Source organism: Rhinoraja longicauda, chromosome 34, assembly GCF_053455715.1.
Source record: "Rhinoraja longicauda isolate Sanriku21f chromosome 34, sRhiLon1.1, whole genome shotgun sequence".
Classification (NCBI taxonomy): Eukaryota; Metazoa; Chordata; class Chondrichthyes; order Rajiformes; family Arhynchobatidae; genus Rhinoraja; species Rhinoraja longicauda.
This window is the reverse complement of record NC_135986.1, coordinates 2,562,203-2,634,291: the sequence shown is the minus strand read 5'-3', so window position 1 is coordinate 2,634,291 and position 72,089 is coordinate 2,562,203. Positions and strand designations below refer to the sequence as shown.

General features: G+C 46.7%; 2 protein-coding genes across 2 annotated transcripts; one reads left to right on the top strand and one right to left on the bottom strand.

Annotated features, from left to right (window-relative positions):
* Positions 1-28,378: 28,378 nt before the first annotated feature.
* On the bottom strand, positions 28,379-57,610 carry LOC144609342 (RPA-related protein RADX). Its single transcript, XM_078427774.1, has 15 exons — positions 57,028-57,610; positions 55,250-55,395; positions 53,973-54,156; positions 49,108-49,216; positions 48,178-48,269; positions 47,243-47,386; positions 45,424-45,537; positions 42,451-42,624; positions 40,903-41,039; positions 35,990-36,120; positions 35,157-35,246; positions 34,232-34,323; positions 32,181-32,492; positions 31,371-31,556; positions 28,379-28,812 (listed from the first exon to the last, which is right to left on the bottom strand). Exons 1-15 carry the CDS (start codon positions 57,608-57,610, stop codon positions 28,682-28,684), a joined length of 2,625 nt encoding a protein of 874 aa, XP_078283900.1. The 3' UTR covers positions 28,379-28,681.
* Positions 57,611-60,550: 2,940 nt separating this feature from the next.
* On the top strand, positions 60,551-71,794 carry LOC144609740 (sperm-egg fusion protein TMEM95-like). Its single transcript, XM_078428251.1, has 7 exons — positions 60,551-60,752; positions 63,341-63,397; positions 64,927-65,007; positions 66,574-66,594; positions 67,993-68,073; positions 69,647-69,734; positions 71,752-71,794. The coding sequence occupies exons 1-7, from the start codon at positions 60,551-60,553 to the stop codon at positions 71,792-71,794; spliced, it is 573 nt and encodes a 190-aa protein (XP_078284377.1).
* The last annotated feature ends 295 nt before the right edge of the window (positions 71,795-72,089 follow it).

Here is a 72,089-nt window from a genome sequence, read left to right as displayed (position 1 = left end):
CTAGGGGCTAATAACTCATGAAATAAAGGGTGAGGATCGTAGCCCCAACTAACCTGCTTGCATTGAATAAAATGGAATTCACATTTTAAGGCAGCATTTGCCAAACTAAAAATGCTGCATCTGTTTATTTGATTGTTAAGTTCTGATTTTTGCAACTTGGATGCCATAATCTTTTATAGTTTTTTAAAAACTTAAACCGGTGGAGCAATAAAAAGCACTTGTAGGGCTTTATCAAATACTTCACGTTGCTCCATTTTGAAAATTATTGAGCCTTTTATCCCTCAGATTTGAAGTGTTTTTGATAATGCCTATTGCCCAGTAGATAACAGCAAGTCCATGTTTCTCCCAACTGGCAAATTACTAAAAAAAGAAGTTTGATCCATCGTCCATGATATTTAGAAGAGTGAATGGTGATGTTATTGAAACATATAAGACCCTAATGGAGCATGGCAGGGTAGATTTAGAGACAGAAGATAGACACAAAATGCTGGAATAACTCAGCTGGTCAGGCATCATCTCTGGAGAAAAAAAGGATAGGTGACGTTTCTGGTCGCGGCACAAAACGTTACCTATCCTTTTTCTCCAGAGATGCCGCCTGACTGGCTGAGTTACTCCAGCACTTTGTGTCCATCTTTGGTATAAGCCAGCATCTGCAGTTCTTAGTTTCTAGATCAAGAGACATTTCTGCTTGTAGAAGAGTCTTGAATGATAAGGTGGGGGGGGGGGGGGGGTGTTCATTTAAAATTTAGGTGCACAAGAATATCTTCTCACTGAGAATGGTGACTCCCTGGAGTTTTCAACTGTGAAGATTTGTGGGGGGCTAGATAATTGGAGGTATTTAAAGAGGAGATAGATAAGTTTTGAAGATCTGGGAATTGAAGGTTATGGGGAAATTGCACAGGAGAGGAGCTAATGTCTGGGCAGATCAATGGCAGGGTAGGGTTGAGATTTGGGCCTCCCAAATGTCTTCATGCCACTCTTTGTTGCAAAGATGCAATTTTCTCGATTCCTCAGCTCTCCTTGTGGGCATCTCACCTGCCAGTCCTCCCCAGGTCACAGCAAGTTTCTGTTCCTGAGAACTGCAGAAGATGACTGCAGCTCCGGAGCAGCTGGCAGATCCATCCCATCGGTCTCCCAAAGGGTCATTTGTATGTGTGCTGTACAGCTCATAAACCGTAGAGGACCTGTACCTATAAATCATTTCATATCCCTATTGTGCAAGTGATGCATCCTCTGGGCATTCATTATATTTATTTGGTGCTGCTTGGTGTTGGAAAATGCCGATCCAACTTCTATTTGTTTGCTAATAATGCATGCTTTTTCTAATGCTGCTACACAATCCCATTGCCACACTGCTTATGAGGCATTAAACTTTGGAACGTGTCAAAAAAGTATAATGTAATCTAAGTCTTTCCAGGTGAGACAAAGGTTCACCTGCACCTCCTCCAACCTCATCTATTGCATCCGCTGCTCTAGATTGCATCCGCTACTCTAGATGTCAACTTATTTACATCGGCGAAACCAAGCGCAGGCTCGGCGATCGCTTCGCTGAACACCTGCGCTCGGTCCGCATTAACCAAACTGATCTCCCGGTGGCCGAGCACTTCAACTCCCCCTCAAATTCCCAGTCTGACCTTTCTGTCATGGGCCTCCTCCAGTGCCATAGTGAGGCCCACCGGAAATTGGAGAAACAGCACCTCATATTTCGCCTGGGCAGTTTGCAGCCCAGCGGTATGAACATCGACTTCTCCAACTTTAGATAGTTCCTCTGTCCCTCCCTTCCCCTCCTCCTTCCCAGATCTCCCTCTATCTTCCTGTCTCCACCTATATCCATCCTTTGTCCCGACCCCCTGACATCAGTCTGAAGAAGGGTCTCGACCCGAAACGTCACCCATTCCTTCTCTCCCGAGATGCTGCCTGACCTGCTGAGTTACTCCAGCATTTTGTGAATAAAATAATGTAATCTAAGCCCAATTCAGCTTTTTCAACAGCCTTTTGCCTCCAATCCCATCCCCGAATGGGTAAGTCTAAAGTTGTTGCTTAATCGCATACTGGTCCTCTTCATTTTTGCTTTGCTGGAATCTTTGCAACCCTGCCTGCCTCTGCCCCACCCTTCCCACCGCAGCTGAGATCAGAAGCGTGATCCTTGGCAGACTCCATCCACTAAACCCTTCACTTACGTGACCACCAATGCCTAATCTCTTTTACCCAGAACTTTACCTGGCTCCATCTACAGGCTATTGCCGACAGATGCATTTCAAGATCGTTATCCTCAAATATCAATCTGATCTTTAACTAAACGCTAAATGTCAGTCAATTTCCTTGACTCCCCATTCACTTTTTCCAAATAGTGTGATTATGATCATTAATGATTACAATCTCTTTGGGACACTTGACTGCCAGAGTTGTTTCCTATCATGTCAGCTGTTTCCCTTCTTGCCCGTAGCTGCTCTGCATCGTTGAATTCTGTTTCTCTCCATTTATCTATTCTTAAACGATTTCCAACTCTTGTGGTGTGGTTTTTCTTTGCTGATGGTTCATGGTTTTCTCTTTTCCATTCTCTCTCCTCCTGTACTTCAGGCTGATTTTCCAATTGTGTTTGGCTGCCATTTTGGGGCTCTGGCAGTCACCCTTACAATACATTCCAGCCAAGACTTTTTTTTACTCATTTCCTTTTCCACTGCACTTTCATTGTGTAAAACCTTTAGTTGCCTTCATAATCTAACCAGGTCAGTCTGGTGAATGACATTCTGTTACAAGGATAAAATAAACCGACACACAGAAATTTGATTGAAAGTTTCCAGTAGCTGTTCAGATTTTGTTGCATTGCTTTTAGTGATCCTTTCCAAGAGCAGATTGCCTTCAAGATTGCGCAATAAGTTGTCACCACCTCACTTCTGGAAGCCACTTCTACTTGCAACGATGTCAAGATGATTTCTTTCTGACTTGGAAAGGCTTGAGGATACATCTTCCATACACTAATCCAATCCACAGGGAGTGTTGTGTAGGATCTGGCTTTATCTTGCACTAAACTCGGACTTTACTGACTTCATCTTGCACTAAAAGTTATTCCCTTCTCATGTATCTGTACACTGTGATTGGCTCGATTGTAATCGTGTATTGTCTTTCCGCTGATAGGTTAGCACACAATAAAAGCTTTACACTACCTTGGTATACATGACAATAAACTAAACTGGGAAGGCAGAAATCTAAACACCATTTTAATTTGTTCACAATTTCCCAAAAGACGGAGATTATCTCTGAATCTAACATGACCTCCTTCAGCACCAACTGTGTGTTTTGCTTGCAACTTAAGCAATATTTGGTCAGTGCTCAAAGTACTCGAGTCACTGACTGTGGGCTGCTTTAATCTTCCGAAGCATCTTTCTATCTGAGGCGAGGCAAGTGGCCTTTTGCACCTTATAAACTTCTAAGTTTGTGTCAGTGATTCATTTTGGCTCTGGAGGGGGAAATTGATTTGCATCACTGATCTTTAAAGATGATTGCCCATTTTTGGATCACTTTTTTGGACCCATAGCACAAACCATTCCACCCTAGAATATATTTGCCCTCTAGTTTTAGCGGAGTCTAATACTAGAATGTTATGGGTAAGGAATAAGAGTTTAGAAGATGGAAGATTTTTTTCACCTGGAGGATGATAGTAATGTGAAACATAGAAGCATAGAAAATAGGTGCAGGAGTAGGCCATTCGGCCCTTCGAGCCAGCACCACCATTCAATATGATCATGGCTGATCATCCAAAATTGCCCCGTTCCTGCTTTTCCCCCATATCCCTTGATTCCCGTTTGTTATCCATAAGGGCTAAATCTAGCTCTCTTGAAAACATTGAAGCACAGTGAGTGGGTGGTTGGGACAGATACTCACAACATTCAAGGTAAGCATCAGAATCACCAGCGTGTAGAAGTCTTACGGACCAAGCGCTAGTAAATAGGATTAGTATGGGAGAGTATTTGCTGGTGAAGGGCCTGTTTCTGTGCTCTGACTCTGGGACTGGCTCTAAGCTTTGGCAAATATGTGGGTAGATCGCCAGCCAAGTCTGTGCTTCCAGAGTTCCCTGTGATTAGTGATTTAAAGGGACTCTGTGTGGGCGTAGCTGAGTGACACACTTCATCACTCACCATTTTCCCAGTTGGGTTGTAACCTATGGGGAGAGCAAGGATATTCCAGGGTGGATAGATGTTACTTTACCATTTGTGGAACTTGCACCTATTTTTTGTATTAGCAATAGTTGTTGCTGATTGATGAAAGTAGTGTTAAAGTTTGATGTTATCTCTGATTAATTTCTTTCAGACTAACTGAGATGCAGGTGGTTCTCTGGGTACAAATGTTCAAATAAAACTTCAGCCAGGTTTGAATTGTTGGGGAAAAAACTGCAAGATGCTGGTTTAAATCGAAGGTAGAATCAAAATGCTGGAGTAACTCAGCGGGACAGGCAGCATCTCTGGAGACCCGAAACGTCACCCATTCCTTCCCTCCAGTGATGTTGCCTGACCCACTGAGTAACTCCAGCATTTTGTATCTACCGTTGAAATGTTGGGATGTTGCTTAAGATGGTGTCTCAAAAGCAGAGGAGGTTTGTTATGTTGCCCAGTTGCCCCAGGCTTATTGGGAGCAAGATTCCAACAGTTGGTTACCTGTGTTTATGGAAGGCCTGAAAATTAATTCACAAGTTACAGGAGTAGAATTAGGCCTTTCGGCCCATCGAGTCTACTCCGCCGTTCAATCAAGGCTGATCTCTGTTTCCTAATCCCATTTTCCTGCCTTCTCCCCATGACCCTTGACACCCGTTCTAATCAAGAAATTGTTCATGCCCTTCATTGGAATGAGACAAAAGCAAAGAGCGTTGAAGCTTTTTGGATGGCTTGACTTCTCCAAATTTATATTACTTTCAAAGGATTTTATATTGCTCCCTTCAATAGCACGCCTATTGTAACTTGTTTGGTTCCATTTTGGCTAAGAATTGGTCAAAGTCATACTTTTGAATTGAGAATACATTATTCATTGGTTGACAGAGAGTGTCTTTTGGATAGGCGCAAAATGCAGGAGTAACTCAGCAGGACAGGCAGCACCTCTGGAGAGAAGGAATGGGTGACGTTTCGGGTCGAGACCTTTCTTCAGACGCGACTTTTGGATGACAGTTAACATAGATAAAGCAAAGAATGCGGTGTGGGCAAGTTGGACCGATGGGCCTGTTTCCACTGTGTATGACTCTAATCGTCTAGAAATTGAAAAGTTGCTTTCGTTTGGGAGTCTGATCAATGGCACCCAGCTCATTGAATGATGTACCCTTTTCCTTGTGTGAGCTCATAGTAGGATCCACCAGAAAGTGAGATAATGTATTTTTATAGTTACTGCTGCAAAGAATCCACAGAGGATACTACTCACACGATTTGCAAAGCTTCTGCAATGCTTGCTTGTTCAAGTTAATTAGAAAGTGCAAGTCCTCAACCAAAACACTGAGGTTAAGAAATAAATATGAATATTAAATATATTCTCCTATACAGATAAGAGAGAAAATTAACTGCAATGCCTTCAATGGCAAAATGTTAAGCAGGTACCTTTGATTAGTCTTGTTTGGTCTTTATCATAATTATAAAGTCATATTTCACAGGATAAAAAGAGCATTGAAAATATTGCCAATCTTGCCATCCCTAAAGGGGTGTATTTATGGAACCGGTTTTAAAACTGGTTTGTGAATTATCTAAAATTTTATTTTCCAAAGTCTTGGGACCAGCTTTGAACTCCTGCCAAACAATGGTCTTAACAAAAAAAGATAGTTATAGGTGCAGGTATTAAAATAATACAGCAATTCAGTCTCAAAGCTGTGGATGTGGTCGACTGAGGAAGATTGTAGGAGTGTGGAATGGGAGTGGGGATTGAGTGCAGATGGTTTACACGAAGGGGCAAATGTTGGACAAAAATAATTCCCTCTGAATTTGGGAGACTTTGCGGATAAAATGACAAAGGGTGTATACGAAGCCCGAAATATCGTTGTTGAATAAGCTGGATATGCTATCGGTGCATTTCTTTTTAAAAGTTCCATTGAAGGTAGAAAAGGCTGTAAGGAGATCAAACCAAGCTCTCCACGATTGCCTCTTGATGATAACTTGTAGCAAGGCTCCTGGATGGTTCACATTCTCCCCGATCTTCTGTGGAGAGTGCAAGACAGGAGTTAACTGAAAATAAAACCATGGGTAACGTTTTGGACGACACTTGTTCTATATTTTATGTGTAGCATTCTTCAGCTAGCGGCTGGTAATTTGAGTGAATATAATGGGTGTTTCAGATTAATTAATGCCTCCGGGCTTCAATTAATTGGGTGCAATACTGGGAGAGCTGTAGTCATCTCTTGCTGCTATGAATTATTCCAGATATCATTTGCAAACAAAATGATTTAAACTCCACTTTCCCTGGAGAAAGGCGTACAGTAAATTGGGTTCCTTGTTTTTTAATATTTTATTGGGGCAATATTTGGGTGTTTTGTTAAATGTTCAAAGTTGTGCAGAGTTCAAATTACACTCTTGATATGTGGGGTGCATGTTAATGGGTAACTAGATTGTCTGTTGTCTGCATGGCTCAGTCTGGCATTAGGAAACATGTCTGAGTGTTTACAGAAAAGGCTAACTACATCACTTCTAAATACATGCCACAGCATTTATATCTTGTTTGCTATTAACATAAACTATTTCTGGTTAGTCTCACATCCATGATTTATTATTCAAAGTGCATCTCTCAAGGCACAGGCAGCAGCTTTTTTTCGCCAGCGTATCCCACTCTGTAGATTTAGTCCATCATTGCTTTTTATTCATTCAAAGTTGTAATTGTTCTCAATTGTGTATTCAGTGTGAAGTGCAATAAGCAAGGTTCAGTGCCCGCTATGAAAGGAAGGTCCTCGAGAAGATGAGAGTGGGCCACCAGACTCCATACGCCTGCCCCACCATTCAAAATGGGTGATCTGTGCTGGCCTCAACTCATGGATCCTCACAATTGAATCCACCATTGTCAGCAGCCTAGCTCTGGAGATTATGTCTATTTCTTTATAGCTACCAGAGATTATTGTGCACTGTACACTTCTGTTTTTTTATGTGAATCTATAACTATGAGCTTCCACGAGCCATTGACGCGGTCCCAATCATCTTGGTCGGTATTCAAGTTCTTGAATGGTGTATTGATGGGACTGGGGTCTGTCTCAACTGTGGGCCAAGGCAGAGAACTCAGTCCAAGGGAATTTCAACCTGGTTTGTCTCAATTAATCCATCAGAGTTTTTGTTTTACGCCACTCTGATTTCCACTGGGGGTGATTAAGGAGGGAATTCAAATTTAGGCATTTACATGTCTTGCCTGTATGTCTTCAAACCAAAACGTTGATTAAGTGTTTCGGGTCAGGTTTCAGGAGCTGATATTTAGGATTTTTGTTACCCGTTGCAAAAACAAAATGAGAAAAAATTGAATTTTTCAATAGTGGACCTCATGTAGATAATACTGAAGATGTGTTGATGTTTCTGGTCTGTGAATTGAATAAGCATTACTAGAGAATGGTTTATGAAAAAATAACAAATCTCAGCTTCAGTTCCAAGTACATCTGAAGGGAGGGCGTGATTTTCAGTTCATTTTAAATATCTGGTAGTTCTCGATTTTATGTCTTGTTCTCTGTTGTTGCTTTGCCACCCACCTCCATTATAAGCTTTCATAGAGTCGCACAGCATTGGAACAGGCCCCATTGGCCCAACTTGCCTGTGCCAGCCAAGATGCCCCATCTACACCAGTCCCACCTGCCCGAGTTAGGCCCATATCCCTCTAAATCTTTCCTATCTGTGTACCTGTCCAAATTTATTTCAAATGTTGTTATTCCTACCATAAAAGTAAATAGTCCTCCTGAACAACAGCACATTTGCACAGTGACCATAATATGGTGAAGGTTTCCAAGCCACTTCTTGGAAATGGTAACCCAGCAAAATTGACCCTGACCCATGAAGTGTACGACCAAGAGCTTAGAGGAAGGTGCAGTTTTTGATGAGTGCCGTAAAAGAGAAATGGCGGAGAGGTTTTGGGAACATTTGCAGAGCTTGGGGTCTTGGCTTCTGACGTCATGGCCACCCTCACTGGACCAATACAATCAGGGCTGCTCAAGAGCTGAGTTGGGAGGGTTGGAGGAGGTCACTGAGACTGCCAAAGCTGCAGAGCATTTGCCAACTTGGTGCCTAAATAGATTTGTCACGGAGTTTGCTGAATGAGCATTGGCACACACAGAGTTAAGCAGGGCCTCAAGTTTACACTCTGCTGAAAAGTGTTGTAAGGCCAAACGTTCACTGGGTCTGAGTCCAGAAATAAGGTGTAGAAAAAGTTTCAGCAGCAGACGAGTTGAACTAGGAACATACTTGGGCCAATGATATGGAGCAAATGAATCATTCTTTAGCGATGTTGTGGGTAGGAAGTTGGGAGTTTATCCCTAGGTCAGATCACCACAGAGATTGCAAACAGTCTGCTTCAACATTACAGTTGGTCAGGGCAGATGGAGTCGGCGATCAGGGTTCGGGTTTGTAATGAAAACTGAAAAAACAAAAGCCATTCAGCATTCAAGCTTCATTCAGCTTGAGGACGTTTTTTCTCATTAGCGCTGGATGTTGGGCAAGAGGTGCAACTGTTGACAGAAGGCGGAGGAGTCGGGACATGGTGACGGTCGAGAGATGTGCCGTCACTTCATCTGTAGAAGCAGATGCCGAGATTTTAGCACGAGGCTGCTGGAAAATAAAACTGGAGATAAGCCGAGCGAGGACTGATCCTCTGAGATACTGAAGGCAATAACGGTAGAGTGGAAAGATTAGCCACAGGGTGCGAACTATTGGGGAAGTTAATTTGTTCCTGAGATTATCTAGGTTGTGAAGATGATAATAAGACACCCTTGCTTAAGAATACCACGGCACAGGACTGTGGAAGGTGGTCAGAAAACAACCAAAAAATGGTGACGGTCAAGTATGGAATCTTTTAAAATAGTATTGGATGGAATAATGAAGAGTTTGATGGCTCTTTTGAGCAATTAATCTACTTTTTGTGCTGTGGCAGTCTGTGATGGTTCTGCATGTGAAAAATAATAGTGAATAACCATTTTCATCTTTTGGGTTGAACCTCCGCTTCAGTTTAGTGACCCATCTTCCTACTTTATGTCATTAAAAGTATTGGTCTTCACAAAAGATCATTTGAAATTAATATCTTAAAATTTGCTTATTCTTTTTTTTACATTGAAACATATTACAATCCGGACTCAATATTAAATAGACCTTTTAAGTGGAGCTTTGTTTTTCAAAAAGTCACTGATAATATTGATCTTCTTAGGTAAAGTTGGGTAACTTCTGTTGGGGGATTTGTAAAAGATTCCTACAAATCTGAACAGTTCCACATTGGGAGGGTGGGGGAATTGTGTTTCATGAGCCAGGTTGAGTGGAAAGCTAGGGGTGCTGGCTTATTTCCACACAAAATGTCCTCTCCCAGGCTGCTGCTTGCAATTTTTGACGTGCACAGTAAAAGGTAAACAGTAGAGAAGCAAACACATGGAAAATACTTCTGGGCAACATAACTTGACAGGCATGCCAGTTACTGCCCCTTACACATACTGAACATTCAGGGCAATGGCAACTGGAACAACAGTTGAGAAATTCACCCAAACCAAGAGTCGGAGTTTGGTCAAGGAGCAAGTTGATCAGAATAACAGCAGGCCTATTTTGGTTGATGGTTTGAGACTGGGGCTTGTGGAGACAGTCAAAATAGGCAGTGTGATACGTGTAGAGGAAGTGGCATCTCCCCCTATACCGAGCAATGCAAAATGGAAATGATAACCGGGATCACTACATACATACTACATACATACACACTACATACAAGAGGTTGTCTTCTGGCTTTGGGATTATTCAATGAGATATTTCACCTCCAGCCTTGAGAAATCTATTTCACCACTCTTCTCGCGCTAACACACCAGTTTATCGTGGTGTCTTCATGAACTGTGGAGCTTTGAATCCTGTCCTTGCAAGAACCACGTGCACACTGGAACTGTGAAAGTGAAGAGACATTGACATTTTTGCCAACAAGCCTAACAAAGGATCATAGGAATTCAATACGGACTTGAATACTAAGATGAGCCACTGCCACACAAATTAGTGATCTGGGTCAGTGTACAATGCATTGCACATTACCCACTATTGTGTCTCCATCAAAATGCTTTCAGATGCCTATTTCTTACAGTTTACAACTAAAAAATGGGTTGTACAAAACCTCTAAGCAGGATCAGGAGTAGTCCAACATGGAACTTGGGTTTGCTTTGGTGTTTAGTAAGACTGTGTGTGGCTGAACCTATTTCAGCTGCAGCCATTTTCCTGTCTATTCCCCAAATTGTTGATATCCCTATGCCTTTTTTTGTACCAGTACCTTATGTCTTTTTTGTAAGAAAGCAATGCGTACAATTCCTTGTTTCCCTTCTGTGTATGTACATATGTACATCACAGTGAGATGGAGAAGTTCAAAGATTGACGGCCTTCTGAGTGAGGAAATTCCTCCTCCTCGTCTTCCTCTGCCTTAAATGATTGACCCCATATTGTGAAAACTACATCCCTAGCTTTAGATTTCCCCTCCCGTCTTCATCTACCTTGTCATGTGCCCTCTCAATGTTGAGTTTTGAAGAATATCTCACGCTAAGTTCCAGTGACTGTAGTTCCAATCTGCTTAGCTTTCATTATAAGCCAAGGACATTCCCTAAACTGCATCTAATGCAAATACTCACTTCCTTCAGTAGATTTAGTAGTTAAATACTTAATCACAATGAATCAGTATCATTGGACATTACAACTGGTAATGTAGCAGAGAAATATCTATTGCTGCTGTTATATTGCATCATTGCACATCAAGGCCATCTACCTGCCTAATAACCGCCTGAACTGCCTGCAGCTTGAGTGTGCCTCTGGCAGCTTAAGGCATTAGATACTTTCAGTGGATATAGACCAAGTGGACCCGTTGGGCCCAAACCTCTCCTGCATTGGTGCAGCACCCTCCCCTCCTCTTTCCCCCTCTCCCTCCCCTTTCCTCCCCCTCCCTCCACCCCCTCCCTCTCTCCCCCCCTCCCTCCCTCCCCCCTCACTCCTTCGGAGATAGATCTAAACTTTAAAATGTGAATAACTTAAAAAATATAACACCGATTTCAATGAAACTTCTTCCACTAGCACCAAAGGGACGACGGTGAGTAAGGTGGGCCTAAAATTGTCACGCTATCTTGTACCGTTTTGGCTGTAGCTCAGGAACAAATAAACAAACAAACGAGAGTTTTAGTATATAGATTTTTAAGGCAGAGATAGATAGATTCTTGATTAGTACAGGTGTCAGAGGTTATGGGGAGAAGGCAGGAGAATGGGGTTAAGTGGGAGAGAGAGATCAACCATGAATGAATGGCAGAGTAGACTTGATGGGCCGAATGGCCTAAGTCTGCTCCTATTCCTTATGATACCTCGTTGGGTCTGACTTTGCGTTAGGGCAAGGCACGCGGTCTGTGCATTGCTGACATATACAAAACACCCGGTGACATTGGTGAAAATCTTTGGTCAGATTCTAACATTAAATTGGTAACTCAACAATTCCGTTACTTCAAACGATGCCACCACTTCTGGAAAAACACGAAGATTGCCGTGTTCTTTAAAGTAGCGTGCCAAGTAACGTCATGAAAGCAAGTAGTTTGTTGACTTAGTTGAGCCCCGTCACTGGATTCTGCCAAACATCCCAACTGCTTTCCCATTGTGTGCAGTGAAAGCAGTTTTCCTCTCTGACTCTTGCCTGTCAGCAGTGAACGTTGCTAGATATGGATGTGAGCTGGAGCCTTGTAACGTAGCGGGGTTTTAATCACGTCTTTATTGTGTGTGGTGCTTGGTAAACTCTCCTGCGAATGTAAAAGGAATGTTCCCACCGATTACTGAGAGAAATCCATGCCCAGTGGCTGCCAAGATAACTGGCGATACAGGTTTGGAACACAACAATTGGCAGTCAGTGTCATACATCAGGCAGAAGTTAGACACAAACTTAGCTACAGTAACTCAGTGGGTCAGACAGCATCTCTGGAGAAAAGAAATAGGTGACTTTTCATGTCGAGACCCTTCTTCAGTTTGGTTACAATTGGTTACAATTCTTATTTAAATCCATTAAATTCAACTGTTTGAACAGCATAGTCTAAAGATCGTTTGTTGAAGGGGTTATTTTGTCACTAAATATCTCACTGAACAGGTACATGGATAGGAAAGGTTTAGAAGGATATGGGCCAAATGCAGGTTGGGCGGGACTAGTGGAGACTAGTCATAGGTAATAGGAACAGAATTAGACCATTCAGCCCATCAAGTCTACTCTGCCATTCAATCATGGCTGATCTATCCCGCCCTCCCAAACCCTTTCTCCTGCCATCTTCCCCATAATCCCTGACACCCTCTTTTGGCAAGTTGGGCAGAACGGCCTGTTCCTATGCAGTAGGACTCGAAGAACAAGATAACTGTGGGGACAGTTTTTGAGTCCATTAATGTAACTTATGGATGTGAAGACACATCTAATTGGTGTAAACAACCCGAGATGTAACTGATTGTTAACTTGAGGTGAAATGTGCTGTCAGTCTCCCTGCTCTGGTGCACTTCCAATCCACTATCAGGTTGGCTTCATTTTACATCATTTCAATTGAGTAATTTTCACTTATGCAAACAAAATGACCAAGGAATAGCTGACAGGAGCAGCAAGCCACGAAGTTGTGCCCATTTCCAGATCTCAAGAGACGGTTAAATTTAGCTCTTGGGGCTAACGGAATCAAGGGATATGGGGGGGAAAAGCAGGAACGGGGTACTGATTTTGGATGATCAGCCACGATCATATTGAATGGCGGTGCTGGCTTGAAGGGCCGAATGGCCTACTCCTGCACCTAATTCTATGTTTCTATGTAAAAGACATAGGGTTAACAATGTAACCAGATGTGGAACACTCTCAGTATGTGTAAAATTATGGCATTCAACACAGTCATCTTGCACTGAGTCTGAAGAAGGGTCTCGACCCAAAACGTCACCCATTCCTTCTCTCCTGAGATGCTGCCCGACCCGCTGAGTTACTCCAGCATTTTGTGATAACAGTTATCTTGCACTCTCACTATTCTGTATGGTAAAATGGATTCTTAATCTCCATCAGTAGGCATGGTGCAGATAAGCTAGACAGGACCAAATGGTTCATCCAACCTGTCATGGTAAATTCTCCAAAGCACCAGGCAGGTTTGCACCTGCAAGTCCTCTGTGTAGAGTGAACACTTCCCTATCAACTTTTGGTTATTTGTTGGTTTGGCTCAAAGTAGGAAACTGTAAGAACTCAAAGGCTTGAAAAAGCACGACCTATCCATCACGTTGTTCAGCTAATGACATGGCATCCATTCCCAGTGCATTTGCTGTGGTGTTATAACTCTAATGAATAACCTCTGTCCCTTGTACTTGTTTTCCTAGTTGGCAGTGTCCGCGCAGGGAAGAAGCTACCCACTTCTCTCGGAGTTTTTGAAGGTGCTGTCCAGATTGGTGGTGGTGTTCTGCCCACCTACAGTAAGTAAAATGCCAATGAACTCCATATCCAAGGTGGACACAAAATGCTGGCGTAGCTCAGCGGGTCAGGCAACATCTCGGGAGAGAAGGAATGGGTGATGTTTCGGGTTGAGACCCTTCTTCAGACTGGGTCTGAAGAAGGGTTTCGACCCGAAACGTCACCCATTCTCTACCGAGATGCTGCCTGACCCACTGAGTTACTCCAGCATCTGCAGTTTTTTCCCCACAACTCCATATCCATCTGGTCAAACTTTGTAGGCTGTAGTCAGCAGATCACAAGCACACCGACTCCCTTGTCAGCTTGAGATAAGGTTAACAATGTTCCCTTCCCAGTCCTGGTCAGACTTTATCCCATTTCCTATTCTCCAGTCTTCTAAAATGTTTGCATCCCCAGCTTTGAGGGATGGGGCAGGGAGCAGGAATGTCTGAGTGAATCACTCAGCTGGAGTTTGGTTTAATTCCAGCAGCACAATCTCCACCTTCATGTCCTGCACCAGACTCCACCTCTTACCAGGTCTGCCCACTATCAGTTTAGTTCAGAGACACGGCATGGAAACAGGCCCACCGACCTCATGCCGATCATCAATCACCAGTACTCTCGTTTTATCTTCCAAGCTAAGGACAATTAACCTACAAACCTGCACGTCGTTGGAATGTGGGAGGAAACCGGAACACCTGGAGAAAACCCACGCGGTCTCAGAGAGAGAGCGCCAAACTCTGTACAGACAGCTCCCGTAGTCATGATTGAACCCAGGTGTCTGGCGCTGAGGCAACAACTCTACCGCTGCACATCCATCCCACCCCACTTTGTTACATTGAGAACATAATGTAACTGCACAACACATAATAATTGTTTTAAGGTTAGTTGGTCAAGCAAAAACATTTGCTGATGAGCCTGATAAATCTGTTCTTGTCACATCTACTACAGATTGGCAATCATGGAAAGGAAATGCTTCCAAGGGGCATTCGGTGGGATCCTACAGACTGAGTATTCCAAGCATTTTATTATGTTTGTTCCCAATCTCCACTATTCCTTATGGGAATTAAAACAAAAGGTCCCTTCCCATTTCAGGCTATGAATCATGGAGTACAGTAGACTGATTTGGAGCAGGTCAAAAAGATTATCCCCTCTCACAAGTTCTTCAAATCACTACAGACACAGGAGACTGCAGATGCTGAGAGCTTGAGCCAAAGTGGAGTGCTGGATGAAGCCGGTGGGTCAGAAAGCATTTATGGAGGGAACGGACAGACGATGTTTTGTGTCAGGACCCATCTTCAGACTGGAGGAAGGTCCCGACTCAGAAATGTCGTCTGTCCATTTCCCTCCACTGATACTATCTGTCCCGCTGAACACCTCCAGAACTCTGTTTTTTCCTCAAATCATTCCTTTAGGGCGGCATGGTGGCACAGCGTAAGAGCAGCTCTTGCAGTGCTGGAGACCCGGGTTCCATCCGGACTACGGATCATCTGTACGGAGTTTGTACGTTCCCCCCCCCCCCCCGTGACCGTGTGGGTTTTCTCCGAGATCTTCGGTTTCTTCCCACACTCCAAAGACATACAGATTTGTAGATTAATTGGTATATGTGTGAATTGTCCCTAGTGTGTGTAGGATAGTGTTAATGTGCGGGGATCATTGGTCGGCGCGGACCTGGTGGGCCGAAGGGCCTGTTTCCGCGCTGTATCTCTAAACTAAACTACTGCAGGTACTGTAAGGAATGCAGCTTTGCATCCGGGACTAAGCACCTGTGCACTTTGTTTCAATTCTTAAACCTGTTGCCCAGCTCAGCCAGAGATGGTGTTGGAGAGAAGTTTACATTGAATGGGGCTCCGTTCACTTGCTCTAAAAAAACTAGGGATGTGCAGTGAGTGACAGTATTCTGTCCCAGCTAACGCACAGAGATCTAATGTAATGTGAGCAGTGAGAATTAAATGACGTGTCCCCCGATGAACTGTTGCTAAACATTACTTTCCCTGTCTGTTTCAGATGATGTTCTGATAACGGGAATTGCTGGATTATCAGTGTCTGCGTATCCTTCATCCTTGAAGTACCTGCATTCACCACAGCAGCACATCATGGTTTGCATTCATGTACTAAATATACAAACCATTGCGTGCTGTTCTGGGGAGTGCGGGAAATTCTGTCCAAGAGCCCGACAAATTGAAAGTTTTTGCCGTTTCTACACAATGGCAGCATTTTCTACCCTACCCACGAGGGGCCTTCTCCCCATTTTCTTGCTATCTAGTTTACAAAAACAACATAAGTTTCAAACACTATCAATATTGTACTCTTCAGGGTTGCTCCCATTTTGTGTCACATTGAACTTTCTCTCATATTTAGACTTCTTCCACATCATCGCATTGTTAACCGTTTAATATCATCAGCAATTCTGAACTGCAATGATGGATTTCTCCTTGGCACATAGAAACATAGAAACATAGAAAATAGGTGCAGGAGTAGGCCATTCGGCCCTTCGAGCCTGCACCGCCATTCAATATGATCATGGCTGATCATTCAGCTCAGTAGCCTGTACCTGCCTTCTCTCCATACCCCCTGATCCCTCTAGCAAAAAGGGCCACATCTAACTCCCTCTTAAATATAGCCAATGAACTGGCCTCAACTACCTTCTGTGGCAGAGAATTCCACAGACTCACCACTCTCTGTGTGAAGAAATGTTTTCTCATCTCGGTCCTAAAAGACTTCCCCCATATCCTTAAGCTGTGACCCCTGGTTCTGGACTCCCCCAACATCGGGAACATTCTTCCCGCATCTAGCCTCTCCAACCCCTTAAGAATTTTATATGTTTCTATAAGATCCCCCCTCAGTCTTCTAAATTCCAGCGAGTACAAGCCCAGTCTATCTAGTCTTTCCTCATATGTACGTCCCGCCATCCCAGGGATCAATCTGGTGAACCTTCTCTGTACTCCCTCTAAGGCAAGAACGTCTTTCCTCAGGTTAGGAGACCAAAACTGCACACAATACTCCAGGTGCGGTCTCACCAAGGCCCTGTACAACTGCAGCAGAACCTCCCTGCTCCTAAACTCAAATCCTCTTGCTATGAATGCCAACATACCATTTGCTTTCTTCACTGCCTGCTGCACCTGCATGCTTGCTTTCAATGACTGGTGCACCATGACACCCAGGTCACGTTGCATCTCCCCTTCTCCCAATCGGTCACCATTCAGGTAATACTCTGCTTTCCTGTTCTTGCCGCCAAAGTGGATAACCTCACATTTATCCACATTATATTGCATCTGCCATGCATTTGCCCACTCGCCTAATCTATCCAAGTCACTCTGCAACCTCCTAGCATCCTCCTCGCAGCTAACACTGCCACCCAGCTTCGTGTCATCCGCAAACTTAGAGATGTTGCATTCAATTCCCTCGTCCAAATCATTAATATACACTAAATAACTGGGGTCCCAGCACTGAGCCTTGCGGTACCCCACTAGTCACTGCCTGCCATTCCAAAAAGGACCCGTTTATTCCTACTCTGCTTCCTGTCCGCCAACCAATTTTCTATCCACCTCAACACTGAACCCTCAATACCGTGTGCTTTAAGTTTGTACACCAATCTCTTATGTGGGACCTTGTCGAAGGCCTTCTGAAAGTCCAGATATAACACATCGACTGGTTCTCCCTTATCCACTCTACTAGTTACATCCTCGAAAAATTCTATAAGATTCGTCAGACATGATTTGCCTTTGGTAAATCCATGCTGACTTTGTCCGATGATTTCACCACTTTCCAAATGTAATGCTATCACATCTTTATTGACTGACTCTAGCATTTTCCCCACTACCGATGTTAGGCTAACTGGTCTATAATTCCCCGTTTTCTCTCTCCCTCCCTTTTTAAAAAGTGGGGTTACATTAGCTACCCTCCAGTCCTCAGGAACTACTCCAGAATCTAAAGAGTTTTGAAAAATTATCACTAATGCATCCACTATTTCTGAGGCTACTTCCTTAAGCACTCTGGGATGCAGCCTATCTGGCCCTGGGGATTTATCTGCCTTTAATCCATTTAATTTACCTAACACCACTTCCCGACTAACCTGGATTTCCCTCAGTTCCTCCATCTCTTTAGACCCCCGGTCCCCCGCTATTTCCGGCAGACGGTTTATGTCTTCCTTAGTGAAGGCAGAACCAAAGTATTTGTTCAATTGGTCTGCCATCTCCTTGTTCCCTATGATCAATTCACCTGTTTCCGACTGCAAGGGACCTACATTTGCCTTAACTAATCTTTTTCTCTTGACATATCTATAAAAGCTTTTGCAGTCTGTTTTTATGTTCCTTGCCAGTTTTCCCTCATAATCTATTTTCCCTTTCCTAATTAAGCCCTTTGTCCTCCTCTGCTGGACTCTGACTTTCTCCCAGTCCTCTGGTATGCTACTTTTTCTGGCTAATCTGTATGCTTCATCTTTTGTTTTAATACTATCCTTGATTTCCCTTGTTAGCCACGGATGCACTACCTTTCCTGGTTTGTTCTTTTGCCAAACTGGGATGAACACTTGTTGTAGTTCATCCATGCGACCTTTAAATGCCTTCCATTGCATGTCCACCGTCAACCCTTTCAACATCAATCGCCAGTCTATCTTGGACAATTCACGCCTCATACCCTCAAAGTTACCTTTCTTTAAGTTCAGAACACTTGTTTCTGTATCGACTTTGTCACTCTCCATCCTAATGAAGAACTCTACCATATTATGATCACTCTTGCCCAAGGGGCCTCGCACAACAAGACTGCTAACTAACCCTTCCTCATTACTCAATACCCAGTCTAGAATGGCCTGTTCTCGTTGGTTCCTCGACATGTTGGTTTAGAAAACCATCTCTCAAACATTCCAAGAAATCCTCTTCCTCAGCACCCCTGCCAGTTTGGTTCACCCAATCTATATGTAGATTGAAGTCACCCATTATAACTGCTGCGCCTTTAGTGCATGCATTTCTAATTTCCTGCTTGATGCCATCCCCAACCTCCCTACTGCTGTTAGGTGGCCTGTACACAACTCCCACTAGCGTTTTCTGCCCCTTAGTGTTTCGTAGCTCTACCCATATCGATTCCACTTCCTCCAAGCTAATGTCCTTCCTTTCCACTGCTTTAATCTCCTCTCTAACCAGTAACGCTACCCCACCTCCTTTTCCTTTCTGTCTATCCCGCCTGAATATAGAATATCCCTGGATGTTGAGCTCCCAGCCTTGGTCACCCTGGAGCCATGTCTCCGTAATCCCAACTATATCATAATCATTAATAACTATCTCCACATTTAATTCATCCACCTTATTACGTATACTCCTTGCATTGAGACACAAAGCCTTCAGGCTTGTTTTTACAACTCTCTTACCCCTTGTACGATTATGTTGAAAAGTGGCCCTTTTTGATTTTTGCCCTGGATTTGTCTGCCTGCCACTTTTACTTTTCACCTTGCTACCTGTTGCTTCTACCCTCATTTTACACCCCTCTGTCTCTCTACTCCAGCTCCCATCCCCCTGCCACATTAGTTTAAATCCTCCCCGACAGCACTAGCAAACACTCCCCCTAGGACATTGGTTCCATTCCAGCTCAGGTGCAGACCGTCCTGTTTGTACTGGTCCCACCTCTCCCAGAACTGGTTCCAATGTCCTAAAAATTTGAATCCCTCCCCCTTGCACCATTTTTCAAGCCACGTATTCATATGAAATATCCTCCTATTCCTACTCTGACTAGCACGTGGCACTGGTAGTAATCCAGAGATTATTACCTTTGAGGTCCTACTTTTTAGTTTATCTCCCAGCTCTCTAAATTCACCTTGTAGGACCTCATCCCGTTTTTTACCTAAATCGTTGGTGCCAACGTGCACCACGACAACTGGCTGCTCACCCTCCCCCTTCAGAATGTCCTGCAGCCGCTCAGAGATATCCCTGACCCTTGCACCAGGGAGGCAACATACCATCCTGGAGTCTCGTTTGCGGCCGCAGAAACGCCTATCTATTCCCCTTACAATTGAATCCCCTATCACTATAGCCCTTCCACTCTTTTTCCTCCCCTCTTTTGCCGCAGAGCCACCCACGGTGCCATGAACTTGGCTGCTGCTGCCTTCCCCTGATGAGGCATCTCCCCCAACAGTATCCAAAATGGCATATCTGTTTAGGAAGGAGATGACCGCAGGGGACTCCTGCATTACCTGCCTACTGCTACGCTGGCTAGTGGCCACCCGTTTCCTTTCTGTCCGCTTATCTTTTACTTGTGGTGTGGCCAACTCGCTATACGTGCTATCCACGACCTTCTCAGCCTCGTGGATGCTCCAGAATGAGTCCAACCGCAGCTCCAACCGTTCAATGCGGTTTGCCAGGAGCTGCAGCTGGACACACTTCCTGCACACGTAGTCATCAGGGACACCGACAATATCCCTGATCTCCCACATGTTGCAGGATGAGCAATCCACGGGGCCGATCTCATCTGACATGTCTTACCCCCAAATTAAATCAAATCCCTCTTAATCCTTTAAACTGTACCTTTACTAAAAAGCACTGAACCCTTAACTCACTGAACCCTTAACTTCCTGAACCCTGAACTCACCGAACCCTTAACTCACTGAACCCTTAACTTCCTGAACCCTGAACTCACCGAACCCTTAACTAAAAGTACGAATAAAAAGCAGAATTACAACGCCCAATCAGCTGCTTCCTCTAGTCCGCTTCCACCAATCAGCGGCTTCCTCCAGAACACTTCTTTTAAAGTGTGTGGGAACGTTTTTATCTCCCGCTCCAACCGCTTCTGGGCCTCTGGGTGAACAAAGCCCCGCGCTGGGTTTTTAAACCTACCGCCCGGACGCTGCTCCAACCGTCTCCAACCGCTTCTGGGCCTCTGGGTGAACAAAGCCCCGCGCTGGGTTTTTAAACCTACCGCCCGGACGTTGCTCCAACCGTCTCCAACCGCTTCTGGGCCTCTGGGCACCTTTTACCTATCCTTGAATTCTTGCGTTGACAGTAAAAATCACTACACTAACTTCAAGTCATTCTTCCTCGGCATCTCATATATGCAGACTGCCTTAATTCTTGTCTGCTTTGTACAGCTTTTCAGAACCCATGTATAATTTGCATTAAACCCGATCTTTGCATTTTTCAACTGTGCGCGTTTTAAAAATAGCTGTATCTCTAATTCATCAAGAATGATGATTTCTCACCGTAAAGTGCGTTGGGCGGGCTCCACATTCCAGCCGGTAAGACTCCAGAGCATTTAATGCAACAGATTTCTCTGGGAGTTGAATGATAAAAGGCCAGGCCATCCACAGAGAGAATGACGCACTGGGAACATTGGTTCTCCAGTGGCTTGGCTTTACTGACAAACTTCAGGTCACATGAGAGAGCAGGCGGTTCTTGCAGTAGGACTCAAGTTGTTACTCCCCCACCCTGTCCTCCATCTCATTGCCGACCTCTATTAGAAACATAGAAACATGGAAAATAGGTGCAGGAAGAGGCCATTTGCCCCTTCGAGCCAGCACCGCCATTCATTGTGATCATGGCTGATCATCTACAATCAGTAACCCGTGCCTGCCTTCTCCCCACATCCCTTGATTCCCGAGAGCTAGCCCCTAGAGCTCTATCTAACTCTCTTTTAATTTCATCCAGTGAATTGGCCTCCACTGCCCTCTGTGGCAGGGAATTCCACAAATTCACAACTCTCTGGGTGAAAGTATCTTTCCACCTCAGTTTTAAATGGCCTCCCCTTAATTCTCAGACTTAATTCTTAGACTATTCTGCTGGCCTTGCAGTGGTGCGGTATTTAGTGCACCGCTTCTGAATTGGACGGGGGCGTCATGTTGAGATGATGTTCTATGTTTGCATTCAGGCAGTAAATGATCCTCCTGCCTCACCTTTAACTTTAATTAAGAACTGCTCAGAATTTTGCTGGAAATCTGTGATTAGCCTGTGCCTTGTCTTTCTGTCAGAAAATACATTGTATGATAAAGTTTGCAAAGTCGGGTTCTACACAGCCGCATGTGTGAGTCATTGTGCTTACCAGCATTTTCTGCTGTTTCAACAATTGGAGTAAGATGCAAGTCTGAAAATGTGGCAACAATCTCTGCCGCCCCTGTATGAAATCGACCAGCAAATTCACAAGGTTAACCTGAGAGCTTTCTAGTCGGTAGAATCCGTTGGCGGAGAAGAGTTAAGAATAATTTATTTGTTGGAAATGTAAGGGGAAGAATTGTCTCATTTGACAAATCGAAATGCTCGTGTCGCAAACTTATCCCAACTGCAGCTTTTCTGAATTTTGTGTTGTAAAGTTACTGGCTTGAAACAGTTGTAGGTGCAAGCTTTGTGTTAGTGCCCAGCTTAAAAAATCTCCCACATAATCTGAAAAGGGCTTTTAGTGAGTGGGACCAGATTGGAAATTTGTAACCAGATCTATGTTGCTGAAGATGGCAGGTGCTGCTCACCCCTCTTCCCGTTCCATTCAAAAGCTCAGAATGAAAATGATGCATGTTTGATATCAGAATCAAAACTGGCAAGACCAATGGTGTAAAGAACCGCAGCCTCCATCTCAGAAACCAATGAAACATGCTTGTTCTCATGGAAAACAATGACTGACCTCTTTGGTTTTGCTACCACCTCTTGCTGTGGCTTTATTTCAGCCGCCTCAACATAGAACAAAATGGAGAACAACCACTTTTTACCCAGATCAGATCTTCAAAACTCTGACAAGTGTGCAAAAGACACAAGGAGACATTAGAGAGGGAGATACAAAGTTTGGTCAGAGGTGGAGAGTGCATGAGAGCGATGGGAAGCAACCGCTGTCTTCTACCGTACTCCTGACGACCAGAAAATGAGCCCAGTTGTTGTGAGCTTCCTGTGTTCTGTGAAGGATGATTCACTTTGAAAGGGTTGCTCTGCCCTGAGAAGAAACGCAATGCTCAGGGTGCAGAGTTGTAGAGCTCTTAATGTGGGAAGTATGTGTCATCTGCAGTACTATATTTATATATATACTCACACCTTCATCGCCTGTACACCATGCGCTGCTCTCATTTTAGCTTCACTCTGCAGAGCATCCAGATCTGCATTACATTATCAACACGAGCTGATGCCAAGACGAGACATACAGCTGCAGCATGCAAGATGTAAGTACATGATGAACCTGCTGAGATGTGTGTGTCACACATAAATCCAGCTGACGGGTCCCAAGTTTGCATCTTGACTTTGTATGAGTGATCTGGGTCTTTTTGCTGTGCTCTAATTAACGTAAAATTTTGACCAGGTATCTGAACTCCAATTTGATGCAACTGCATTTAACTAACTGCTTGGAACGTTTCTTCAATTGGGTGGCAGTGCAGGAGGTGAGAGTTGACTTTACAACCAACTTGAATCTGGTGATTGGGTGGCAATTAAAAGTAAATAAAACTGAAGAAAGTTCTCGACCCGAAATGTTACCCATTCCTTCTCTCCAGAGATGCTGCCTGTCCTGCTGAGTTACTCCAGCATTTTGTGTCTACCTTCTACATAAAACCAGTGGTGCTTTTATCAGAAAATTTTGCATTGAAAATTATTCATTCTAATATAAAATATTGGCTCAAATGTTATGCAAACTATGATAATTTTTCAGTATTGAAGTGGGTATTTTTTGCCACTGGTTTACTAATCTAAAGCCATCAAATGCAAGTGTGTGTGTATCTATATTGACGCAAGACAGGCTGTGACTTGTGCTCCAAATGAGGTGTTTCAGTTTGGCTATGATCATATACACACACATAACCAATCTGTATTTTTAGTTTGGACCTGGTTTCTAATCTGTTGGAAAGTTGCTGAGATATCAAATGTGGAATATTTTCGACTGTATCTCCTCCCTTAAGCTGTGTGCCAGTAAATTTTCATGACATACCAATTGCTTCAGCTGAAAACAATTCATGTACAATTCCCTTTTCCTTTATAGTGATGACACTTTTTAACTTGTGGGTGTGTGTGTGAGAGTTACACCACTCAGGAACAAATGTTTAAAATACCTGTTTGAAGCTGCATGCTTATGTAGTGATCCTTGTGGTCACATCTTTGGGTGTGGGATTCCGAGGTGCTGTGTGGAGAATAAAGGAACATATTGTCGGCTCTGTTTTAGCAGCACATAAATATTGGCAGGTTCCAGCCCTATTTTGCCAATATTGTGTGTGCTGCTCCAATGTGGTCTGACACATGCTGCCGGTCGAGAGGGGATCTCCTGGTTACTCTGCAGCCACTGCTTCCTCCTCAGTGCCACCGTGCAAGATCCTTTTTCACGTGGGAGTTGTAACGTTGTGCCCGATGTCCAAATATAACACAAGAAAAATAAAAGCCAAGTCTTTAACATGAATAACGATTCTGGTTTTCCGTCTGGGTTGATTTACTGTCCTTCAGATTCTTTCTGTGCTTGCGTTGTGACCTGTAGCTGTATTCACACCAGACTGCACAGGTTATTTTTAGGGACTCTGGCACCTATTCAGAAGTGAATGAAATGGTGCTCGCTATTAACAGAGAGGCTGAGGGTTTGAATGCGGGCTGCCCTCAGGAAACTATGACCGAGAACTCTTGGCTGCACTGAATGACTGGAACCTACCACTGAGAGCCTTTCACCTATGTGTTATCCCACAAGGTCTTAAATAAGTGCCGACCCTCGTGGGGAGGAGGAGTGGATTGACGATCGGAATCACTTCTGAGGGTCGTGAGAGTGAGTGCAGAAACCTTTAACTTTCCGACAGATGTTCACTGCCATTCCGAATCCGCTCCGTGCTGGAATCTGTTGCCGAAACACTAATTTCCTGCAGCTCTGCTAGTCTGCCCACTAGACCTCACACCAGGGCAGACCGCTGAATGCTAATCACTCCAGTTGTCTCGTAAGTTCATGATTGATAGGAGCAGAATTAGGCCATTCGGCCCATCAAGTCTACTCTGCCATTCAATCATGGCAGATTTATCTCTCCCTCCTAACCTCATTCTCCCGCCTTCTCCCCATAACCCCTGACACCCGCACTAATCAAGAATCTTATCTATCCCTGCTGTAAAAATATCCATAGCCTTCTGTGGCAATGAATTCCACAGATTCACCACCCTCTGACTAAATAAATTCCTCATCATCTTCCTAAAGGAACATCCTTTAATTCTGAGGTTATGACCTCCGGTCCTGGACTCTCCCACTAGTGGAAAAATCCTCTCCACATCCACTCTATCCAAGCCTTTCACTATTCGGTAAGTTTCAATTAATACCAAAGCTTTCAAGTCTCAGTGGAGAGGAATGGCTCAATAGACAATAGGTGCAGGAGGAGGCCATTCGGCCCTTCGAACCAGCACCGTCATTCAATGTGATCATGGCTGATCATTCTCAATCAGTACCCCGTTCCTGCCTTCTCCCCATACCCCCTGACTCCGCTATCATTAAGAGCTCTATCTAGCTCTCTTGAATGCATTCAGAGACTGCCTTCTGAGGCAGTGAATTCCACAGATTTATAACTCTCTGACTGAAAAAGTTTTTCCTTATCTCCGTTCTAAATGGCCTACCCCTTATTCTTAAACTGTGGCCCCTGGTTCTGGACTCCCCCAACATTGGGAACATGTTTCCTGCCTCTAACGTGTCCAACCCCTTAATAATCTTATATGATAAGATCCCCTCTCATCCTTCTAAATTCCAGTGTATACAAGCCTAGCTCCTCCAGTCTTTCAACATACGACAGTCCCGCCATTCTGGGAATTAACCTAGTAAACCTACGCTGCACTCCCTCAATAGCAAGAATATCCTTCCTCAAATTTGGAGACCAAAACTGCACACAGTACTCCAGGTGCGGTCTCGAAGGAAAAGGTGATTTTTTTGGCTAATTTGAGTCATTCTTCAGGTATTTACTTGCTTAAAAATGTTCATGTTAAGAGTATCATCAATAGTTGTGTGGGTGTTTCAATATTTCTGATTGATGCTCAAGTCATGACAACAGTAAGTCTGGGACGGGCGGTTAATGGGCAGTCTAGGCATTCCAATGGTGGCAAAACCCATCACAGAACAGGACCTCGCCAACCATGAGCCAGCATTGGGGAACAGGTTACAGGTGACTTACTCTTAGAAAATAGGTGTAGCAGTAGGATATTCAAGCCATTCAATATGATCACGGCCAATCATCCACAATCAGTACCCCGTTCCCACTTTCTCCCCATATCCCTTGATTCCATTAGCCCTAAGAGTTTATTCTAACTCTTGAAAACATCCAGTGAATTGGCCTCCACTGCCCTCTGTGGCAGAGAATTCCACAGATTCACAACTCTGGGTGAAAAAAAAATTCCTCATCTCAGTCCTAAATGGCCTACCCCTTATATAAACTGACCCTTGCTTCTACTGAAGCAGCATGTACCAAACCCATCCACTGACACGTGTTGGTATCACTGCCGTAAACTTTTACACAGTCTTAACTGCCACTAAGATTTCTATTTATCCTCAAAACTTTGAGCAACTCAAAGGCAGACCTAACTTCTGAACCACTCCATGGACAAATTGCCACTGGTACATAGTTAAGGAACTGGTGAAAAGTTCCTGCTCATATTTTAATGTCTGGCCTCATCCCTGCCTACCTGTTATCCCCTCTGCATTGTTCTAGTTTGGGCCTCCTGATTATCTTCCATTACTCCAACATTGGTGGCCATACCTGTCTGAAATTCCTTCCCTTAAGTTCCTCTCCCCCTTTAAGACACATAATCTCAGTCATACAGCGTGGAAACACGCCATTTGGCCTAACTTGCCCACGCTGACCAATATGCCCCGTCTACACTAGTCCTACCTGCCTGCGCTTGGCCCATATCCCTCTAAACCCATTCTATCCATGCATCTGTCCAGATGTTTCTTAAACGTTATGATAGTGCCTGCCTCAACTACCTCCTCCGGCAGCTCATTCCATCGACCCTCCAACCTTTGAGTTTAAAAAAAAGTCACCTCTCGGTGTTCCTATTATATCTTTCTCCCCTCACCATAAACCCCTGGTTCTTGGTTCCCCCACTCTGGGCAAAAGACTGCATTTACTATTCCTCATGATTTTGTACGCCTCTATAAGATCACCCCTGATCTTATAGGGGTGTGTCTGAGAGATGCAATCTGGTAAATCTTATAAATTGTTTGTTGGCTGCTGAGAAATGTCATGGGATGTTTTGAGTTAAATTTGCAATATAAAATGTTATCCTATGCCTTTACAGAACCCAGGACACACATTTTTTTCAGATTGCGCTGATATTTTTAGACATGCATGGACCCCCCCCCTGTCCTTTCCTACAATATTTTTAAAACTTGCACCATTTGAGTTCACATTTATCTTGCATTTCAGAGCTTTGTGTGACCTGGAAAATAAGAAAACCCAGATATGAAACAGTACCATGTTTACATATCTGCTGTGCTCTCTGGGACTACATTCCATCCTTCCTCCAGTCTGAATGGTCCTGATGCCAAATGTCTTGACCATTCCCTCCACAGACGCTGCCCGACCCACATAGCTCCTCCTGCACTTGGCACGTTCTTGGACCTCCATTTGCTCAGGTGAATGGGAATGTATTCCATCACAATCCACCACATCACAGGGGTATGACCCAAACAGTGTTAGCTCTCAGGAGTGCCTTCCACACCAAACACAGGTTTCCTATTTGGCTGCTCCTTGCCAGTTATCTGTATGTACTGTGGTGATCTTTGCCACCTGACTGAAGATTTCGCTTAGGCAGTTTAAACCTTAGCGGTATGGATATTGACTTCTCTAACTTCAAGTAACCCTTGCTTTCCCTCTCTCTCCATCTCCAACCAGTCTGACTGTCCCCGATTACATTTTATCTGTTGTTTGCTTTGTTGTCACCTTCTCCTGGCTAACAGTGATCGACATTTTCCTTAAAGCCGCCTGTGATCAGTGGCTGCTGCAGGTGCCAGGCCGTATGTATCCAGGCCACTCACCACGGTCATTGTAATGTCATTGTTGTTGCCATTCAAGCAAAGTGCACACGAAGCGGAAACCTCGACATCAAGGCCCAAAATCAAGTATGCAGTATGTCTAAAAATGCAGGGGAAATATGGGGCTCTTTCTCTACACTGTATTGGTTGCCAAACTCCCTCTCCCATTCCCACACTGACCTTTCTGTCCTGGGCCTCCTCCACTGTCAGAGTGAGGCCCAATGCAAATTGGTGGAACAGCACCTCGTATTTCGCTTGGGCAGCTTACAACCCAGCGGTACGAATATTGATTTCTCAAACTTCAAGTAACCTTTGTGTTCCCTCTCTCTCCAAACCTAGTTCTCTGACTGGTTTCATATCCTCCCGATTTATTTTACTGATTGTATGCGTCGTTGTCACCTTCCCCCTCAGCTGACAAGGTACCATTCTACATTTCCTTGACCATTGTCTGCTTTGATGTTGTTCTCACACCTTACCCCTCCATATCTCTCTCTGGTCTTCCCCACCCCAACTCTCAGTCTGAAGAAGTGTGTCAACTCGAAACATCATCCATTCTTTCTCTCCAGCGATGCGGCCGGATTTACTCCAACATTTTGTGCCGTTCTTTGACACGTAACAGTTCCATATCCCAACAATAGTGCGTTGGGGGAAGAGATTGTCCCCACCAATGATTTCTTCTGCAGGAGATCTCTGGCCACCTCCGAGGGGTGGGGTTGGGGGGGGGGGAAAGAAGAGAGCAGCCAAGGCAACCCGCTCTCCATCTGGGCCAGGGACTCCTCCTCCTTGGCTGCAATCCCTCTCTTCACCCTGGGCTGCATCTCCGTGGAGCGGATAGCAGTGCCGCCCAACCCCTTTGCTGGCTTCCTGAGCACTGCTTCAGGGCCGGACTGACCAAAACCATCACTGGTCACCTTGTTCACACCATTTAATGTGTGAATAAAGTATCATAGAATCTAATGAGCTCGTCGGGCCAACGAGTTCTAACGACGACAAGAGATATCGATCGATACATTCCACAGGAACAAAAATAACAACATATTTTTCTCTTTTCAGAAACCCTGAAACAAAGCTGCCTAAAAATAATATAAAATACTGTCGTAAGTCATAGCATCTGTTCCGTTTTGGGAAAGGCGACCGGTGTTCAGTAATGAATCGACCCAACTGTTCAGAGAGCATGGTGCTGGACGTAGGCTCGATTCAGGGCGACTTCAACTCTGGAGCCCCCCTGGCTGCAGATATCGAGGACAAATATGAAGAGCATCTTCTCCAGGCCGGACACAGGACTGAGGACGCCACCTGTCAATGGGCAAATGAAGAATATGGACCTCAAATTAATGCTGTCAGGTCTCATAAGTGATAGCAGAGTTAGGCCATTCAGCCCATCAAGTCTACTCTGCCATTCAATCATGGCTGATCTAACTCTTCCCCTCAACCCCATTCTCCTATCTTCTCCCCTAACCACTGACACCTGTATTAATCAAGAATCTACCCATCTGCTGTCTTAAAAAATATCCATTGCTTGGCCTCCACAGGCTTCTGTGGTAATGAATTCCAGATTCACCACCTTCTGACTGAAGAAATTCATCCTCTTAAAGGGACATCCCATTATTCTAGAGGCTATGACCTCAGGACCTAGACTTCCCCACTAGTGGAAACATCCTCTCTATCTTTGGGGGGTCATGGTGGCGCAGCGGTAGAGTTGCTGCCTTACAGCGAATGCAGTGCAGGAGACCCGGGTTCGATCCCGACTATGGGTACTGTCTACATTCTCCCCGTTTGATCACGGGGTTTTCTCCGAGATCTTCGGTTTCCTCCCACACTCCAAAGACGTACAGGTTTGTAGGTTAATTCGCTTGGTAAATGTAAAAATTGTCCTTAGTGGGTGTAGGATAGTATTAATGTGCGGGGACCGCTGGTCGGCATGGACTTGGTGGGCTGAAGGGCCTGTTTCCGCGCTGTATCTCTATGCCTACTTTGCAGTATCATTCAATTTTACATCGTCTCGTGTTCCCCAGTCAGGAGGCTCAAGATCCGCATGAGCAACTTGAACACATAATCTGCCCACTATCAACATCGCGGCGCTGGTGGGATCTTGAGGGTGAGGAGGAGGGAACACAGGTACCGGTGAGGAGCATGTGTACAGGGGTCCCATGAGAATCAGGGCAGCACGAGTCCTGGTGAACTGAAGGTGTGGGATACACAACCAACATTACCTGATGAATTATATGCCCAACCATCGGGTTGCTAGATAACATTGTCAGAAGATAGACACAAAATGCTGGAGTAACTCAGTGGGACAGCAGCATCTCTGGAGAGAGGGAATGGGTGACGCTTCGGGTCGAGACCCTTCTTTGAACTAGTTTGAGTTTAACCGTGTAGGAGAAAAACTGCAGACACTGGTTTAAATCGAAGGTAGACACAAAATGCTGGAGTAACTCAGTGGGTCAGGCAGCATCATCCTGTAAGCGAAAAAATGGGTGACGTTTCGGGTCGAGACTTGAACAGACTCTGAAGTCTGAAGAAAGGTCTCGACCCGAAACTTCATGCTTTCCTTCTCTCTCGAGATGCTGCCTGACCCGCTGAGTTACTCCAGCATTTTGTGTCTACCTTTGAGAATGGGTGAAGGGAAGCAGAACCGTAAAAGAGGGATTGCCCTTGGTCAACTCCACATCAGCAGCTCTCCCTCCCAGCCCACCAAGTCCATGCCGACCAGTCACTGAGCTGCTGCCTGACCAGCAAGTCAGGTCCATCCCTCCCTCCCATTCAATGCAGCAGGCACGGCCCAAGGGCCCCCTCTGCTGGTCAGAGACTACCATAGTAAACGTCACTCCCTGCAGATCTCGCCTGTTGACTGACTCCGTCTTCCACGGGACAGAACTCTGGGGCGATGGCTCTGCGAGTGAGTCTGGAACTCAGGCCCGGTAAATAAAAGCGCAAACAAATCCAGGGAATCCAGGAACTTCGTGCACAGGAACACGAGCAGGAAGAAATGTAGAACTCTTGCCAACAGGGAAGGAGGAATAGGTGATGTTTCGGGTCAAGACCCTTCTTCAGACTAGTCTTGATCCGTAGCGTCACCCATTCCTTCTCTCCAGAGATGCTACCTGACCCGTTGGGTTACTCCAGCATTTTGTGACTATCTTTGGTGTAAATCAGTGTCTGCAGTTCCTTCCTGCACACAGAACAGTTGATCATAAGAGAGACTTTTAGGAGATTCAGAGGAGTGGAAGGATGGAGGGGTGGAGGAAGATGAAAAGAGGCCAGAAGAGGTTCTTACGAGGTTTTTATGGAGCATAATCTCCATAGGAAATGGTAGCGTAGAATGTCCTATTTCTTTCAATTTCTGGGCACCCAAGGTTGGCAAGGTATTAACATAGAAAATAGGTGCAGGAGGAGGCTATTTGGCTCTTCGAGCCAGCACCACCATTCATTGTGTCTGAAGAAGGGTCTCGACCCGAAACGTCACCCATTCCTTCTCTTCTGAGATGCTGCCTGACCCGCTGAGTGACTCCAGGATTTTGTGATACCACCATTCATTGTGATCGTGGCTGATCATCCACAATCAGTAACCCGTGCCTGCCTTCTCCCCATATTCCTTGATTCCCCTAGCCCCTAGAGCTCTGTCTAACTATCTTTTAAATTTATCCAGTGAATTGGCCTCCACTGCCTCCTGTGGCAGAGAATTCCACAAATTCACAACTCTCTGGGTGAAAAGGTTTTTTCTCGCCTCAGTTTTAAATGGCTTCCCCTTTATTCTCAGACTGTGGCCCCTGGTTCTGGATTAATGGATGGTTGGGCCAGTGTTTGGTGAGGGTCAGTACTTTCGGGGTGGAGGAGGAGGAGGAGATACTTACCAGGAGGCTGTGAGGAGAGTTCTTCATCCTCTGTGTTGCTGCTACCAGCCTGCCTCAACGACAGTCCTCCATGAGCTAAAACGTTGATGAAGGAGTTGTCGTGCTTGGTGGGCCATAAATCGCGATGGTCCAACCTGGGAACGGTGGGGAGAAAGATGGTGTCCAACGACAGCTCGCGATTCAGTCCTGGAAAAGTGACGGGAGGAGGGTGAAAAACCGCCCAACTTTCAACCTCTTCCGCATTTCATGCCGATTCCCGTCCCTGCAGGATTTGGGTAAAACTCCCCTTGGACTAGGAAAGAGGTGGAGATTGGTTTAGGGACACTGTCCCTTAATAATCCTTCACTATGCGTACCTAAGTTCTAGGAGCAGAATTAGGCCATTCGGCCCATCAAGGCTACTCCGCCATTCAATCATGGCTGATCTATCTTTCCTTGTCAACCCCATTCTCTCTGCCTTCTCCCCGTAACCCATGACACCCGCACTAATCAGTGTGGTCAACTGTTAGGGCAGGGATATTAGTGTACAAGATCATGAGAGGAATCGATAAGGTGAATGCACTGAGTCTTTTACCCAGAGTAGGTGAATCAAGAACCAGAGGACACGAGTTTAAGGTGAGGGGAGAAAGATTTCATAGCAACTCGAGGGGTAACTTTTTTACACAAAGGGTGTGGGTGTATGGAAGAAGCTGCCGGAGGAGGTAGTTGAGGCAGGGACCATTCGGACAGGTACATGAATGGGACGGGTTTCCAGGGAGGATGTCCTGCATATCTCCTCATTTTGAAACCTTGTTACGTACGTTGTCTTTACCTAAAATGGTGACGGTGTAGTATCCACGGCAACACGCTGCCTCACACTGTTCCAGCTTCTTCCGAAAATCAGTCGGCGCTCCATGGAAACTGGACGGCTGGAGTTCAACAGTATTGAGGAGCAGGGCCTTGTCCTTCAAGTGGAAGGTTCGAGCCACCATTTCGGAGACGAGCCCCCTGTGGGGGAGATGCTGCTGCTGCTGTTCCCTCGGGCTGCCGATCCAGGACCCAGTGCCCGGACACGAGCTGGACTCCATCTCCGTGTCTTCAGAGTCCGTGTAGAACTCCTTGCAAGCGTTGGCAAAACTGAGCTCTGTGAAGAAGGAAACGTCAGTTGGTCCATTAGTGCCACTAACTTGCAGCACTAGTGCAGCACATTTTAAGTCGTGGCTGCCCCATGCACGGTAGCGCAGCGGTAGAGTTGCTGCTTTACAGCGAATGCAGCGCCGGAGACTCAGGTTCGATCCTGACTACGGGCGCTGCACTGTAAGGAGTTTGTACGTTCGCCCCGTGACCTGCGTGGGTTTTCTCCGAGATCTTCGGTTTCCTCCCACACTCCAAAGACGTACAGGTATGTAGGTTAATTGGCTGGGTAAATGTAAAAAATTGTCCCTAGTGGGTGTAGGATAGTGTTAATGTACGGGGATCGCTGGGCGGCACGGACTTGGAGGGCCGAAAAGGCCTGTTTCCGGCTTTATATATATGATGATATGATATGATGATGCATTCTCGGCACTGCAGTCACTGTGCTACAAACAAACATTCTCGCCAAGCATAGAGTCACACAGTGTGGAAACGGGCCCTTTGACCCAACTTGCCCACACCGACTAGCATGCCCCACTGCACTTGTCCACTTGTCCTTCCTGCCCGCCATAACCCTCCAAATTATAGCCGGACACAAAATGCTGGAGTAACTCAGCGGGTCAGGCAGCATCTCGGGAGAGAAGGAATGGGTGACGTTTCGGGCCGAGACTCTTCAGAGTCTCTCCCTCTCTCTCTCTCTCTCTCTCCTGGGTTGACCCTGCGACAGAAGCCCGAGCTCTTGGTGCCCCTTCAATTCTGTTACCTCCCCTCCACCCCTCTCTCTTCAATCTCCGATGATAATCGGCAGAAGCTCAAACAATAGACGTGCAGCGCACACCAAAGACGTAGACACAAAATGGTGGAGTAACTCTCCCGAGATGCTGCCTGACCCGCTGAGTTACTCCAACATTTTGAGTGTACTTTCAATTTTAACCAGCATCTGCAGTTTGTTTCCTACACTCCAAAGACGTACAGGTATGTAGGTAAATTAGCTTGGTAAATGTAAAAATTGTCCCTAGTGTGTGTAGGATAGTGTTAGTGTGCGGGGATCGCAGGTCGGCGCGGACCCGGTGGGCCGAAGGCCTTGCTTCTGTGCTGTATCTAAACTAAACTAAACTAATGTGAACGGTCAATGTGCTTGGAACGTGCTGCCAGTAGTGGTGGTGGAGGCAGAAACAATAATGGTATTTAAGAGGCTTTTAGTCAGGCAGGGGAATATGTGGGGAATAGGTGAATGTTGACCACATGCAAGTTTAATTTAGCATCATGGTTGGTGCAAACATGGTGGGCCAAAGGTTTAGTTTAGAGATACAGCGCGGAAACAGGCCCTTTCGGCCCACCGGGTCCGCGCCGCCCAGCGATCCCCGCACACTCACACTATCCTACACACACTAGGACAATTTTTACATTTTACCAAGGCAATTCTCTAACCAAGTAATCCTTGCTTTCCCTCTCTCTCTCTCTGTGCCTCCCCCACCCTCTGACTAGGTTCACTGTCCTGATTAATTTTACTGTTGTTACCTTCCCCATAGCCAACAATGAACCATTCTACATTTCCTGCTGTGATCTGTCATCTCCATGCCTGACAAGCTCTATGAACCCTTCCATATCTCCAGTTTCCCCCTCCCCTGGCACTCAGTCTGAAGAACGGTCTCCACCCGAAACGTCACCCATTCCTTCTCTCCGGAGATACTGTCTGACCCGCTGAGTTACTCCAACATCTGCAGTTCCTTCCCCCACAGTGCAAACCTCGATTAGGGCCGACTACTGTAGCTTCCGAATGAGTGCTTTTCGGAGGGGCAGCAGTTTCTCCTTCACTCGACTCTGTGCCTTCATTAAGCCTGCGTCAGAAACAGAACCAATCAGATGAGAACACTCTGATGGTCACAGGAGGGAGGGAGCGGGGAAAGCAAGAGGGAGCGGAAAACGGAGCGAAGGAGGGCACGCGAGAGGGCAGGGACAATTTGGGAAAGAGCTGGAAACACTGGAAGGAGTGTAGAATGAGTGAGGGAGCGGACAACGTGGGAGGGAGTGGACAATGCGGGAGGGAGGGAGAGGACAACGTGGGAGGGAGGGAGTGGACAACGTGGGAGGGAGGGAGTGGACAACGTGGGAGGGAGGGAGTGGACAACGTGGGAGGGAGGGAGTGGACAACGTGGGAGGGAGTGGACAACGTGGGAGAGAGTGGACAACGTGGGAGGGAAGGAGTGGACAACGTGGGAGGGAGTGGACAACGTGGGAGAGAGTGGACAACGTGGGAGAGAGTGGACAACGTGGGAGAGAGTGGACAACGTGGGAGAGAGTGGACAACGTGGGAGAGAGTGGACAACGTGGGAGGGAGTGGACAACGTGGGAGAGAGTGGACAACGTGGGAGGGAGTGGACAACGTGGGAGAGAGTGGACAACGTGGGAGAGAGTGGACAACGTGGGAGGGAGTGGACAACGTGGGAGAGAGTGGACAACGTGGGAGGGAGTGGACAACGTGGGAGAGAGTGGACAACGTGGGAGAGAGTGGACAACGTGGGAGAGAGTGGACAACGTGGGAGAGAGTGGACAACGTGGGAGAGAGTGGACAATGCGGGAGGGAGGGAGCAGGGAACACAGGAGGGAGAGGAGAACGCGGCAGGGAGGGGAGAACAAGGAGGGTGCAGGCGAGAGCAGAGGGTGAGGTTACCTCACTCGAGCTCGTCTTTTCCGGCACTTCCATCCTTTCCTTGATCTCGTTCTGCGTGGTGATGGGGTGGATTTTTTACTCTGTGAATTTCTGGTTAAGTGGAAGCGGCAGTTGGTTAATGCGGCCACGCAGGCTGCCGGACTACCCTCGCCACCGCACGCCTGCACACTGCAGTAAAGTCCCTGTCCAACGCCAGTCACACGCTCCACTCCTGACTCCCCAGATCCCTCAACAGTGCAGCACCCGACCTTCCCCGAGGCTTACAGGTAGACGCAAAATTCTGGAGTAACTCAGCGGGTCAGGCAGCATTTCGGGAGAGAAGGAATGGGTGACGTTTCGGGTCGAGACCCTTCTTCAAACTGATGTCAGAGGGAGGGGGCAGATGCCAATTAATCTACAAACCTGTACACGATCACAGGGAGAACTTATAAACTCCGCACAGACAGAACCTGTGGTCAGGATCGAACCCGTGTTTAGTTTTGTTTAGATACAGCGCAGAAACAGGCCCTTCGGCCCACCGGGTCCGCGCCGACCAGTGATCCCAGCACACTAACACTATCCTACACCCTCTGGGGACAATTTTTACATTTTTTCCAAGCCAATTAACCTACATACCTGTACGTCTTTGGAGTGTGGGAGGAAACCGAAGATCTCGGAGAAAACCCACGCAGCTCACGGGGAGAACGTACAGGTGGTTGATGGGTCAGTACAGACAGTTTGGGCTGAAGGGTCTGCTTCTGCACTGTGTGAACCTATGACTCCAAGAGCAAGCACTAGCATAAGTAAGAGGGAACGTAAAACCGACTGGCATCTCTCCAGAGAGGAAGGCCTACCTGATGACGGGGATCTCCGGACTGCGGCTTGTCCCGGTGCCCTGGTAGGACGGGTCAACAACGGGTGACTTGGTGATACCAGCCCACTTCCCTGTGCACCCGGCAACACCCGGCTTGAAGACAAGAACCTCCTGAAAGAAGCAACAGCTCGGAGTTACCAGACAACCGGCGCTCGCTACCTAGCTGCTATCAGGCAACTGAATCATCCCACCACAACCAGAGGGCAGTGCTGAACTACTATCTACCTCATTGGTGACAATAGACAATAGAAAATAGGTGCAGGAGAAGGCCATTCGGCCCTTCGAGCCAGCACCGCCATTCAATGTGATCATGGCTGATCATTCGCAATCAATACCCCGTTCCTGCCCTCTCCCCATACCCCCTGACTCCGCTATCCTTAAGAGCTCTATCTAGCTCTCTCTTGAATGCATTCAGAGAATTGGCCTCCACTGCCTTCTGAGGCAGAGAATTCCACAGATTCACAACTCTCTGACTAAAAAAGTTTTTCCTCATCACTGTTCTAAATGGCCTACCCCTTATTCTTAAACTGTGGCCCCTGGTTCTGGACTCCCCCAACATTGGGAACATGTTTCCTGCCTCTAACGTGTCCAAACCCTTAATAATTTTATACGTTTCGATAAGATCCCCTCTCATCCTTCTAAATTCCAGTGTATACAAACCTAGTCGCTCCAGTCTTTCAACATATGACAGTCCCGCCATTCCGGGAATTAACCTAGTAAACCTACGCTGCACGCCCTCAATAGCAAGAATATCCTTCCTCAAATTTGGAGACCAAAACTGCACACAGTACTCCAGGTGCGGTCTCACTAGGGCCCTGTACAACTGCAGAAGGACCTCTTTGCTCCTATACTCAACTCCTCTTGTTATGAAGGCCAACATTCCATTGGCTTTCTTCACTGCCTGCTGTACCTGCATGCTTCCTTTCAGTGACTGATGCACTAAGACACCCAGATCACGTTGTACGTCCCCTTTTCCTAACTTGACACCATTCAGATAATAATCAGCCTTCCTATTCTTACCACCAAAGTGGATAACCTCACACTTATCTACATTAAACTGCATCTGCCATGTAAAAGCAAATACACATGAAATTAGAAATAGAAAGACAGAGATTTTAGATGAATGTTTGAATAAACACCCAAATACAGAAAAATTGATATCATATATTTATAATATTCTACTGGAAAACGACGCTCCAAGTACAGAAATATATAGACAATCATGGGAAAATGAATTAGGTCAAATTATTAGACCTGATATATGGGATGAAAGTTTACAACACATACATCACTGTTCGCTAAATGCTAGACACTCTCTTATACAATTTAAAATATTACATAGACTACATTATTCAAAAGCTAAATTACATAGTATTTTTCCAAATATATCTGCCATTTGTGACAAATGTCAGCAATTGGAAGCTAATTTAACGCACACATTCACAAACTGTGAAAAAATCACTAAATTCTGGACAGAAATATTTAAAATAATTTCGAATGTTGTTAATAGGAAGCTGATCCCTGACTCAAACTTAATAATACTGGGAATATTAGAAACAGATCAATTATTAACAACGAATCAAAGAATTTTTATTGATTATAGTTTAATAATTGGGAAAAAATTAATACTGAAATTCTGGAAAGGTCCTACATCCCCCACAATTAAAATGTGGATTACAGGAATGTCGGAGACACTTCATCTGGAAAGATTGAGACTTGTACTAGTGGACAGGTTGAATCTTTTCAGAGGAATATGGTCTCCATTTATTGTATATTTAAAGGGTCAAAATGGCTTGGTTCGAGGACTTGACCGTGGCCTGAATAATGGAATGGAGGAAGAATTATGAATAATAAATTATGGATATATCTCCAATGATAGATAACTTTTTTAATACTCCATTCATTTCTCCAATTTGGATCTCTTATTTTAATTTTATTTTTCTCTATCTTTTCCTCTCTTAAAAAAAAAAAAAAAGTATAGAAATATGTAGGACATAATTATTAATATTAATAATATCACGAATGTATGTAATAAGTAAATTTTATTAATATGTATTTATGTTTAATAAAAATATTTATCAAAAAAAAACCTAGTAAACCTACGCTGCACGCCCTCAATAGCAAGAATATCCTTCCTCAAATTTGGAGACCAAAACTGCACACAGTACTCCAGGTGCGGTCTCACTAGGGCCCTGTACAACTGCAGAAGGACCTCTTTGCTCCTATACTCAACTCCTCTTGTTATGAAGGCCAACATTCCATTGGCTTTCTTCACTGCCTGCTGTACCTGCATGCTTCCTTTCAGTGACTGATGCACTAAGACACCCAGATCACGTTGTACGTCCCCTTTTCCTAACTTGACACCATTCAGATAATAATCAGCCTTCCTATTCTTACCACCAAAGTGGATAACCTCACACTTATCTACATTAAACTGCATCTGCCATGCATCCGCCCACTCACACAACCTGTCCAAGTCACCCTGCAACCTCATAGTATCTTCCTCACAGTTCACACTGCCACCTAGCTTTGTATCATCGGCAAATTTGCTAATGGTACTTTTAATCCCTTCATCCAAGTCATTGATGTATATTGTAAATAGCTGCGGTCCCAACACTGAGCCTTGCGGTACCCCACTAGTCACTGCCTGCCATTCTGAAAGGGACCCATTTATCCCCACTCTTTGCTTTCTGTCTGTCAACCAACTTTCCATCCATGTCAGTACCCTACCTCCAATACCATGTGCTCTAATTTTGCCCACCAATCTCCTATGTGGGACCTTGTCGAAGGCTTTCTGAAAGTCGAGGTACACCACATCCACCGGCTCTCCCCTGTCAATTTTCCTAGTTACATACTCAAAAAATTCCAGTAGATTAGTCGAGCACGATTTCCCCTTCCTAAATCCATGCTGACTCGGAACGATCCTGTTACTGCGATCCAAATGCTCCGCAATTTCGTCTTTTATAATTGACTCCAGCATCTTCCCCACCACTGATGTCAGACTAACTGGTCTATAATTTCCCGTTTTCTCTCTCCCTCCTTTCTGACCCTCAGACTATCCTTGATCGGACTTTGCTCAACATTATTCCTGTAAACGGCTCGATTGTAATCACGTATTGGCTATCGCTGACTGCATGGTATGCAACACAAGCTTTTCACTGTACCTCGGTACACCTGACAATGAACTAAACTGAAACACCTTTAGAAGAGTGCATTTTACCCAGTGACCGCCCTGAGTTTTGGGGATTCCAGACCGAGTGCACAGAGCAGTGCAGCACAGAAGCAGGCCCTTCGGCCCACAATGTTTGGGGTGTGCACAGTGCCAAGTTAAACTGTTGACAATCTGTACAATAGGATCTCTGCTGAGAAACACACAATGCTGGAGTAACTCAGCGGGTCAGGCGGCATCGCTGAAGAGAAGGAATGGGTGACGTTTCGGATCGAGACCCTTCTTCAGACTGAAGATTTCTGAAAAAGGGTCTGGACCCGAAACATCACCTGTTCCTTCTCTCCAGAGATGCTGCCTGTCCCGTTGAGTTACTCCAGCCTTTTTTTTATTTTATTTTAATTTTTATTTATTTATTTATTTATTTTTTGAAAAGCATATGTACAGATAGAAATAAAAGACAAATTTGTTACAAAATTCTTACATAGCTACAATTTTTAAATTTTTAAAGAGAGAAAATAAAAATAAAGAAGAATGAAAAAAAAAACAGACAAAAAAAAAAACATATAAACTATTGAGGAGAGAATAAAAAAAGAGTTATAACTATAAAAATTAAAGGGGGTAGATCCGGGAGACAATAACCACAGTTGTACATCCAACCCTAAACTCAAGTTTCAACTTTTAATTTAAAATTTTTATTTTAGTCCTGTGTCAAACCCATTTACTTTTCTAAAAATTCAATAAATGGAGACCATATTTAAAAAAAAAAATCAGGTTTGTCAATTAAGGCAAATCTTATTTTTTCCAAATGCAAGGTCTCTGTCATTTCCGTAATCCACATTTTAATTGTGGGGGTTATTGGTTTTTTCCAAAATTTAAGTATTAATTTTTTCGCAGTTATTAAACTGTAATCAAGAAAATGTACCTGACTTCTTGTAAAGTTTGTAATATGTTCTGATAATCCTAATATTATTAATTTTGGATCCATATCCAATTGCTTGTCGATAACTTTAGAAACTATTTTTAAAATATCCAACCAGAAATTTTGCATTTTTATGCAAGTTACGAAAATATGAGTTAAATTAGCTTCTTGAAATTGACATTTATCACAAATAGGAGAGATACTAGGAAAATCCTATTTAATTTCGTCTTCGAATAATGTAGTCTATGTATTATTTTAAATTGTATTAAGGAATGTCTAGTATTTAATGAACATTGGTGTATATGTTGTAAACTTTCATCCCATATATCTTGCATTATGAGTTGGTTCAATTCGTCCTCCCATGCTCGTCTATATGATTCTGATGACGGAATGTCAGTATCTAGGAGAGTATTATAAATAAAGGATATTAATTTATTTGAATTATAACGTCGTTTCAGGCATACATCAAGAGTTTCTGGACCTCTAAATTTATATTCTTGCATGTGTAATTTTACATAATCTCTAAGTTGTAAATATCTAAAATAATTATTAACTCCAGCCTTTTGTGTCTATCTTTAGTGTAAACCAGCATCTGCATTTCCTTCCTCCACAGGATCTCAGCTGATGTACCTTTACGAAACGTGGTCATGTAGGGGGGTGTCCTCTTTCATCTTAAACCTAAGCTGTCTAGTTTTAGACTCCCCTACCCTTGGAAACAGACTGTTACCTGTTGACCTGTACGATTTTATACTCGTACCTCGGGAAGGACACCCAACATAGCCCATACCAGTCACAGTGTCTTTACCTCTCCACCTTCGGTTCTCAGTGGCTTGTACTTCACACAGCTGATGTGGCCCTGGACGGTGACCCTCCTGTACTCTCTGTAATCCAGCTGGTCCAGGAGCTGCTTCAGTTCCGACATGGTGGTCAGCCTCGATACACCTGAGGAAACGCCATTTACTCTTCAACAGCTGTAAAAGGCAGAATACTCCCTGCTCTGAAACGCGCTCAGCAGCCCAGTGAAGGTTAATATGGAAACATAGAAAACAGGTGCAGGAGGAGGCCATTCGGCCCTTCGAGCCAGCACCGCCATTCATTGTGATCACGGCTGATCATCCGCAATCAGTAACCCGTGTCTGCCTTCTCCCCATATCCCTTGATTCCTCTAGGCCCTGGAGCTCTATCTCTCCACTGCAGGTACTGGCAATATGATGTGACGCTTTTACTCACATTCATTCCCTGCTTAGTTTAGTTTAGAGATGCAGCGTGGAATCAGGCCCTTCGGCCCACCAAGTCCATGACGACCATCGATCACCCCGTACATTGGTTCTCTCCTACTATTTACAGAAGCCAATTAACCAACAAACCTGCACGTCTTTGAGATGTGGGAGGAAACTGGAACACTGAAAAAATTCCGCGTGATCACAGGAGGAACGTACAAACTCCCTCTGGACAGCACCCGTAGTCGGGATGGAACCCAGGACTCTGGCGCTGTGAGTCAGCAGCTCTACCACTGTGCCACTCCTTGTGTGGAAGCTAACAACCAGGTAGGTGTCAGAAGGAATTGCTTTATTCCTATTTACTCTGGGAGGGAAGAAGAAGGATGTTTATACCATTGGCCATTACAAACAGATGTTGAGTTGTGGATGTGTTGTGACTCTCATCACCAGCTTTCCTGCAAGTGGACTCCTTTACTGGACTTTACCTTGCACTAAACGTTATTCCCTTTATCCTGTATCTGTACACAGTGGACGGCTGGAATGTAATCATGTATTGTCTTTCCGCTGGCTAGATAACACGCAATAAAAGAGCTTTCCACTGTACCTCGAGACAATAAACTAAACCACACATGCCCATCAGAATTCATTCAGTACCCCATCTAGAGCGTGTCTATCTGAGTCTCATTTTAGTTGAGTTTAGATTTATAGATACAGCGTGGAAACAGGCCCTTCGGCCCACTGGGTCCACGCCGACCTGCGATCCCTGCACATTAACACTATCCTACACACACTCGGGACAATTTCTAAATTTACCAAGCCAATTAACCTACATACCTGTACGTCTTTGGAGTGTGGGAGGAAACCAAAGATCTCGGAGAAAACCTGTGCAGGTCACGGGGAGAACGTACAAACTCCGTACAGACGGCACCCGTAGTGGGGATCGAACCCGGGTCTCCAACGCTGCAAGGCAGCAACTCTACCGCTGCGCCACCGTGCCGCACGTCATCTTAACCCTCCCTCCCCCATGAGGAGCCAGTGAGTCCAGTGAATCCAATACGTGGTTAGGGAGATGTAGGTGACAGAGCGTGTGTGTGGAAACAGAGTCATTACACATTCAGCACAGGCTGCCTCACCGAGCACTTCGCCTCGAAAGTTCCGCTCACTGCAGGGCAGCGGGGGGAAAGTGTAACATCCGCCATACGGAGTCTGGCTCAGTCTCTCCCTCTCCTTGTCCTTCGCAGCTCGTATCCACTGGATAAACTCTTTCACCTTGGCATTCTTCACGTAAAGCTTTCCTTGATGGTGACCTGGAGGAGCAGTAGAAGGTGAAGACAGACAGCACTCCAGCACGTGGCTCCTGGTGGAGGTGAATGGTTTTCATATTCCTGGAGCATGCTTTGTTCCCCAGGGAGGAAATGCCCAATGATGTCAAAATATCTAACTGCAGCACAGTGGCTCAGCGGTAGAGCTGCTGCCTCACGGCGCCAAGAGACCCGGGTTCCATCCTCACCTCGGGTGCCGTCTGTGTGAGGAGTTTGCACGTTCTCCCCGTGACCGGGTGGGTTTCCTCCAGGTGCTCCGGTTTCATCCCAAAGACGTGCGGGTTTGTAGATAGACACAAAATGCTGGAGTAACTCAGCGAGTCAGGCAGCATCTCTGGAGAGAAGGAATGGGTGGCGTTTCAGGTTGAGACCCTTCTTCAGACTGATGTTGGGGGAGGGGGCGGGACATGTCCCATCTGAAGAAGGGTCTCGACCCGAAACGCCACCCATTCCTTCTCTCCAGATATGCTGCCCGTCCCGCTGAGTTACTCCAACATTTTGTGTCTACCTTCGATTTAAACCAGCATCTGCAGTTTTTTTCCCTACGGGTTTGTAGGTTAATTGTCCCTCTAAATTGCCCCCTAGTGTGTAGGGGGAAGTGGATGAGAAAGTGGGATAACAGAACTAGTGGGAACCAGTGATCGATGGTGGGCGTGGACTCGGTGGGCCAAAGTGCCTGTTTCCATGCTGTATCTCCAAATTAAAATAAATTAGAGAGCAGAGCTTTAAAGTGAATGGGGCAAAGCTTAATGGAAATGTGCAAAGCAATTTTGTTTACAAAGGGTGGTAGGTGCCTGGAATGGGCTGCCAGGTGGCGATGGGTACCTGCATGTGGTGGAGGCAGGTATGATACTGGCATTTCAGAGGGTTTTGGATCGGGACGTTCTTTTAGGAAGGAGATGAGTAGAAATGTCTTTAGTCAGAGGGTGGTAAATCTGTGGGATTCTTTGCCATGGAAGGCTGTGGTGGCCACAAGTCAGTGGATATCTTTAAGGCAGAGATATAGATAGATTTTTGATTGGTCCAGGTATCAGGGTTTATGGGGAGAAGGCAGGAGAATGGGGTTAGGAGGAAGAGATAGATCAGCCATGATTGAATGGCAGAGTAGACTAAGTGGGCCGAATGGCCTCATTCTACTATTACTTATGACCTTATGACATGGATATGCAGGGAAATAGACGGATATACACTATGTGCAGGTAAGGAGGTTAGTTTAACCTGACATCATGTTCAGCACGGACATTGTGGGCCGAAGGGCCTGTTCGCACTGATCCATATTCTCTGCTTACAAGCTTCATTACCACATGTCCTGTCTAGCTCCCCAGAGTCTGCCCGGATGACTGCGTTTCACCACACTCCGGGTTTATTTGCCAGCTGACTACAAATTATTCACTCAACCGGTTTGAAAAAGAACATGGGGGCAAGGGTCTATCTAGAAATCGACCCATTTGTACGAGGTTTTATCGAGGCTAATGATCACTTCCACTCACAAGGCAAAGGTTATTTCAGCTTGGTCTCAGAATAATATTTTTTATTTTAATATTTGTTTCATTTTGGGCATCATCGGCAATGTTAGCATTTAGACTTTACTTTGGACTTTAGGTACAGAGGGAAAACAGGCCCTTTGACTTACCAAGTCCGCACTGACTAGCGATCACCCCGTACACTAATTATCCTACACACTCAGGACAATTTAACAATTTTGCCAAATAGCCTACAAACCTATATGTCTTTGGAGTGTGGGAGGAAACCGGTGTACCTGGAGAAAACCCACGTAGGTCACAGTGAGAACGTGCAAGCTCCGTACAGACAGCGCCCGTAGTCAGAAAATAACTGCAGATGCTGGTACAAATCGAAGGTATTTATTTCACAAAATGCTGGAATAACTCAGCAGGTCAGGCAGCATCTCAGGAGAGAAGGAATGGGTGACGTTTCGGGTCGAGACCCTTCTTCAGACCGTAGTCAGGATCGAACCCGGGTCTCTGGCACAACTCTACCTCTGTGCTGCCCCTTCTGAAGGAACCCGACCTGCAAACATCGCCTATCCATCTTCTCCAAAGATGCTGCCTGACCCGCTGAGATACTCCAGCACGTTATGTCTATCTTTGGTATAAACCAGCATCTGCAGTTCCTTGTTCTTACATTCTGATCTGAACATTAGCTCCATCCACCAGCACTGGTTCCCTAACCCTTTAAGAACCTGCCAAGTGTGGGGCTTTTATATTTTCATGCATTTTCTTTTCGTTAGACCCAGACCCTAATACCCTTGGTCAGGAGGGGCTCTCTCACATGGATAGATGTCCCAATACATGTACTGGAGGAACAGCACCTCATACTTGGGCAGCTTACAACCCAGCTGTATGAACATTGATGTCTCTAACTTCACGTAACCCTTGCATCTCCTCTCTCTCCGTCCCTCCCCCACCCTAGTCAACGAACCAGTTTCACTGTCGTCCTGTCGAGTTTCACTGTTTGCTTCACTCGTTATCACCTTCTCCACAGCCAACAATGGACCATTGTGGGCTCCGTCTCTCCTTGATCACCGTCGCTGGCTTTGATTTGTCCTTTCGCATATCTTTCATTCATTTATTCTATGTACCGTTTCAAATCTCTCGTTTCCCTCTCCCCGACTCTCAGTCTGAAGAAGGGTCTCGACCCGAAACATCACTTATTCCTTCTCTCCAGAGGTGCTGCCTGACCCGCTGAGTGACTCCAGCATTTTGTGTCTGTCTGTACGTATGTGCGTTGTGTGTGTGACATACATACAATAGACAATAGACATACCATTGACAAACACCTGACTGTGCTTGGTGCTGAAGAGGTGAGGGAACATTGTCTGTCCATTGACATCAACCACTTTGCCTTCCACCCTGACATTGGTACACACAAGAAAGGTCACTGCAGTGAAAAAGAAAACAACACTTTAGAAGCTTTTGTCTGCATTTTAGTGGGATCACTCTCCCAATCTCGGCTTGCTAGAAACTTTAGTTTAGTTTAGTTTAGTGATACAGAACGTAAACAGGACCTTTGACCCAAGTCTGCACTGACCAGCGATGCCCGCACATTATCACTATCCTACACACACTAGGGACAATTTACACTTATACCAAGCCAATTAACCTACAAACCTGCACGTCTTTGGAGTGTGGGAGGAAACCGAAGATCTTGGAGAAAACCCACGCGGTCACGGGGAGAACGTACAAACTCCGTACAGACAGCACCCGGGGTCGGGATCAAACCCGGGTCTCCGGTGCTGCAAGCGCTGTAAGGCAGCAACTCTACCACTGCGCCACCGTGCCCCCCTCTTGAGAAATTACAGGATAGTTTAGGATAAGCAACTGGTCCGTGATGTTCAATAGGAGGCTGGTCTGTCCCTTTCACAATCCTGCACAAACAGTCCACAAAGGGCAGTTGCTGACAAAAAGCAAATCCCCGTGAATTACCCGTGGAGTCAAGTGTAAAATATCTCTACCTTTCAGAGCTTCGGGAAGCTGATACGTTCGTGGCATTTAATAGACTTGTGGTAGGCTCATGGGCATGCAATGAATGGAGGGACATGGATCATGTGCAGCGAGATCAGTGATGGTCTTGGCATCATGTTCCACACGGACATGTTGTGCCGATGGGCCTGTTCTACATTCTATAGGCCATGATCTTGTTAAATAATGGTGCAGACACAGCATCATACAGCAGAGAAACAAGCCACTCGGCCCAACACATCCATGCTGACCAAGATGCCACATCTAAGTCAGTCCCAGGTGGCACGGTGGCATAGCGGTAGAGCAACTGCCTTACAGGGCGCCAGTGACCCGGGTTTGATCCTGACTATGGGCGCTTGTCTGTAGGGAGTTTGTACGTTCTCCCCCTGACCTGCGTGGGATTACTCCGAGATCTTCCGTTTCCTCCCACACTCCAAAGACGTACAGGTGTGTGGGTTAATTGGCTTGGTGTAAATGTAAAACTGTCCCCAGTGTGTGTAGGGTCGTGTTAATGTGCGGGTATCACTGGTCAGTGGGTCGAAGGGCCCGTTTCTGCGCTGTGTCGCTAACATTTTTAAAAAACCTGCAAACCCATACGTCTTTGAAATGTGGGAGGAAACCGGAGCACCTGGAGAAAACCCATGCTGTCAGTGGGAGAACGTACATACTCCGTACAAATAGCTGCCGTGGTCACATAGAACCCGAGTCTCTGGCGTTGTGAGGCTCTTCCGCTGCACCACCCTGTCCAGGAACAGAAGAAACGCGGGAGAGTTTTACTTTCAATAAGGACTCCAATCAGCAGGAAGGTGTCACAAAATGCTGGCGTAACTCAGCAGGTCAGACAGTCTGAAGAAGGGTCTCGACCCGAAACGTCACCCATTCCTTCTCTCCTGAGATGCTGCCTGACCCGCTGAGTTACTCCAGCATTTTGTGATACCTTCGATTTGTACCAGCATCTGCAGTTATTTTCCTACACCAATCAGCAGGTCTAGGTGGGGCATTTCTAGACACAGATACTGGCACAGATTAGATGGTCATGGACTCAAGCACGCAACAAAAGCTTTTCACCGTACCTTGGGAGAGTGACAATAAACTAAACCAAACTAAAGAATTGTGCGCCTCACCGGTGTTGTCGGCAATGCTGCAGGGGTATATCCGCGCCTGGATCTCCGGTTGGCAAGTGGAGAAAAGCTTCAGCACGAAAGGATCGTGTGCAGTGCCGTCGATCAGATGCACCCAGTGGTAAACCTCGAACTCGCCCGCGTGCTCTGCAAGGTGGAGCACACCGTCACAGCCACGATGAGAGGGCCGACCAAGTACAGCGGAGTGACCACAGCAGGATTCCCAAATTTACTTTAGTTTAGAGATACAGCATGAAAACAGGCCCCTCGGAGGTCAGAAGGATGAGAATTCACATGAGAGGGGATCTTACAGAGACGTATAAAATTATAAAAGGACTGGACAAGCTAGATGCAGGGAAAATGTTCCCAATGTTGGGGGAGTCCAGAACCAGATGTCACACAGTCTAAGAATAAAGAGGAGGCCATTTAAAACTGAGGTGAGAAGCAACTTTTTCACCCCGAGAGTTGTGAATTTGTGGAATTATCTGCCACAGAGGGCAGTGGAGGCCAATTCACTGGATGAATTTAGAAGAGAGTTAGATAGAGCTCTAGGGGCTAGCGGAATCAAGAGATATGGGGAGAAGGCAGGCACGGGTTACTGATTGTGGATGATTAGCCATGATCACAATGAATGCCAGTGCCGGCTCGAAGGGCCATATGGTCTCCTCCTGCACCTAGTTTCGATGTGGGTCGGCATGGGCAAGTTGGGCCAAAGGGCCTGTTTCCACGCTGTATGATTCTATGACTGTGGGACGGGGAATGGCATTGTCTGGTGGTAAGCGTTAAATAACAGAGTGAAATACAGGAGTCAGCAAGTGCCCACAAAAGGTGGTGTCAGAGAGTGAGGCACAGGCGGCGATGGGTACCGGCACAAGGTGGCCTCTGTGTGTGGTGTGCGGGGGTGAGGTGATGGAGGAACGGAGGAGGTACGTACGTACCTTTGCTCTGTATGCGCTCCCATCTCCCAACAAATGTAACGAGGCCGATCACGTCGCACTGATCTCCCGGACGAAGCTCGGACAGTTCCTTCCTGTTCCAACGATCAAACAGGATCCGGTTACAGAACATGATCAGCGAGTGCAATGTGGGCGGAATTCAAGAGGATGCGTTCAAAGGGTGGCCTGGTTCACTTCAGGCAACTTTCTAACCGGGCTGTTGGCTCCAGTCTGGGCATTCACTGGACCCACTGGTTCCTGATGGGGGAGGGAGGGTGAAGATGGACAACTACTCTCGATGGGGTATGGGATGAATCCTGATGGATGTGGTGTGGTTTGGTTGATTGTCACATGCACCACAGTTTGATTGTGGATGAACATGCACAACAAAAATGTTCCCAATGTTAGGGGGAGTCCAGAACCAGGGGCCACAGACAAAGAATAAAGGGGAGGCCATTTAAAACTGAGGTGAGAAGAAACATTTTCACCCAGAGAGTTGTGACTCTGTGGAATTCTCTGCCTCAGAAGGCAGTGGAGGCCAATTCTCTGGATGCTTTCAAGAGAGTTAGATAGAGCTCTTAATGATAGCGGAGTCAGGGGATATGGGGAGAGGGCAGGAACAGGTTACTGATTGTGGATGATCAGCCATAATCACAGTGAATGGCGGTGCTGGCTCCTGCACCTATTATCTATTGGCATTAAGTTTAGTTTAGTGATACAGCGCAGAAACAGATTCTCTGAAGGCATCCTATCGGGTTGCATCACGGCCTGGTTGGCCAACAGTTCTGCCCAAGACTGCATTAAATTGCAGAGAGGTGTGTATGCAGCCCAGTCCATTACACTCTGTCCCTCTATCCCCCCCCCCCCCCCCCCCCATTGGCAAGTGGGAAAGTACCAGGTGCAGGCAGAGAGGGAGAGGTGGGAGGGAGCTACCTGGTGACAAAGCAGTACTGAAGTGGCGGTACCTGCCACTCTTCACTCCAGGACCCGTCATCCATGATGGTGATGTCAGCCACTGGATTCCTTGCGTTTAAATTTAGTTCTGCAAAGAGCAACGGTCAAAGGGCAAAGATCAAAATGTTGTACACAACACACATCTTTTAGTAGAAACAAAGAACTGCTGACGCTGGTTTATACCAAAGATAGACACAATTTGCTGGAGTAACTCAGTGGGTCAGGCAGCATCTCTGGGGAACACGGATAGGTGACGTTTCGGGTCGGGACCCTTCTTCATAGTTGGTCTGCTAGAGTGTGAAGAAGGGTCCCGACCCTAAACGTGACCGATCCTTGTGTTCACTTTGGTTCAATCTATGTCTCGTGGTTCTTGGGCCCACCGTCAAGCAGTAGCTTCTCTTTATCTTTACCTTTCATGATTTTATATACCTCCAGCAAAGTTCCACGCGACCTCCTCTGTTCAAATGGGAACCTCTCCAGCTTCCAAGCTATCCATAATAATGAATCACAAACGTCTGTACCCCATCTGGCAAGAATGTTTGAAAACGTACACCTCTAGATTCAGGGTAGACCCAAAATGCTGGAGTAACTCAGCGGGTCAGGAGAAAAGGAATAGGTGACATTTTGGGAGGACACCCTTCTTCTGTCTTTTTGCTGACTGGATAGATGGCACGCAACAAAAATGCTTTTCACTGTACCTCTGTACATGTGATAATAATAAACTGAACTAAAAAAAGAATGAACTAAACTATCAATAGACAATAGGTGCAGGAGGAGGCCATTCGGCCCTTCGAGCCAGCACCGCCATTCAATGTGATCATGGCTGATCATTCTCAATCAGTACCCCGTTCCTGCCTGCTCCCCATACCCCCTGACTCCGCTATCCTTAAGAGCTCTATCCAGCTCTCTCTTGAATGCATTCAGAGAATTGGCCTCCACTGCCTTCTGAGGCAGAGAATTCCACAGATTCACAACTCTCTGACTGAAAAAGTTTTTCCTCATCTCAGTTCTAAATGGCCTACCCCTTATTCTTAAACTGTGGCCCCTTGTTCTGGACTCCCCCAACATTGGGAACATGTTTCCTGCCTCTAACGTGTCGAACCCCTTAATAATCTTATACGTTTCGATAAGATCTCCTCTCATCCTCCTAAATTCCAGTGTATACAAGCCTAGTCGCTCCAGTCTTTCAACATATGAAAGTCCTGCCATTCCGGGAATTAACCTAGTAAACCTACGCTGCCCGACTCCCTGATAAATCTGTTCTGCATTCTCTCCAAAGCCTTCACATTTTTTTCCCAAAGTGGAGTGCCCAGAACTGTTCACAATACTCCAGTTGCAGCAGAAACAGGATTCCCTGCAGGTCCATCTTTACACTTTACTAGGGGTTGCCAACTGTCTCACTCCCAAATATGGGACAAGGTGATGTCACCGCCCCGCGCCCCACGTGACCTCACCCAGCGGCCACGTGCTCCCGCTCCACCAATGGCAGCCGCCCGGGCTGGGAGGCGGGTTACGGCGCCTGGGCCTCCGGACCTAGACTGTCTGGAGCTAAAATGTCAGAAACCTAGAGTGTCGAGACCTAAACGGTCGGGATCTACAGTGTCCGGGCCTACAGCGCCCCCCGGGCCTAATACGGGACAAGGGCGGTCCTGTACGGGACAAACCAATTTAGCCCAAAATACGGGATGTCCCGGCTAATACGGGACAGTTGGCAACCCTACTCTTTACCTCTTTATAAAGCACACTATCCCATGTCTTTTAAAAAAAATCTCATCCTGCCCAGACACTTTCAATGAACTATGGTCTCTGCGTTTTTTGCAGCCTTCTTTGCACTGTGCCCTCTTGTGGTGATTTTATAGAGGTGCATAAAATCAGAGAGGAATAGATTGGGTAAGAAACACAGTCTCTTGTCCAGAGTGGGGGAATTGTCAACCAGAGGACATAGGTTTCAGGTGAAGGGTGAAAGATTTAATGGGAATCTGAAGGGGTAACTGTTTCGCATAAAGGGTGGTGGAACGAACTGCCAGAGGAGGTAGTTGAGGCAGGGACTATTGCAAGGTTTGGGAAAAAAATTAGGTACGTGGATAGGATAGGTTTAGAGGAGTTAGAAACATATAGAAACATAGAAAAAAGGTGTAGGAGGAGGCCATTTGGCCCTTCGAGCCAGCACCACCATTCATTGTGATCATGGCTGATCATCCACAATCAGTAACCCGTACCTGCCTTCTCCCCATATCCCTTGATTCTACTAGCCCCTAGAGCTCTATCTAACTCTCTTTTAAATTCATTCAGTGAATCGGCCTCCACTCCCCTCTGTGGCAGAGAATTCCACAAATTCACAATTCTCTGGGTGAAAAAGTTTTTTCTCATCTCAGTTTTAAATAGCCTCCCCATTATTCTTAGACTGTGGCCCCTGGTTCTAGACTCCCCCAACATTGGGAATATTTTTCCTGTATCTAGCTTGTCCAGTCCTTTTATAATTTTATACGTTTCTATAAGATCCCCTCTCATCCTTCTAAATTCCAGTGAATACAAGCCCAGTCTTTCCAATATTTCCTCATATGACAGTCCCGCCATCCCGGGGTTTAACCTCGTGAACCTACGCTGCACTGCCTCAATAGCAAGGACGTCCTTCCTCAAATTAGGAGACCAAAATGCACACAATACTCCAGATGTGGTCTCACCAGGGCCCTGTTCAACTGCAGAAGGACCGCTTTACTCGTATACTTAAATCCTCTCGTTATGAAGGTCAACATGCCATTAGTTACTCCAGCATTTTGCGTTGACCTTAGGTTTGGAGGGATATGGGCTAAACGCAGGGACCTGCAAACTCTATACAGACAGCACCCGAGGTCAGGACCGAGGACCTGGGGTGGAGAGTGTTGCATAAGGCTATAGCCTGTAACAGGTACTTGAGCCGGTTCACGGTCTCGTCTGCCGCCTGTCGCTTCTGCGGTGAGGAGGAGACCATGTGCCATTTGTATACAGAGTGCGTGAGGTTACAGCCCCTGTTCCAGTATCTGAAGGGGCTGCTCCTCAAGTTCTGGCTCCATTTTAGCAATACGCTTTTAATTTTTGGGCACCCGGTACAGAGGGGGGAGGGTCAGGAGGGAGGAGGGGGTCTCCCTGGGCCTGGCCAAGATGGCCATCCGAGATGTCCCTGGAGAGGGAACACGCGGTGTCCACGGGGACTCTGGAGGCCTTCCGGGAACGCTGGTCGCCACGGGGGGTTGAATGTATTGTTGACAGAGATGGCGGGATTTTAATGTGATAATTGTTTAATTTGTAAACTGCCGATACAGGCGGCTTTTGTTTGATCACATTTTGCTTAGTATGTTTGTATGTTTTTCTTTGGAATAAAACTTTTATATATTAAAAAAATAAAAAATAAAAAATAAAAAATAAATAAAAAAAGAGGTCAGGACCGAACTGGGGTCTCTGGCGCTGTAAGGCAGCAACTCTACTGTTGAGCTGTGTGCCTGATTATGGTACACCCCACCCTCACTCTAAAGAATCTAAGATGCAGGTTCTTCAGTCTGAAGATGGGTCTTGACTCGAAACGCCACCTATTCATATTCTCCAGGGATGCTGCCTGACCCTCTGAGTTACTCCAGCACATTGTGACCGAGATGGATGCATTGACTGCTTGACTGAAAGTTGATCGCAGGCATGCCAACCCTGCTTCACTTCACATCGCATGTTCTAGTAGGGGACACTCGGGAACATCCAGCCACGGTGAAGGGATACAATGGATTAGAAACAAATCAAGCCCAAATTAACATCAGTAGCATTTAATCTGACAGGCAGGAAGACTTTGCTCTGCTTGAGTTTCAAATCAAAGACCGATAAACACAGGCTCATGGCTTAAAAGTTCAAAAATGTAGGAATAAATAACATCCCCAGGCTGAATGCTCACAGATGGCCAAAACAAGGGATTAAACCAACACTGAGGAAGGGTCTCGACCCGAAACGACACCTACTTCCAGAGAGACCCGCTGAGCTACACCAGCGTTTTGGGTCTATCTTCATAATAAAGAGCATGCTTGTGATGAGAGGACTGAGGTAGATTGTTGGAGAAAGCAGACTGAATTTTGACATAACATGGACATTCTGTTGGGATGCTGTTGAGGAAGCTTCCTCTGTATATGATTCCCAGGAGTGTGCGATGGGACAGGATGGAGTGAGCTTTACTCCACATTGAACATCTACTCTGTGATAGTGCAGAGGGTGCTTTACTCCTGATAAGTTCAGAGGAGCAGATTTAGACCATTTGGCCCATCAAGTACTCTGCCATTCAATCATGGCTGATCTATCCTTCCCTCAACCTCATTCTCCTGCCTACTCCCCATCACCTTTCACACCGGTACGAATCAAGAATCTGTCAATCTCCGCTTTAAAAATACCCAACGACATGACCTCCATGGCCGCCTGTGGCAATGAGTTCCACAGATTCACCACCCCCTCTGACTAAAAGAATTCCTCCTCATCTCCATTCAAAAAGTACGTCCTTTTATTCTGAGGTTGTGTCCTCTGGTCCTAGACTCTCCCACCAGTGGAAACATCCTCTCCACATCCACTCTATCCAGGCCTTTCACTATTCGGTGAGTTTCAATGCGGTCCCCCCTCATCCTTCTAAACTCCAGCGAGCACAGGCCCAGTGCCGTCCAAATGCTCATCATACGTTAACCCACTCATCTCCGGGATCATTCTCGTATCTAAACCACGTTGTTTATGCCCTGGAAGTGTTTGATGGAATTCTGTATCTGAAAGAATTAACTCAAGTCATGTATCGCGATGGTTACTCGGGTTATCTAGCGAGTCATCTTGCTGCATCGGTACAGTACCTAAGGCAGGTTCCATTGTCATTGCAGGGTCTTGCCCCATCCGTGTGGCATAGTTCTCCTTCAAAACATAGTTGTACAGTTGTATCACCATCCCTGGCTCTAGATGTCTGTACCAGTCCACGCAGAAGGAGTTCCACAGCACTAGTGTGGCCATCCCTGATTTATCGGCTGCTAGGAATTTGGCCTGTGGGTAGAAATCAGGAACAAGTTTAGTTTTACTTTTCAGTTTCGAGATACAGCGCGGATCAGGCCCTTCGGCCCATCGAGTCCGTGCCAACCAGTGATCATAGACCTGTGCACTAGTTCTAAGCTACACACTTTACAGAAGCCAGTCAACGCATATCTTTGGAATGTGGGAGGAAGCCGGAGCAGCCGGAAGAAACCCAAGGGGGAAACTCCGTCCAGAGTCCGCACTACCCAGCGATACCCGCACATTAACACTATCCTACACACACTAGGAACAATTTCTAAATTATACCAAACCACTTAACCTACAAACCTGTACATCTTTGGAGTGGGGGTGGAAACCAAACATTTCAGAGAAAAACCCACACGGTCACGGGGAGAAAGTTTAAACTCCGCACAGACAGCACCCGTAGTCGGGATCGAACCCGGGTCTCCGGCGTTGTTAGTCAGCAACTCTAAAGCTTCTGCACCAGACTGGTTCCACCAAGATGCAGCGCAGAACGCCACAGTAGATCCTTTTTCCCTGGGGCTATCAAACTGTGCAACTCCTCCCACTTCTGTTGTGGTGTAGACTGACTCCCCTTCCCCCAAATTCCCTCGCCACATGCCCCCCATCCCCAATCCTGGACTTTCCACTCTTCACTTTAATTTCATGTATCATGTATCGTGTTGTTTTTTATGGCTGCTGGCAGACCAATTTCCCTCCTGGGATAAATAAAGTTCTATCGTATCGTGTCATAGGTCACAGTCGAAGAATAAAGGGGAGACCATTTAAAACTGAGGTGAGAAAATACTTTTTCGCCCAGAGAGATGTGAATTTGTGGAATTCTCTGCCACAGAGGGCAGTGGAGGCCAATTCACTGGATGAGTTTAAGAGAGAGTTAGATAGAGCTCTAGGGGCTAGCAGAATCAAGGGATATGGGGAGAAGGCAGGCACGGGTTACTGATTGAGAATGATCAGCCATGATCACAATGAATGGCGGTGCTGGCTCAAAGGGCCAAATGGCCTCCTGCACCTATTTTCTATGTTTCTGTATCGTATTGTAAGTGCACTCCCCAGTTCCAATCAACAGGGTACATTTGCTACTCACTTGGAATGGACACTCTGCGTATCGGTCAGGCCGCCCATAATGGCAGAGTCTGCACTTGCGAAGGATCCGGACGACTACTGGCGGGTAGTCTTTCCTCTTTTGTGAGATACATCCCTCCAGCTGTTTCAGGAAAATGCTCCCAGCTCCTGTGGACATCCGGAAGAAGAAAGTCACATCTCTCTGGGTACCCTTTCCACGCCACCGGCAAATACACCCCACCCCACCCCACCCCGTCCCTCTGTCCTGCCTTCACCAGAGGACTGAGTGTTCAGTTCACTTTAATTTATTGTCTCCAAAGTAATAGAGCAGAGCAAGATAGAGCAAAGATACTAGAGGAACAAGATAGACCTCTCGACCCTAAAAACCATGACATGACATGGCGCCATTTTAGTAGGCAGAAACATTTTAAAAGAAAAATAATAAAAATCTGTGAATTGATATATTCTGCATTTTTATGGTATCATCACACATACTATTCCCCCAAAACACTGATTACATGAGAGGCAGAGTGAACGGCAAGTTTTGCTTACTAAAATGGCGAACATTACGCTCCATTGCGTACTACACTTCAGTATAGGCGATTTCAACGGAGTGGTTCATCTTGTTCCTCTAGTATCTTTGATTGTCACGTGTATGGGGGTTACAGCGAAAAACTTTTGTTGCCTGCTATCCATCAGTGGAAAGACAACACCTCACCGCAGTCAAGCCATTTGCAGTGCATGGACACATAAATGATTAGTAGATTAATTGATAATTCTTCATCTCGCCCATCAACACTGTGCCAAATCTGAGTCCAAAGTTGTAGTAGCCCAGTCCACCACGCAAACCAACCTCCCTTCCATTTCCAAGGGTCTCGACCCGAAACGTCACCTATTCCTTTTCTCCAGAGATGCTGTCTGACCCGCTGAGTTACTCCAGCTTTTTGTGTCTATCTCCCTCCCATTTACTCCATCTGCACTTCACGCTGGCTCAGCAACAAGTCTCAGTCGTTCTGATGGGATACAAGATCAATGCATTGTCTTAACTGGACATAAAAGTCTACAGATACTATTTCAGAGGACAAGGAATTATTCTTGCAATCCTGGAGCTAAATCCTATCCCAACAGCCCACAGAGACAATAGACAATAGGTGCAGGAGTAGGCCATTCAGCCCTTCGAGCCAGCACCGCCATTCAACGTGATCATGGCTGATCATTCACAATCAGTACCCCGTTCCTGCCTTCTCCCCATATCCCCTGACTCCGCTACCCTTAAGAGCTCTATCTAGCTCTCTCTTGAAAGCATTCAGAGAATTGGCCTCCATTGAAACCATTCAGAGAATTGGCCTCCAATTCTGGTCATGATCTCATGCTGATTGGGGTTCTACTTTCCACTAACTAATCCAACCCAAAGTTGAGTCAGAGTCATACAGCGTAGAAACATGCCCAACTTGCCACAGATTCACCACCCTCTGATTAAAGTAATTCCTCCTTATCTCCTTTCTAAAGGAATGTCTTTTTATCCTGAAGCTGTGACCTCTGGTCCGAGACTCTCCCACTAGTGGAAATGTCCTCTCCACATCCACTCTATCCAGGGCGATTGTAGTCGGCACAGACTAGGTGCGCCGAAGGGCCTGTATTTCTAAAGTCTACTCCTATTTCTTATGGGCATTCCAAGCCGAATCTCTAGTCTATGGACATTGCGGGCCGAAGGGCCTGTTCCTGTGCTCTCTGTCTTGTGAAACAAAAAATGGTCAGTGCAATAAGTCTTCAGTGACGTGGAAGGAGGTGCCTCTTCACCTTTGGGGTGTTGCGAAGGGGCCGGGGGGTGATCATCCCATTCTGGGAACCAAATATCTCCATAACAGTCACTGTTGTTCCAGAGAGGGAGGTAGCTCCGCCTCCTGGCTCTGAGTGGCATCTCTGGCCCCGCCCTCCGCCCCGCCCCGTCGTCCAGATCCTGCAGCTTCCAGATGCTCGGCCCCTTCAAGAAAGGCGAGGGAGAGCCGTCGCCATTGGCAACCGTCCGGGCCTCCACCACCATGAAGAGCCTGCCGCCGGCGCCGGCCCGCTGCTCGTCGTACTCGACGCCCAGCAGCACGTTGTGCAGCTCGCAGCCGCAGCGCAGCTCGTTGCGGCGGACCAGCGGGTTGAGCTCAGGCCGCAGCGTCGCCCGCAGCCGCCAGCGGCCGTCGCTCAGGCTCACGTCGTACAGGTCGGCCTCGGGCTGGCTGTCGCGCAGCAGGACGCCGCTGCCCGGGTCCCGGCGGCATCTCTCCACCGAGAGCACGGCCACCGGCCCCCGGCATGACAGCGACCTGACGGCGGCGGCGGCGCCCAGCAGCGGCGAGAAGTCGCTGACCGGCGCTCCGCCCTCCGCCATCTTGGTGCAGGGCGAGAAGCGGCGCCGCTGGGGCCGGCGGCTGCCCCGCAATGACGTCCGCGCGTCACCTCTGACGCCTGAATCGGCGGCGCGGTGACGTCACAAGCCCCCCTGGGCGAAGTGGCCAAGTTTGGTGTTGATAGAAACATAAGTGCAGGAGGAGACCATTTGGGGAGTGCACTTACAATACGATACAGAAACATAGAAAATAGGTGCAGGAGGCCATTTGGCTCTTCGAGCCAGCACCGCCATTCATTGTGATCATGGCTGATCATCAACAATCAGTAACCCGTGCCTGCCTTCTCCCCATATCCCTTGATTCCGCTAGCCCCTAGAGCTCTATCTAACCCTCTTTTAAATTCATCCAGTGAATTGGCCACCGCTGCCCTCTGTGGCAGAGAATTCCACAAATTCACAACTCTCTGGGTAAAAAAGTTTCTTCTCACCTCCATTTTAAATGGCATCCCCTGAATAAAGGGGTGACCTTTCAGGTCGAGACCTTTCTTCAGACTTCTTCTCACCTATAGGGAGAGGTCTTCATTCTGAAGAAGGGTCTCTAAAACAACACCTATTCCTTTTCTCCAGATATGCTGCCCATCCCGCCGAGTTCCTCCAGCTTTTTGTGTCTATCCCAAGTTTGGTGTTGGTGTTTGGTTAGACTGTGTCCCCTGGTTCTGGACTCCCCCAACATTGGGAACATTTTTACTGCATCTAGCTTGTCTAGTCCTTTTATTTTATATGTCTCTATATGATCCCCTCTCATCCTTCTAAACTCCAGTGAATACAAGCCTAGTCTTTCCAATCTTTCCTCGAATGACAGTCCCTCCATCCCAGGGATTAATTTGGTGAACCTACGCTGCACTGCCTCAATAGCAAGGACGGCCTTCCTCAAATTAGGTGACCAAAACTGCACACAATACTCCAGATGTGGTCTCACCAAGGTCCTATACAACTGCAGAATGACTTATTTGCTGTAGGAGTCTTCAATCCATGGTGGACGCAAAATGCTGGAGTAGCTCAATGGGACAGGCAGCATCTCTGGAGAGAAGGGATGGGTGATGTTTCAGGTCGAGACCCTTTTTCAGACTTCTCACCTATAGGGAGAGGTCTTCATTCTGAAGAAGGGTCTCCAAAATGACACCTATTCCTTTTCTCCAGAGATGCTGCCTGTTCTGCTGAATTCCTCCAGACTTTTGTGTCTATCCAAAGTTTGGTGTTGATGGAGGAGCCTTCAATCTATGGTATGGGTATGATACTTTATTTGCCACATGAGCCTTCAATCAATGGTCCGCACCCAGCTTAAGATCCAGCCTCCCAACTAAACTGACATGACCTGAGGATACCTTCAGCAACAGACTGGTTCCACCAAGATGCAGTACAGAACGCCACAGGAGATCATTTTTCCCCTGTGGCTATCAAACTGTACAACTCCTACCTCTTCTGTTGTGGGAGTCACGACTGACTCCCCTCCCCCCCCCCCCCCCAATCTTTGCACATCCCCAATCCTTTCCACTCGTCACTTTAATTTCATGAATCTTGTGTTTTATTACTGTTGGCAGATCAATTTCCCTCCTGGGATAAATAAAGTTGTATCATATTGTAACTCCCAACTACAACATTCCTTGGATAGACTCAAAGCTAGAGTAACTCAACATCTCTGGAACGTGTAGGTAGGAACTGCAGATGCTGGTTTAAACCGAAGATAGATACAAAAAAAAATGCTGGAGTAACTCAACGGGTCAGACAACATCTCTGGAGAAAAGGAATAGGGGATATTTCTGGTTGAGATCCGACTTCAGACTTCTTCTGACATATAGGGAGAGGTCTTCAGTCTGAAGATGGGTCTCGACCAGAAACATCAACTTTTTCTTTTCTCCAGAGTTGCTATCTGACCAGCTGAGTTATTCCAGCTTTTTGTGTCCTTCTTCAGCATCTCTGGAGACATGGTATGGGTGATGTTTTGGGTTGGGATCCTTCTTCAGACTGGAGGCCTTCTGGTTCTGGCAGCATCCTCCAGTATATATATATATATATATATATATATATATATATATGTGTGTTCTCGGCACTGTTTCCAGGTTGACGACATCTCTCGTACAACGGTGACTAAAACTGAACACAATACTCTAAATGTGGCCTCACCAATGTCTTCATCTTATATATCTCTTGTTTCCCTCTCCCCTGACTCTCAGTCTGAAGAAGGGACTCGACCCGAAACATCACCTATTCCTTTTCTGCATAGATGCTGCCAGACCCGCTCGGTTACCCCAGCTTTCTGTCTCTGTTAGCTATAATCCATGCAGTTCCTTCCTGCAACATTCCATAATTGCATGAGAGACTTGCATTAATATGCACTATATTAGTTTACAGATACAGCATGGATCCAGGCCCTTCAGCGCACTGAGTTCATGGCAACCAACGATCATCCGTTCGTACTAGTTCCATGCGGAAAGAGCCCATTTCCATGCTGTATCTTTCAATTAATTTTACAATGACGATGACACAAGGAACTGCAGATGCTGAATCTTGCCTGGAATACCAAGTGCTGGAGTAACTCAGAGGGTCACAATATTTACAGAGGCCACGTAACCCTCAAACCCGCATGTCTTTGGGACTTGGGAAGAAACCCACAGCATCCGGAGGAAACCTTGCATGGTGACGGGGAAAATCGTTCAAAAAGTCCACGCTGAGACTGCACCGAAGGTGAGGATCGAACCTGGGTCTCCGGTACTGTGAGGCAGTGGCCCTACCTGCTGTGCCATTGTGCCGCCCCAGGTTTATAGCTGACATCACACCTTGCTGGGAGTTCTTATGACAGCATAAAAGGCTGGAACTGTGAAGGCTGCTCGGCAAACCGAAGGTCAACAGCTTTCACTCAAATCGGGACCAGCAGGCGATGTTTTGACGCCGGGTGTCGGTCTGGCCTGCCCTGGGACGGCGATGAAGGGGGTCTATGGCACGGTAACAGTCGCCGGCTTCTTGCTGGCTCTCCTGGCCAGGACAGAGGGCTGCATGTACTGTGCTTCCCCACACAAGAGAATACGGGACAGGTTTGCAAAGCTGTGCGGAGAATACAAGACGTTGAGCGGGGCTGCCAACTGTACCAACCACACCGAGGCAGACCTGGTCAAGTTTCAGTTTGGTGAGGTTATCTATTTTAGCTTTTTTTTTTAGAGATACAGCACGGAACCAGGCCCTTCGGCCTACCGAGTCCGCGCCGCCCAGCGATCCCCGCACATTAACACTATCCTATACACACTAGGGACAATTTTCACATGAACCCAGTCAATTAACCTACATACCTGAACGTCTTTGGAGTGTGGGAGGAAACAGAAGATCTCGGAGAAAACCCACGCAGGTCACGGGGAGAACGCACAAACTCCATACAGACGGCGCCCGTAGTCAGGATCGAACCTGAGTCTCCGGCGCTGCATTCACTGTAAGACAACAACTCTACCGCTGCGCCACCGTGCCGCCTGATTCTGATTCTACATCAGAATCACGTAACGACGACATTCCGGGTGGCGCCGCGATGGCAGCCTCGCCAACTATCTGTCTTATTTGCCTTTTTTTGTTATTTTTAGCAAAGATACTAGAGGAACAAGATAGACCACTCGACCCTAAAAACCGTAGTACGTCATGGCGCCATTTTAGTAGGCAGAAACTTGCAGAAACATTTAAAAAGAAAAATAACAAAAATCTGTGAATTGATAAATGTGATATATTCTTCATTTTTATGGTATCATCACACATACTGTTCCCCCAAAGCACTGATTACACTGCGAGAGGCAGAGCGAACGGCGGGTTTTGCCGACTAAAATGGCTCCTTTGCGCACTACACTTCAGTATAGGCGATTTCAATGGAGTGGTCCATCTTGTTCCTCTAGTATCTTTGATTTTTAGTGTGTTTTAAAAGTCTGTGTCAATATTCTCTAGTTTGTTTTATGTGGGGGAGGGGGTCGGGGGAAACTTTTTATCAATCTCTTACCTTGCCGGAGATGCGATTGTTTTCCGGATCGTATCTCCGGTCGCTCTGCGGCCTAACATCGTGGAGCTGGCGGCCTTGCTCGGGACTGACTTTGAGCCCAAACACGTGGACTTGCCATCGGAGCCTGCAATCCCTTACCTGGGATCGACGCTCCAACCTGCGGCCTTCACCATCGAGGAGCTCGCAGTCTCGGGTACAGACCGATGTCGGGAAGCTCCAAAGTCACAGAAGGTTCGACCAGTCCCCACCTGGGGTCAGATCGCCCGGTGCGGGGGAGCTGAGATTCCACCCGATGCAGGAGCTTGAGGGCCCAAACGCCTCCGGCTACGGGAGCCAAGATCGTCCCGTCAACGGAAGGCTCGAGGCCCCCGACCGCGGAGAACAAAGAAGGGTAGAGATTGAACTTTTTTTCGCCTTCCATCACAGAGGAATTTGGAGGAGTCACTGGTGGATGTTCATGTTAAAATGTATTTTGTGTGTTCTGTTGCTTTTTATTGGTGTGACTATATGGCAAAACAAATTCCTTTTATGTTGCAAAACATACTTGGCTAATAAAGTATGATTATGATTCGGTGCATTGAGTCTGTTGAATTCATTGCCACAGACGCTATTAATAAGGTGGAGATTGACAAATTCTTGATTAGTGAGGGTGTCAGGGGTTATAGGGAAAAGGCAGGAGAATGGGGTTGAGAGAGAAAGACGGATCAGCCATGATTGAATGGCGGAACGGGCTTGATGGGCCAAATGGCCTAATTCTGCTCCTATCACTTACGAACTTGCCCACGCCGACCAACATGCCCCCATCTGTGTTAGTCCCACCTGCCCACGTTTGGCCCACATCCCAACACCCACGTGGTAACAGGGAGAACGTGCAAACTTACAGAGTCTACGCTAACTCTTCCAAACATCAACCTGCCTCCTTTCCCATAATCCTGGCATTTTCCCAGTGGAGATCGCTGCGGGTGAAAAGTGTTGAAGTTTCACCCACGAGATGTGCAATGTTCAGTCTACCAGAGTTCAGTCCCGTGGGAGTGAACAGGTAGGTGTTAACAGCAGACAAAAGTGTTGTTCTCTGAGAATGGGAAGGATGCACCGATCAGCCAAAACATTATCACCTTATCAGCCAAAACATTATGACCACCTGCCTAATATGCTGTTGGTCCTCCGTGTGCAGCCTCATATGCAGCAGGGTGTGATGCACTGTGTATTGTGACACATTCCTCCCGTGACCACCATTAACATTTCCCGGGACTTGTGCCACAGTCGACCTTCTGTCGGTTCGGACCAGACGGGATAGCCTTCGTTGCCCTCGCGCATCGATGAGCCTTGGGCTCCCAACCCCCTGTCGCCGGTTTGTGGTCTGTCCCTCCTCGGACCAGTCGATCGGTACTCACCACTGCTGACCGGGAGCACCCCACAAGCCTTGCCGTTTCAGAGATGCTCTGACCCAGTCGTCTGGCCACAACAATTTGGCTCTTGTCAAAGTGGCTCAGGTCTTTACTCCTGCCCATTTCTCCTGCATCCAACACATCAACTTCAAGAACTGACTGTTCACTTGCTGCCTAATATATCCCACCCCTTGACAGGTGCCGTTGTAACAAGATCACCAATGTTATTCACTTTGCCCACAGTGGTCATAATGTTTTGGCTGATCGGCGTATGTTTACTAGGATCTAACCCTGGCAAGAAGGCAGGCAGTGAAAGGGTGGTGTTCATTTCTGATATTGCCGTTTTACTTGCAGATGAATCGACAGTCGACACGATCACGGAGAAGGTTCACCGTGTCCTTCGTGTTATAGGTAGTTTTCGCAATTCTCTAAACTTTACGAGAATTATCCGGGTTAACATTGGATGAGCGTTTGACGGCACTGGGCCTGTGGTTAGTTTTGAGATACAGCGCGGAAACAGGCCCTTCGGCCCAGCGAGTCGAAGTGTGCAGAGAAAACTTACGAGGATATTGCCAGGACTCGAGGGCCTGAACTAGAGGGAGAGGTTGGGCAAGCTGGAACTTTATTCCTTGGAGTGCAGGAGACTTGAGGGGTGATCGTAGGGAGGTGAACAAAATCATGAGGAATAGATCAGGTACACGCACAGAGTTTAGTTTCGTGTTTTACCCAACTCGTGTTTTCCCCAACAGAGATACAGCGCGGAAACAGGCCCTTTCGGCCCACCGGGTCCGTGCCGACCAGCGATCCCCGCACACTCACACTATCCTACACCCACTAGGGACAATTTTTACATTTACCAAGCTAATTAACCTACAAACCTGCAAAGTCTTTGGAGCGTGGGAGGAAAGCGAAGATCTCAGAGAAAACCCGCGCAGGTCACGGGGAGAACGTACAAACTCCGTATGGACAGCGCCCGTAGTCGGGATCGAACCAGGGTCTCCGGCGCTGTAAGGCAGCGTCTCTACCACTGCGCCACCGTGCCACTGCACTCGCTGGAGTTAAGGATGAGGGAGGACCTCATTGCAACTTACCGAATAATGAAAGGCCTGGGTGGAGAGAGGGTGTTTCCACCAGTGAGAGAGTCTGGGACGAGAGGGCACAGCCTCAGAATAAAGGGACATGATTGATGGAATGGAATACTTTATGTGACAAGGCACAGTGAGATTCTTTGCTTGCAAGGTATACAAATAGTGGCCATCTAAGGCGCTGACCAAGTTATAAACTACGTCGGCTCCTTCTTTTGTCCCCCCCCCCCCCCACAGCAGTTCCCCCCACGCCTGGTCCCCATTGTCCTTTGTTCTCCCCCCTCCCCCCATTGACCACTGTTCTTCCCCCCCCCCCATCAGCGGTCCCCCCTCACACCGGGTGCTCCATTATTCCCCGCCCTCACGACCCCCCCCCCCCACGCATGAACTTATTCTACAATGAATGTCAATTTTGACATCACCTCTATTTGTAACATAGAAAGATAGAAAATAGGTGCAGGAGGAGGCCATTTTGGCCCTTCGAGCCAGCACCGCCATTCATTGTGATCATGGCTGATCATCCACACTCATAACCCGAGCCTGCCTTCTCCCCATATCCCTTGATTCTGCTAGCCTCTAGAGCTATATCTAACTCTCTCTTAAATCCATCCAGTGAATTGGCCTCCACTGCCCTCTGTGGCAGAGAATTCCACAAATTCACAACTCTCTGGGTGAAAAAGTTCCTTCTCATCTCAGTTTTAAATGGCCTCCCCTTTATTCATTAGACTGTGTGGCCCCTGGTTCTGGACTCCCCCAACATTGGGAACATTTTTCCTGCATCTAGCTTGTCCAGTCCTTTCATAATTTTACACGTCTCTATAAGATCCCCTCTCATCTATCTCTCTCTCCCCACAGAAATCAACCAGACTTTGAAGGATTTGCCCAAATTCTGGGACTGGCTTTATGAGAAAAAGCTTCCACAACTGACGAAGGAATGTAAGGAACAATTCCCTATTACTCGAGCTTCTGATTGCTGAGTTTTCAAAGTGCCACTATGCTGCCCCTCTCTCCCCTCATTACCATCAACTCTTCCCAGATTCTACTGCACGATACATTAAACAGACCTTTGAACCTTTGAATGTACAATAGACAATAGGTGCAGGAGTAGGCCATTCGGCCCTTCGAGCCAGCACCTCCATTCAATGTGATCATGGCTGATCATCCACAATCAGTACCCTGTTCCTGCCCTCTCCCCATACCCCCTGACTCCGCTATCATTAAGAGCTCTGCCTAACTCTCTCTTGAAAGCATCCAGAGAATTGGCCTCCACTGCCTTCTGAGGCAGAGAATTCCACAGATTTACAACTCTCTGAGCGAAAAAGTTTTTCCTCATCTCCGTTCTAAATGGCCTACCCCTTATTCTTAAACTGTGGCCCCTGGTTCTGGACTCCCCCAACATTAGCACCGGGTCAATGTGCTGGTACTATTTATTCCTAAGAACTTGAAGCTTTCAACCATCTCTACTTTGGCACCCTCAATGTATACCAGGGTGTGTGTGACACCTGCCTTCCTGAACCCTGACGTTGACTGCAATGGCTTCAACGGTGTAGAGGAGCTGACACTGGCAGGGTAGAATGCAGTAGAAGCATGTTGGAAGATGTGCAGGTGAACCTCAGCCTCTCCTGGAAGCGCTGTGTTGGTTCCAAGATTACAATGATGGGGGGGGGGGGGAGTTACGAAGCAGATGTTATGCAGGTACAGCAGGCAGTGAAGAAAGCTAATGGCATGTAGACACAAAATGCTGGAGTAACTCAGCGAGTCAGGCAGCATCTCAGGAGAGAAGGAATGGGTGACGTTTTGGGTCGAGACCCTTCTTCAGTCTCGACCCGAAACGTCACCCATTCCTTCTCTCCTGAGATGCTGCCTGACCCACTGAGTTACTCCAGCATTTTGTGTCTACCTTCGATTTGAACCAGCATCTGCAGATATTTTCCTACAAAGCTAATGGCATGTTGGCCTTCATAGCAAGAGGATTTGCATGTAGGAGCAAGGAGGTCCTACTGCGGTTGTGCAGGGCCCTGGTGAGACCACACCTGGTATATTGTGTACAGTTTTGATCTCCTAATTTGAGGAAGTACAGACATTCTTGCTATTGAGGGAGTGCAGCGTAGTTTCACCAGGTTAAGTCCCGGGATGGCGGGACTGACACATGATGAAAGAATGGATCGACTGGGTTTGTATTTACTGGAATTTAGAAGGATGAGAGGGGATCTTATAGAAACATATAAAATTATTAAGGGATTGGACAGGGGAGATGCAGGAAAGATGTTCCCCATGTTGGGGGAGTCCAGAACCAGGGGTCACAGTTTAAGAATAAGGGATAGGCCATTTAGGACTGAGATGATTTTATTCCCTCGTCTAAATCGTTAAAATATATTGTAAATGACTGGGGTCCCAGCACTGAGCCTTGCGGCACCCCACTAGTCACCCATAATGTTCTTGTGAAGTCCTTGATGATGTTTAATGATTATAATGACAATTTTGTGGTTTTGTTTCCTGCAGCCATGTGCGCTCCCAAATGCAGTGAGTACCAACCACCTCCTGGTTTCTTAAAACCCCCAGGCTATGATGAGGAAGGGTGGATAATACACCGATCAGCCAAAACATTATGCCCAGCTGCCTAATATGCTGTTGGTCCTCCGTGTGCAGCCCCATACGCAGCAGGGTGCGATGCACTGTGTATTGTGATACATTCCTCCCGTGACCACCATTAGAATTTCCCGTGACTTGTGCCAGTCGACCTTCTGTCGGTTTCGGACCAGACGGGATAGCCTTCGTTGCCCTCGCGCATCGATGAGCCTTGGGCGCCCAACACCCTGCCTGTCGCCGGTTTGTGGTTTGTCCCTCCTCGGACCACTGTCGGTCGGTACTCACCACTGCTGACCGGAGCACCCCACAAGCCTTGCCGTTTCAGAGATGCTCTGACCCAGTCGTCTGGCCATAACAATTTGGCCCTTGTCAAAGTCGCTCAGGTCTTTACTCCTGCCATTTCTCCAACGCATCAACTTCAAGAACTGACTGTTAACTTGCTGCCTAATATATTCCACCCCTTGACAGGTGCCATTGTAACAAGATAACCAATGTTATTCACTTCGCCTGTCAGTGGGGATAATGTTTAGGCTGATCAGTGTAGAACAGTTACAGAAATGACTTTAGAGATACAGTGTGGGAAACAGGACCTTTGGCCCACCGAGTCCCCACAGACCAGCGATCACCCCATACATTAGCACCATCCTACACACCAGGGGCAATGTACAGAAGCCAATTAACCTGCAAACCTGTACATCTTTCGAGTGTGGGAGGAAACCGGAGCACCTGGAGAAAACCCACACGGTGACAGGGAGAACGTACAAACTCCGGGTCTCTGGCGCTGTGACCTGTGAACCGTCTTGGGCCCCACATCTGAGGGAGGATGTGCAGGCTTTGAAATTGATCCCGGGGATGACTGGGTTAACGTATGATGAGCGTTTGACGGCACTGGGCATCTACACGCTGGAGTTCAGAAGGATGAGGGGGGACCTCATTGAAACTTATGGAACAGTGAAAGGTCAGGATAGAGTGGATGGTGAGAGCGTGTTTCCACTAGTAGCGGGAGAGTCCAGGACCAGAGGGGACAGCCTCAGTATAGAAGGACATACCTTTAGAAAAGAGATGAGACATTTCTTTAGCCAGAGGGTGGTGAATCTGTCTCAATGTCACAGACAGCTGTTGGAGCCGTGTCATTGGGTATTTTTAAAGTGGGGATTGACAGGTTCTTGATTAGTAAGAGTGTCAGAGGTTATGGGGAGAAGGCAGGAGAATGGGGTTGAGTGGGGAAGGGAGATCAGCCATGATTGAATGGCAGGGAAGACTCGATGGGTCTAATTCTGCTCCTAAGACATGAACTTATGACCTGGTTGACCTTGTGTTCTGACCCTCCAGGAAAGTCCACCAAGGTCATTAACTGCAAGCAGTGTCGAGAGGTGAAGGTTAACTGCTGGCCAATGAAGACCTGCTGGCCAAGTGAGTGAGCCCACTGTGTGGTTGCAGTCTCCAACTGCTGGGTGTAGGGGCGCACGGTGGCCCAGCGGTAGAGTTGCTACCTTACAGTGCCAGGCATGGGTGCTGTCTGTACGACATTTGTACGTTCTCCCCGTGACTGCGTGGGTTTCCTCCAGGTGCTCCGGTTTCCTCCCACCCTCCAAAGACGTGCAGCTTTGTAGGTTGATTGTGAATTGTCCCTAGTGTGTGTAGGATTGTGCTAGTGTACGGGGCGATCACTGGTTAGCACGGACACAGTGGGCCGAAGGGCCTGTTTCCGCAGTGTCTCTCTAAAGTCTAAAGGTGCAAGGCACTATATCTCAAATTCGGGAGGGGATGGGTGCCAGACAGTGAGACGTTAACCTAAAGGGTCCAACTTTATAAATTATAGGATAGGCGCAAAGTGTTTAGTTTAGAGATATAGCATGAAAACAGGCCCTTCGGCCCACCAGGTCCATTCCAACCAGCAGTCACCCCCTACATTAGTTCTATTCTTGGGACAATTAACAGAAGCCAATTAACCTACAAACCTGTTGGAAAAAAACTGCAGATGCTGGTTTAAATCGAAGGTAGACACAAAATGCTGGAGTAACTCAGCGGGTCAGGCAGCATCTCTGGAAAGAAGGAATGGGTGACTTTTTGGGTCGAGAACCTTCTTCAGACTGATGTTTCAGTCCGAAGAAGGGACTTGACCCGAAACGTCACCCATTCCTTCTCTCCAGAGATGCTGCCTGACCCGCTGAGTTACGCCAGCATTTTGTGTCAACCTACAAACCTGCACGTCTCTTGGAAGTGGGAGGTAACCAGAGCACCTGGAGAAAACCCACGTGGTCACAGGGAGAACGGAAAAAAAAACTACAGACTGCACCCATAGTCAGGATCGAACCTGGGTCTCTGGTGCTGTGAGGCAACAACTCCAGAGTAACACAGCGGGTCAGTCTGCATCCCTGGAGAACATGGATAGGCAATGTGTCAGGTCGGGATCTTTCTTCAGACATTGCAGGGGGTAGGGGAAAGAAAGCTCACAGAATGGAGGGACAGGACAGAGCCTTATAAGAAGAAGAAACTGCAGATATTGGTTAGAAAGGACACATAGTTTAGAGATACAGCGCGGAAACAGGCCCTTTCAGCCCACCGGGTCCTTGCCGACCAGCGATCCACACACACTAACACTATCCTACACCCACTAGGGGCATTTATTACATTTACCAAGCCAATTGACCTACAAACCTGCACGTCTTTGGAGTGTGGGAGGAAACCGAAGATCTCGGAGAAAGCCCACGCAGGTCACGGGGAGAAGGTACAGACAGCACCCGTAGTCGGGATCGAACCCGGGTCTCCGGCGCTGCATTCGCTGTAAGGCAGCAACTCTACCGCTGCACCACCGTGACCGCCTTAGTACTGAGTAACTGAACCCAAATCGATGGGGCAGTGAGGAAACAGCTCCACCTGTTGTACCACTCGTTCAGGTGATGGAATTGGTCACAGCTCCGGTGATTCCCATCACCTCTTCTCGGGCTGCACAGGGTCTAATAACTCGTGTTTTCCCCAACAGAGATGCTAGACCTGCAGGAATCCGTCTTCGTGATCCTCGGTGTGTCGGCCGGTTCATTCTTGATTGGTTTTGTGACGCTTATTTTCGAGTAAGTTGAAGGAAGATTACACACGCGCGGCGTTAAGGGTGTTACTCAGTCTCTCCGAGCAGCCCTCTACGCTGAAGGGATAAGCAACAAAGTTTTTTCCAGATCAGAAAAAATACCTGCAGGTCTTTCTCTCTCTCTCATCGACCAGCGATCAATAATTCTGCCTCTCTACACTGGGACTGTTGACTTGCACAGAACCTTATACATAGGGCTGCCACCTGTCCTGTATTAGGCCCGGACAGTGAAGGCCCAGACACTGTAGGCCCGGACAGCGTAGGCTAACAGAGTGTGTACTGGACCGGTAACACGAGGGGTGGTCAAAGTCGTACATAGTCAAACGTCTGTTACCCAATTTAACTCTGATGCAAAACAGCAAAACACACCGGCCCATGTTTTGCTGCAAAAATAACCGAATCAGTGACAGTTTAGTTTAGACCTTTCGTGTAGAAACAGGCCCTTCAGCCCGCCAAGTCCATGCCAACCAGTGATCACCTGTTCACACTAGTTCTATCCTAGACTTGGGTGGTGCAGCGGTAGAGTTGCTGCCTTACAGCAAATGCAGCGCCAGAGACCCGGGTTCGATCCCGACTACGGGCGCTGTCCGTACGGAGTTTGCACGTTCTCCCCATGACCTGCGTGGGTTTTCTCCGAGATCTTTGGTTTCCTCCCACACTCCAAAGACGTACAGGTTTGTAGGTTAATTGGCTTGCTATAAATGTAAATTGTCCCTAGTGTGTGTAGGGTAGTGTTAATGTGTGCGGGGATCGCTGGTCGGTGCGGACCCGGTGGGCTGAAGGGCCTGTTTCCGCGCTGTATCTCAAAACTAAACATTAGGGAACATTTCACCGAGGCCAATGAAATGTTGTTGTACCTGCCTCAACCACTCTCAGAAGTGAATTGGAGTCATAAAGTAAGGAAACAGGCCCTTCAGCCCAACTTGCCCACTCTGGCCAACATGCCCCATCTATACAACTCCCACCAGCCTGCATATCCCTCTAAACCTATCCTATCCATGTACATGTCCAAATGTTTCTTAAACATCGTGATCATACCTGCTTCAACTACCTCCTCCGGCAGCTCGTTCCATATACCTACCACACTTTGTGTAAAAACAAAAATTGTCCTTCAGGTTCATATGAAATCTTTACCCCCCCTCACCTTAAACCTATGTCTTCTGGTTCGTGATTTCCCTTATCTGTGTAACAGACTCTGTGCATTTATACTATCTATTCCTCTCATGATCTTCTACACCTCCATAAGATCATCCCTCATCCTCCTGCGCTCCAAGGAACAAAGTCCAAGCCTGCCCAACCTCCCCTTATAGCTCAGGCTCTATAGTACTGGCAACATCCTCGTAAATCTTCCCTGCACCCTTTCCAACTTATCAACATCTGTCTTACACCAAACAGCAAGACGAAAACTGAACATAAGACTCTAAATGTGGCTTCACCATTGTCTTGCACAACTGTAACATGACTTCCTAACTTGTAAATGCTAGAAGGGGAAATATTTTTCCAGATCAGGAAAAATACCTGTAGGTCTTTTTCTCTCTTTCATCGAACAGCGATCAATAACTCTGCCTCTCTACACTGTTGACTTGCACGGAACTTTATACATAGGGTTGCCAACTGTCCCATATTAGCCGGGACATCCCGTATTTTTGGCTAAATTTGTTTGTCCCGTATGGGACCGCCCTTGCCCTGTATTAGGCCCAGGGGGCGCTGTAGGCCTGGACAGTGTATGGCAGGACACTGTAGGCCCAGACACTGTAGGCCCGGGGGCCGCTGTAGGCCCGGACAGTGTAGGCTAACAGAGTGTGTTCGGGGAGCGCGGCCGAGTGTGTTTGCCTGACGGATGTTGCGTAGCAACCCACCACCCGGCCCGGGCGGCCACCATTGTATAACCCTACTTATACTTATACTTATACTTACACCATCTCACTTTAGATTTTGGGGACCTGCGCTGCTCCTTCGCTCTTTAACCATCTTCCTATTTTTTATTAAAATTACCCCGACAGATCACGCAATTTACAGGCAAAGATGGAGAAAGAAGTTGAATAGAGAGTTGGCATTGTTCACTGGAAGTCCACGTGCCCCAGAATCGAGCGACTTCGTTAATAGTGCCCGGTTATGATGTGTTGTTTCACATGAATCAACATTTCCCATTATAAGATCCGATCAGACTTGACGAGAGTAAACTCGGTTCACGAGTCAGCTACGGCACAAGAGTACGATGTAACCGTGTTGATGTACAGTACAAAAGTGTACAGATTTGCTCTTGGTTGATGCTCTGCTTCATTTTGTATACTTGTGCATTTAATTTAAGGCTCAATAAATTTGCAAAGTTTTACTGCCA

Excerpts from the sequence above, each read along its gene's own strand:
- LOC144609342 (XM_078427774.1), bottom strand. The coding sequence starts at position 57,610 with ATGGCGGAGGGCGGAGCGCCGGTCAGCGACTTCTCGCCGCTGCTGGGC. Across the intron at positions 41,040-42,450 it reads CTTTCGAGGCGAAGTGCTCG|GTGTATCGAGGCTGACCACC; the intron begins GTGAGGCAGCCT and ends GCGTTTCCTCAG. Across the intron at positions 36,121-40,902 it reads TGAGAACCGAAGGTGGAGAG|GAGGTTCTTGTCTTCAAGCC; the intron begins GTAAAGACACTG and ends TGCTTCTTTCAG.
- LOC144609740 (XM_078428251.1), top strand. The coding sequence starts at position 60,551 with ATGAAGGGGGTCTATGGCACGGTAACAGTCGCCGGCTTCTTGCTGGCT. Across the intron at positions 60,753-63,340 it reads CCTGGTCAAGTTTCAGTTTG|ATGAATCGACAGTCGACACG; the intron begins GTGAGGTTATCT and ends TTTTACTTGCAG. Across the intron at positions 69,735-71,751 it reads TTTGTGACGCTTATTTTCGA|ATCACGCAATTTACAGGCAA; the intron begins GTAAGTTGAAGG and ends TTACCCCGACAG.